Raw genomic sequence first — 72089 nt, 5'->3', positions numbered from 1 at the left:
TTCGCAGAATAAATTTAACATAAAACTTAGGCTTTCCGTCCCCGGCCTCTCTCTCTCTCTCTTGCCTCGCCGATCACTGAACGAACCCGTCCCCGGACGACGGGTGACACCACGTCATCCCGCTGGCCTGGAATGCCCTCCCTCCCGACATCGGCCAAGCTAGCTCTCTTCCTCCCTTCAAGGCCCTACTGAGAGCTTGCCTCCTCCAGGAGGCCTTCCCAGGATGAGCCCCCTCCTTCCTCCCCCCCTCCTCCACCTCTCCATCCGCCTCGCCTTACCTCCTTCCCTTCCCCACAGCACCTGTATATATGTATATATGTTTGTATGTATTTATTACTCTATTTATTTATTCATTTTACGTGTACATATTTATTCTATTTATTTTATTCTGTTAATATGTTTTGTTTTGTTCTCTGTCTCCCCCTTCTATACTGTGAGCCCACTGTTGGGTAGGGACCGTCTCTATATGTTGCCAACTTGTACTTCCCAAGCGCTTAGTGCAGTGCTCTGCACACAGTAAGCGCTCAATAAATCCGATTGAATGAATGAATGAATGAATACGCCTACCATTTTAATTCCTAGCAGGGCAGCAACTAAATTCAATCGTATTTATTGAGTGCTTACCGTGTGCAGAGCACCCTCTTCTGGAAGGAGTGCTATGTGTGACTGAGCCTTTAATAAATGTGTTTTCTAGGTAAAAAAAATGAGTGTATTGCAGCAATTATTGATTAAATGTTCTCCAGATAGTTAATATACCTTCCTAAGTCCATAAAATTGAATCATTAGTCCACAAAAAACCTCTTTGTCCCACCAAATCTTTGTCCCACCAGATTTGCTCTATCTTCTAGGATATCCTCTACTCCCTCTCTGCTCTAACCATCCCTCCTCTCTTTCTATTGTTCACTACATTACCAGGTTAAGCATAGGCAAGTCTCTGCTGCAAGTTCTTTCAAAAGTTTTTTACTAAAATCTATCCCTAAAACAAAGGAAAAGAATAGATAAGGAGAGATGAGGATGCTTTCTTTTAGGTTCCCTGGCTTATTTTCTGCATAACAGGTATCTAAATGCCATTTCTTTTCTTTTTTTGACCCTGATCATATATTTTTGTTTTTTCCTATCATTCATTCAATCATATTTATTGAGCGCTTACCGTGTGCAGAGCACTGAATAAATACTTGGAAGATACAATTTGGCAACAGATAGAGATAATCCCTACCCAACAACGGGCTCCAAGTCTAACACTCAAATCATTTCCCAAGGCTCATTTGCAGATGCAGCAGACTGAAACACTGTCTTTGACAACTTACCAGCATTCCCCTGTAAAAATAGTCACTTGGGGAATATTTTAAAGTCAAAGCTTGCAAATCAATAAATGTATTAATTGCACAATGCACAACTAATTATGAAAAGCAGTTCCCAGGAGAATTATTAAATGTGGGGCAGGACTGTAGTCCCTTTAGAAAATTATTTTTAAAGACATTTGAAGTCAGTTATTCCATACAGTTTCCAATGGAAAATTAGTATATTGCCAAACACTTTCATTAGTTATGGACTTGAAGATGATGACTGGGTTCACAGTAATGGTCAGGTAATTAATTTATCAATCAGATATTCCTATTTCAACCATCTGTTATATGGTCTGTAAGGAAAATATGGTCCCAAAAGAAAGACAAAGTGATGATTAGACATTTAAACCATCATTTAAAGTTAAAGAGAAGTAGCATTACTTAACTGAAAGAGCATGGTTCTGGGAGTCAGAGGACTTGGGTTCTAATCCCGGCTCCATCACTTGTCTGCTGCATGACCTTGGGAAAGTCACTTCACTTCTCTGTGCCTCAGTTACCTCAACTGTATAATAAGTATTTAATATCTGTTCTCCTTCCAAAGGGACTCTCTTTGACCTTATTAGCCTATATCTACCACAGGGCTTAAAACAGTGCTGAACACATAATAAGCCCTTTAAAAATGCCATAAAAAGAATCTATAAATTGAGAAAAGTAAAATAAAGTTTGACTTGAATGGAGAGGCAGATCAATTGTCAATCAGTAGCATTTATTGTGTCTCTCAGGGTCGCATCTGGAGAGTTTCAAGTACTCTACCAGTTTAGATTACAGGAGGGAGAGTCAAGCAGAGGCATACCCATTCCATTCCTAGGTTGGGTAGTGGCTAGAGAGTTAAAGGCAATCCCCTACAAGTCAGAACCCACCTGTGCTGGGCAGCAGCAGCATGGGAGAGAGTCAAGGGCAGAGACTTAAGCTTACTGCTTGGAAGGAGGCAATAGTAAACCAGTTCCATATTTTTACCAAGAAAACTCTATGGATACTCTACCAGAACTATTGCAGATGGAATTGGGATGTTCTGGAAGAAATGTGTCCATGGTGTCGTTATGGGTCAGAGACAACTCGAAGGCATTAGACAAGAGTATTGTCTTGTCTTATTGCCAGTTGTTCACTAATTGTCCGCTGTGTGACTTTGGGCAAGTCACTTCACTTCTCTGTGCCTCAGTTTCCTCATCTGTAAAATGGGGATTAAGACTGTGAGCCCCCCGTGGGACAACCTGATCACCTTGTATCCCCCCAGCGCTTAGAACAGTGCTTTGCACATAGTAAGCACTTAACAAATACCATTACTGTTATTATTATTATTAAGAGAAGCATTTATTGAGCTACTACTGCATAAGGAATACTGTACTAAGCGTTTGGTAGAGTACAGTGAAAGAGTTGATACACGCATTCTCTGGCCACAGTGAGCTTCCATACTAGAGATTCATTCATTCATTCAATCGTATTTATTGAGTGCTTACTGTGTGCAGATCACTGTACTATGCACTTGGGAAGTACAAGTTGGCAAAATATAGAGACGGTCCCTACCCAACAGTGGGCTCACAGGCTAGAAGGGGGAGACAGAGAACAAAACAAAACATACTAACAAAATAAAATGAATAGAATGAACATGTACAAATAAAATAGAGTAATAAATACATGCAAACATATGTACATATATATAGGTGTTTTGGGGAGGGGAAGGAGGCAAGGTGGGGGGATGGAGAGGGGAAGGAGGGGGAGAGGAAGGAGGGGGCTCATCCTGGGAAGGCCTCCTGGAGGAGGTAAGCTCTCAGTAGGGCCTTGAAGGGAGGAAGAGAGCTAGCTTGTCCGATGTCGGGAGGGAGGGCATTCCAGGACAGGGGGATGACATGGGCCGAGGGTCATACAACGGGACAGGCGAGGACGAGGCACGATTAGGAGATTAGCGCCAGAGGAGCAGAGGGTGCAGGCTGGGCTGTAGAAGGAGAGAAGGGAGGTGAGGTAAGAGGGGGCGAGGTGATGGAGAGCCTTGAAGCTGAGGGTGAGGAGTTTTTGCCTGATGCGTAGGTTGATTGGTAGTCACTGGAGATTTTTGAGGAGGGGAGTAATATGCCCAGAGCGCTTCTGGACAAAGACAATCAGGGCAGCGGCGCAAAGTATGGATTGAAGTAAGGAGAGACAGGAGGATGGGAGATCGGAGAGGAGGCAGATACAGTAATCCAGACGGGATAGGATGAGAGCTTGAACGAGCAGGGTAGCGGTTTGGATGGAGAGGAAAGGGCGGATCTTAGCAATGTTGCGGAGCTGAGACCGGCAGGTTTTGGTGACAGCTTGGATGTGAGGGGTGAACGAGAGAGCAGAGTCGAGGATGACACCAAGTTTGCAGGCTTGTGAGACGGGAAAGAAGGTAGTGCCGTCAACAGTGATGGGAAAGTCAGGGGGAGGGCAGGGTTTTGGAGGGAAGACAAGGAGTTCAGTCTTGGACATGTTGAGTTTTAGGTGGCAGGCAGACATCCAGATGAGGATGCCTTGAAGGCAGGGGGAGATGCGAGCCTGGAGGGAGGGAGAGAGAGCAGGGGCAGAGATGTAGATTTGGGTGTCATTAGAGTAGAGATGGTAGTTGAAGCCGTGGGAGCGAATTAAGTCACCAAGGGAGTGTGTGTAGATCGAGAACAGAAGGGGAACAAGTACTGAACCTTGAGGAACCCCTACAGTAAGGGGATGGGAGGGGGAGAAGGAGCCCACAAAAGAGACTGAGAATGAATGGCCGGAGAGATAAGAGGAGAACCAGGAGAGGACGGAGTCTGTGAAGCTAAGGTTGGATAGCGTGTTGAGGAGAAGGGTGTGGTCCACAGTGTCGAAGGTAGTTGAGTGGTCGAGGAGGATTAGGATAGAGAACGAGCCGTTGGATTTGGCAAGCAGGAGGTAATTGGTGGCCTTTGAGAGGGCAGTTTCCATGGAATGTAGGGGACGAAAGCCAGATTTATTTTTAATGTATTTTAAAGATGTATTTTCTCTCCAGTTCTGGTGACTATTTTATAATATTAACAACAGTAGTGATATTTCCTAAGAGCTTAAAATGTGCAAATCACTATATTAAGCCCCGTGGTAAATAGAAAATATTCAGGTCTGACACACTCCTTGTCGCACATAGAGTTTACAGTCTAAGGGGAAGAGAGAACATGCACTGAAGCTTCATTTTACAAATGAAGAAACCAAAGCATAGAGAAATTAAGTGGCTTGCACAAGGTCACACAGCTGGAAAACGAACGAGCTGGGATTAGAACCCGGGTCCTCTGACTCCCATGCTGTCTTTCCATGTAACATTTGTTAAGCACTTACTGTGTGCCAAATTAATCATATTTAACGAGTTCTTTCTGTGTGCAGACCACTGTACTAAGTCAAGCACTGTCCTAAACACTGGGGTAGAAACAGGTTAATCAGGTCAAACCCAGTCCTTAGCCCACATGGGGCTCAAGGTTAAGGGGTATAGGAAAAGGTACCTGACAGCGACCAGCAATTCAGATGAGAGGAATCCCTATCAAATGAAAGGTCTGCTTTCCAAATCCTATCATGGGACCATTTAGAAAGGAAAGAACCCCTTCAAAACACGGAGGTCTCAGCTCATTTTCCCCCCGAGGAGATGTGTTCCAGCATGCTCCCAAGGGGAGGGAGTGAATGCTTCTCCACCCTCTTCCTGCCTCTTCCCAGAGGGATTAGAAAACACCTAAGATTTACAGCCCTCTTACATGCTTGGGAATACAGACACATAACTCCAAGCATACACAACTTATTCTGAGAAACATTTGCCCAAGAATGAAATTCCCATGGAGAGTGGCAGGATAGAGTGCTTCCCATCTTCCATTATTCATTTATTCATTCATTCAATTTTATTTATGAGGATCGTACTGTGTGCAGAGCACTGTACTAAGCACTTGGGAGAGAACAATATAACAACGGACAGACACATTCCCTGACCACAACAAGCTCACAGTATAGATGGGAGACAGAGACCAATATAAATAAATAACTTACAGATATGTACATAGGTGCTATGGGGCTGGGTGGGGAAATGAAAAAGGAAGCAAGTCAGGGTGACACGGAAAGGAGTGGGAGAAGAGGAAAGGAGAGCTTAGTCAGGGAAGGCCTCCTGGAGATGTGCCTTCAATAAGGCTTTGAATGGGGGGAGGGTAATTGTCTGTCAGATTTTTGGAGGGAGAGATTTCAGTCCAGAGGAGAGACATGGACCAGGGGTCAGCGACGAGATAGAGATAAAGGTACAGTGGGAAGGTTGGCATTGGAGGATTGAAGTGTGAGGGTTGGGTTGTATTAGGAGAGTAGTGAGACACTTGAAGTCAATGTAGGGCCGAAGGTCCTGGCATGTTAGAATTGGGACTGGACGTAATTCCATAGCTGCATGCAGCCAAGGGTAGTACGTGAAGAGAGTTCTTCAGGCAGAAAATCTGACTCAGGAAAACCTAACATTAAGCACGAACAAGATTCCGGGTCATTGGAATAAGATCAACTATTTCAAAGTCAAGTATTTCTATTCCCACTTACAAACCTGCCACCAAATGACTCTGTATAACATCCTTTCCTTCAGTCTCAGGAGGCAAGTCAGCAGCAAGAAGAGGAAAGAAGGAACAGCAGGGTGGTAACTGTGAACTAGGTGGACTTCAGGTCAATCAATTGTATTTATTGTGTGTTCATTCATTCAATCGTATTTATTGAGCACTTACTGTGTGCAAAGCACTGGACTAAACTCTTGAAAGAGTACAAAACGACAGGGTTGGTAGACATATTTCCTTGCCCACAAGGAGCTTATTGTCTAGCAAAGGAAGTGACAGCATAGAGGAAGACATTACTGCCCAGCCAAAATCATCAATTCAACATGCTTTAAGATTACCCACATAATGTTCTGCATTCTATGCAAAACAATCTTGAGGAAGCTTTCCTTTTTAAGGGAAGCTTCAGTTCAAAATAATCACCAGTCTTCATCGGATAATGGGAAGGAGCAGCAATGAGAACATATTATTCTTTAAAAAGAATGGGAATGAAAATGTAACACTGAAAGAAAACTCCTGAAAAGAAAATTCTTCAGTTTAATCTGAAATAAGACAGCACCTTGGCAGTTACAATTGAAAAGAAAAACAGTTCCTTAAATAAAAAAGTTAGGAAAGAAATGACACATGGAATGTGCAGATAGAAAGTGATTCTTTGAACAGGTTAACCCCCAAAACTTCCGCACAAGATAGAGACAGGATTCAGTGGAAACACCATAAAAAGAAAAGTCCAGAGTCAGATCATTTGGTAATTGGAATTGAAAAAAATACCAGACACTGTGCTCAGTTGTTACTGAGCAGAGAAGAAATCTTTCACTGAAATTTCTCTCAATAAAGATCTCTCTTTTGTAGTGTTCTAGTTAATATTATCCTCTAGACTGTAGGTGTGTTTTGGTCAGGGAATGTGTCTGTTTGTCGTTGTATTGTACTTTCCCAATGTACAGTGGTCTGCACAAAGCACTGAATTTATAAACTCAGTGGGCTGGGCTGTAGAAGGAAAGAAGGGAGGTGTGGTAGGAGGAGGCGAGGTGATGGAGAGCCTTGAAGCCGAGAGTGAGGAGTTTTTGCCTGATGCATACGTTGGTTGGTAGCCACTGGAGATTTTTGAGGAGGGGAGTAACATGCCCAGAGCGTTTCTGCACAAAGATGATCCGGGCAGCAGCGTGAAGTATAGATTGAAATGGGGAGAGGCAGGAGGATGGGAGATCAGAGAGGAGGCTGATGCAGTAATCCAGTCAGGATAGGATGAGAGATTGAACGAGCAGGGTAGCGGTTTGGATGGAGAGGAAAGGGCGGATCTTGGCGATGTTGTGGAGGTGAGACCGGCAGGTTTTGTTGATGGATTGGATGTGAGGGGTGAACGAGAGAGCAGAGTCGAGGATGCCACCAAGGTCGTGGTCTTGTGAGACGGGAAGGATGTTAGTGCCATCTACAGTGATGGGAAAGCCAGGGGGAGGGCAGGGTTTGTGAGGGAAGATAAGGAGTTCAGTCTTGGACAGATTGAGTTTTAGATGGCGAGCAGACATACAGATGGAGATGTCCTGAAGGCAGGAGGAGATACGAGCCTGGAGGGAGGGAGAGAGATCAAGGGCAGAGATGTAGAGTTGGGTGTCAAAAGTATAGAGATGATAGTTGAAGCCGTGGGAGCTAATGAGTTCACCAAGGGAGTGAGTGTAGATAGAGAACAGAAGGGGACCAAGAAATGACCCTTGAGGAACCCCTACAGTAAGGGGATGGGAGGAGGAGGAGGAGCCCACAAAAGAGACTGAGAATGAACTGCCAGAGAGATAAGAGGAGAATCAGAAGAGGACACAGTCTGTGAAGCCAAGGTTGGATAGCATGTTGAGGAGAAGGGGGTGGTCCACAGTGTCGAAGGCAGCTGAGAGGTCGAGGAGGATTAGGATAGAGTAGGAGCCGTTGGATTTGGCAAGCAGGAGGCCATTGGTGACCCCCCTCTCTCTCTCTCTCTCTCTCTCTCTCTCTCTCTCTCTCTCTCTCTCTCTCTCTCTCTCTCTCTCTCTCTCTCTTTATATATATATATATATATATACATATATACATATATATATATATATATATACATATATATATATATGGGGCAACCACTCATCAGAGACATACAGCCCTCATCATTCTGCTGTGGTAAAACAAGGGTCTACAGATGGCCACATACCATTCATAGGCCGTAACAACCAGCATGTAGTATACTGTAATCACCATAATGATGAAGAAATAACACTGCACTGAACAGGAAGCCAAAGAAATGGTTTTCTTTTCTGAGAATAAATCCATCAGCATTTTGCGAGTGACATTTATGGAATAACAAAGATGCAGAAAGGACAAACCTGAGAGAAAAAAGTACATGAGGGTGTGAAGCCGAGAATCTATCCAGATCAGCATAAGCAACCCAAGGTTTCCTACCACTGTGATGAGGTAGATAAATAGAAAGAGCACAAAGAGTACAGACTGTAGCTCCAGACCATCCGTTAGCTCCAACAGAATAAATTCCATGACCAGGGTATCATTTCTCTGGGGCATTTCCTTAGGTGTTGGCATAACCTGCTAAGATAAATTAAAACAGAGAAAAAATATGAGGATTCTATCAATGTAAGCACTCTCTGACTCTATCTGTCTCCCACTCACATGAGAGCACTTCAAGGAATCTCACTTCATCTTCAAAGACGGATGATGACTTGCATAATTACAGGCTGAAAAAGCCAACTTTATTAATCCATTTGGGCTGAGACAGCTATTATAAAAATACCTGTGGTATCTGTTAAGTGCTTACCACGTGCCAAGGACTGTGTTGACCTCTGGAAAAGTGGCAAGATAGAGTCCCTGTTACAGATGGGACTCACTGTCTAAATAGGAGAGAGAACAGTTATTGAATACCCATTTTACAGATGAAGAAATTGAAGCACAGTGTAGTTAAGTGACTTGTCTAAGATCACACAGCTGGCGAGGGGTAGAGGTGGGTTTTGAACTTGGATTCTCTGACTCCCTGACCTATGCCTTTGAGGCCTGGGGACCGTGCCTTTGACACTAGGGCTGGCTACTTCCTTCTCCACCATTATATTGAAATTTTCTCCATGCTATGTCTGATTTCTGACATAACTGGTAGAATCCTAGAATTACCAATGCTATAATTGTTAAGGGATTCTCTTAAGGCTTAAACTCTTCCTAGAGAAGAAGTCAGTATCCCTGTGGGCTGTGTTCGTTCTTGAGACTAACAGGGCACTAGTTAGCTCACTGTTAATGATAATCATATCTCCTAAGTCTTTACTTCATGTCAATCACTGCCGAAGTGTTGGAGTGGATAAATGATAATCAGGTCAGGTGCAGTTCCTGTCCCAAAAGAAGCTCACAGTCTACGTATAAGGGAGAACAGGCATTGCAACCCCATTTTGCAGTTGAGGAAAATGAGATACAGCAAAGTTAAGTGAGTTGCCCAAGGTCACACCGCAGGCAAGTAGCAGAGCTGGGATTGGAACCAGATTTCTGACTCCCAGACCCATGTTCTTTCCACTAAGCTATGCTGCTTATCAGTGACTCTTTTCCCAGTCCTCTTCTCCTTATTTTCATTCTCCTTCTTTAATTTTCTCTCCTTCTCCAAGCCCTGTATCCAACCTGTTCGGGAACAAACTCAGATGTCATCCCTCTCCCTCTTCTTTCCATCAGTGTTAGCATGCTCCGTAGCCAGGAAGAGGCTTGGTCTTAAGTAAATCTAAGATAATCACCGCTCAGTATTTAGTATGACTTCTCTTCAGCTCCGACCTTCCTCACCAACATAGAGTTCAAGAAGAGAAGTAACTCGCAAAGACTGATCTGTCGGATTCAGTGCTGAGCAGTCACGTGGTTATAGCTGTTGCTTCCATAGCTACCTCTTCATTTTCTGGGAAGTAAATTCCTTCCTAAATGGGTGGAGGAGAAAAGGAATGGGTGAAGCATGCCATATCTGAATGTTCCAGCTTCTGTGAGGCAGTGGAATTTCTCAATGGAATTTGCTTATTCCATTAATGATGTCTTCACCTGGAAACTGAGAAGAGTTCTAGCAAGATGCTAAAGGATGATCATTTAAACTGCTCTGCAAAAATATTGACTGAGAGTTATCTAAGGACTACAACAATTCCCTTGATTTACTCTTCTTCCACTGACCTTTTGAGGAAAGGACAGTGAAGACTGGTGGACAAGAACCGACAGGCCAAGACTGGAAACTGTGAAGTGTGCTATATTTTCTCACACACAGGAGAACATTATCTGTTTCCACATTCTAGTCCCTCTTTCTAACCTTTGCTGTCTTCTTTCCTGCTGTGGCCTCCATTTATTTGGTTTCTGTTCTCCCTCTGCCTTCTGTCCTTCCTCATATCTTTTTTGAGCTCCCTTCTCCCTTCCTTCTCACAAATGTTTCCACTCAGACCCTTCTCCTCTTGTCCTCACATTCATGAGACTTCTCTCTTAACTACTTCTCTTCTCTGTTGATTCATTCATTCAATTGTATTTATTGAGTGCTTACTGTGTGCAGAGCACTGTACTAAGCGCTTAACTCGCAAGACTATTAGATTACTAATAAAATGTTAAGAAAACAGCAAAATCTATTAAAGGCTATGGAGGTGATGATAATGGCAATGGAATTTATGAAACACTTACTACGTCACACACTGTACTACGTGCCAGAGTAAATACAAAATTATCAGGATAGACCTGCCCTTGTTGGACTCACAATTTAAGGGACTGGGTGGATATGTGTGTTTATTTTAATTCCATAATTACCTTGATTTAAAAAATCCTATATTTTCTTGCCTGGATTATTTTTAAACAGTAACTCCTAGAGACAGGGAACTGCTTTTTGTGGTTAATTAGGTTTTAAAAAATTAATATAATGAGGTAGAGCAATTCCATGAGCAGATAGGTATATATTTACAATTCCGATTCAATTTTTGTGGACCAAATATATTCATGAAGAGAAGACATTTTCATATTGAGGACATGTCGTAAATATTAGGTTCCTGGAATTCTTAATGTGGGTCAAGAATTGTACTAGTCACTGGAGTAGCTGCAAGATAATAAGGTCAGACACAGACCTTGTCCCATATGGGGCTCAGGTCTCATGTACCATATCCACTTCAGACAGATACAAAGCAGCTGAAAACCCTACTGTGTGGTTATAAAATTGGACATCTGATCACCTTATTAAGAACAGGAACCGGATCGTTTCTCTCCTAATCACCTACAGTAAATACTACGTTGGGCAAGAATTGCATTGTTCCCAAGTATCTCAAGACAATAAAAATGGAAGTACCGTTGGAGTTCTGAAGTCTTTCAAAAATATATAGCTTTAGAACTACGTTTGGGTAAGTTTTTGAGCAAATCCTTTCTAACTCTCTGGACAGGCACTTGTTGAGTGGATATTATTGGAAAGAATCTTCACATTCTTATTCATAAATATTCAGTATTATATGAAGATGAACATAATAATGGTCTCTGTGAATATGACTTGATAACAACTACACCACAATTTTTCTTCAGCCACATGTTTTCAACAGAGGTTGATAGAATAATGCCTAGATGAAAACTTCACATACTCATCCCTTTGTTATATCATCTTCCATTCTTCTCATTGTTTCTTTATCGATCACTGAAACTCAACCTAAAGGAACAATGGAGAAGAGAAATGGAAACATTAATCTGGATTTGCTATTGGCAAACCTACCGAGGCAAGGAAAAAGTTTTCTCAAGGACACTGAAGGTCGGAGGTAGATTTCCTAATGCAGTAATTTATACGTTGTTTATATTTCACTCACCAAGTCCCTGAAGGGTTTCTTCAATTTACCAAGGGGAAAAAATAACAACTTAAATGTTACTCCTTGAAACACCTGTCTTGAGAAATATTAATTGGTAGAATCAAACTACCTTGAAATGAGGGATTGGAGTACCAATTAGTGTGATATCATGTGTTCTTCTCCCCACTTTACACAATCTTTTTTTAAAATTTCATGATAGATTTGGGTGCTTTCATGTTGAATCACATCCTTATGGCAGTGGTAGTGTCTCAATAAGTAAGTGCTCACAGTAAGTGCTCAATCAATACAATTAATTGATGATTGATTGATAGGACTTTAATTTTATTAAATATGCAGATAATTTGCACTATTGGTCTTTAATTTAATCCAAACACATAATTATGAACCAACACCTCCTAGTGTTTTATAGTCCTGTGCTTTCTGGACTGCCCCATTGAAACAGAACATATACCAATGGCCTCTTTCCAGTTGTGAGAGTAATGCATTTAAGCAAAATGTCCTTGACTAGGCAGAAAAATTGCATGAAAATACTTATGGTCATTATGACCACATTTAACTCTGGATCAGTAATGCAGTAGTATTATTGGGAAAGTCAGTCTATTCAGGGGAGGTATTCACAATTTGGACATAATCTGCCCACAGTATTTGCTTTTGATCAGATCCCTAATATTTTAAAAGTGGAGAAACTACAGAGAGCCCAGTGAATGATAACAAATAGGACTAAAGAAATATAAAATAGAATGAGTGAGGAAAGGTTTTGAAATTGTTTGCCCTAGGAACTTCACTATTAAGGATTTTGTTCTAAAGCTTAGATTTGTTTTCCTAAATTCATTACGTGGGAGAGTTCATACTGAAACTTCTAAGTCAACCCAGTCAGCTATTTGGAGTCTTTCTGCTGTTAGCAAACTCATAGGGAAGAGAACCATGATATTCAAAGAAGGATATTCAAAGAACATTCCTAACCACGTAGGTGGATGTCAAGCAGCAGTGTTGCATAGTGTATAGAACATGGGCCTGGGAGTCAGAAGGACCTGGAATATAATCCCAGCTCTGCCACTTGCCTGCTATGTGACCTTAGGCAAGGAACAACTTCTCTGTGCCTCGGTTACCTTATTTGTAAAATGGGGATAAAGACTGAAAGTCCATGTGGGACATGGACTGTGTCCGACCTGGTTACCTTGTATCTAGCTACCCCAGCACTTAGAACAGGGCCTGCACATAGTAAGTGCTTAACAAAAACCATTAAAATAAAAAAGAAGGGCAGCCACCCTGTCTACCAAACCCCTTTGGGTGGTGGGTCGTGGGCAGAGATAGAATGGAAGGCCAGAGAATAATTTGTGTGGCCTAGTATGGCATTGCTTAGGACCCAAATTCAAAATATAATGGGCCACCTTCCTCCTTGCCCTTCCTTTGGAGATAAAGTAACTCTTGCTTTAAGTTAAACTTGTGGCTAGACTGACAGTGGTGGTCCATCTATCTCGTGCTTAGTACAGTACATGGAACATAATAGATGCTTTAAGAATGCCATTATTGTTATCATTATTATTAGTAAAAGCTACATATCCATGACGCTTGAACAAACCAGTCCTTTTATTTTTTATTTTTTGATGGTGTTTGCTAAGCACTTTGTATGTGGCAGGCATTGAACTGAGGTAGATATACTGCACACAGTGAGCACTTAATAAATATGACTGAACATAAACTGATCAGGTTGAACACAGTCCATGTCCTATATGGGACTAACGGTCTTAATTCCCGTGTTGCAGATAAGACAACTGAGACACAGAGAAATTAAGTGACTAGCCTAAGGTCGCACAACAGACAAGTGGCAGAATCTGGATTAAAGCCCAGGTCCTCTGATTTCCAAGTCTATGCTCTTTACACTAGGCCACACTGCTTCCCAGATTTCTCTGGGAAACTTGTATTTCAAGTCTCACCTGCATTTAAAGTTCAAATGAAGAGCTATGTGAAGCATAGGTGCTGGGAAAATTGTCTCCCTTACCAATTTCTGGGGGAAAAATGAGGGAATTGTTTAGTGGCTCTTGGGTGTGATGGAGATATTCCTCTCCTAATGTCCAATAGGAAGGTCATGCAGGAAACTTAATTTATTTTCCACATGTGAAATTCCTATGCAAGATCCAGTATGTGCTCCTGGGGACCAAAGACAGGAATCAGGGTTTAAAGGTTATGATTTATTGTAAAATGGATGTACTGCTATTTTATTTACCAGTTTCCTCAAAGTTAATTTTACATCTTTGTTCCTCAGACTCTAGATTAAAGGATTCAACATTGGACTGTCTTGGACTGCTCCATAGATTGATTCGTCAGAGGTCTCACATACATGTAGAAGAGTGACCCATAAAATAAAGTGACACCCATCATGTGGGATCTGCAGGTGGAAAACGCTTTACTCCTTTCCCCAGAATACTGGATCTTGAGGATTACTATGAGAATGACGATATAAGACAGGATGATGATTATGAGGGAGTTGGAAAGGTTAAATCCAGCACAGAGGAGCATGACATTTTCTTTGAAGTGGGTATCACAGCAAGACAGCTGTATGAGAGGCGGGTCAGGACAGTAAAATGGTTGATGATGGTGGATACACAAAAGGACAATATGAATTTCTTGATGTCTTGGAACAGGGCCGCAGAGAAGCCATGTACATAGGGGAAAGTGATGAGACAGGTGCAAACCCTCCTGGACATTTTGATGCTGAAATGTAGAGGATGACAGAGTGCCATATAGCAGTAATACGCTATTGCTGCCAACCTATAAAACTCTGTGAGGAACAGAGATATGAAAATGTAGCATTGGATGAAACAGCCGGCAAGGGAGATAGTCTTCTTCTCTGATAAGAAGTCAGCCAGCACCTTGGGGGTTGCGTTTGAATAATACCACAGGCCTACAAATGCTGCGTTAGTGAAGAACAAATACATGGGTGTGTGAAGGCTAGAATTTAGTCAAATTAGCACAATCAGCCCAGGTTGCCTAACAAGGTGAAAAAATAGAAGATTAAAAATAACACAAAGAAGAAGCCTTGAAGCTCTGAACAATCTGTGAGACAAAAGAGAATAAAGTCTGTCACAGAAGTGCAATTGTCACTAGTCATTTTTCCTGGGGACTGGGTTCAAACAAGAAGTGGAATTTATTGAGCACTTGTAGTGTGCAGAGCACTGTACTAAGTACTTGGGAGAGTACAACACAACAGAGTAGGTTGACCGCCCTGCCCAAAAGAAGCTTACAGACTGGAAGGGAAGACAGATATCAAAATAAATTACAGGGGGTTAAAGTCCATAAGTGCTGTGGGGCTGGGGGAAGAGTCAATATCAAAGGGCTTAAGGAGCACAGACTATGCAGAAGGGAACCCTTAGACAAGGAAGGGAGGGCTTAGTCGGGGAAGGACTCTTGGAGGAGATTTGATTTTAGTAGTGCTTCGAAGGTGAAGAGACATGAAGAGACAGGTGAAGAGAGGCTATCAGATATGAAAGTGGGTGGAAGACCTAGGCCACCAGAAGAATGTGGGTTAGAAACTGGTGGTGAGATAGACAAGATTGAGGTACAGAAAGTGGATTGGCATTGGAGGAGCAAAGTGTGTAGATTGGGTTGTAATAGGCGATCACCAAGATAAGGTAGGAGAGGGTGTGCTAAAACCGATGGAAAGGGGTTTCTGTTTGATGCAGAGGTAGATGACCAACAGTTGAAGATTTTCTAGCAGAGGGGAGATGTGGACTGGACATTATTTTCAGAAAAATGATCCAGGCAGCAGATCGAGGTATGGACTGGAGATGAAAGAGTCAGGAGCAGCGAGGTCAGCCAGGAGGTTGATGCAGTAGTCAAGGCAGGATATAAGTACTTGGATCGACCTTCACTTAAGTAAATAGAAATAAATAAAAAATGAAGATGAAAAAAGTGGTCTTGAAATCTTTTCATGATCCCCCTACCAATACTTTGAAATACCTTGGGTTGCTTTAATGGGGCTCCTATTTCTCGTGAGAGATAATGTACCTAAATACAAGCTAAGGAGACGCTAGACAGACCCTAAGGCTCTCTGAATGGATGATTGGGTTGAGGGGAGAAAATTCAGGATCATGGTAAAGGACCAACATTCACTCCCTCAAAAAATTACACAACTTGAAGCTCTGTATTTTCTTAAAAGAAAGGACAATTTTTTTGTTCTGTTTTGTTTTATAATGCACTTGCCAATACTTACTTTGTGCTAGACATTGTACTAAGTGCTGGAGTAGATACAAGCTAATCAGGTTGGATACAGTCAAAGTCCCACAAGGGGCTCATAGTCTTAATCCCCATTTTACAGATGATGTAACTGAGATACAGAAAACCTAAGTGACTTGCCCAAGGTCACACAGCAGAAAAGTGCCCAAACTGGGGTTAGAACCTAGGTCCTTCTGACTCACAAGCTACTCACTAAATCACTTTGCTTCTCACTTCTCTAGATTTAAAGATCTTAAAACTCATCCCCCAGCTCCTCTCCTTGAAAAAATTCTATCGTGATTCTCTGTAGTGATAGTAGCACCTGGCTTCAATCCCATACTACCAAGCACAAGCAAAAGAAGTAAAAAAACAGGAAAAGAAAAGCATCATAACATGATGTTGTCCACTGGATACTGTCACTGATTGTATGTTCATTATTAATTACTAGAGAGAAAGGTAAGGGTGATAAAAGACTCAAGAAAGGTTAAGTCCATATATAGATGGAAGGACCAGGGTTCTTAGAGCTACAGAAGATATAACTCTAACACTGATCAAGGACAATCTTATTAAAATTCTTCCAAATGATCTTTGTTACCACTTTCAGAGATAGAATACCAAGCTGGACCAAGGATTGACCTGACACAGTGTGATAGTTCCCATGTTCTTGTGTTACATAATTGTAAACTATAGCAGGGAGTTGCTGTAAGCTCACTGAGGAAAGGGAATGTATTTGTTTATTGTTGTATTATAGTCTCTCAAGTGCTTAGTACACACAGTAATTGTTCAATAGATATGATTGACTGAGTGACTGACTGAATATATTCTTGACAACTCCTAAGCACTTTGAGGAACTCAATTATAAAACTACCTAGTGAAAACCCAGCCTTGTTAAAAAAAATTAGGATCTCCTGCAGGAGCACATGAGCAAGTGATTAGATGATCGTTTTCTAAATGAGTCTGAAGTCTATTAGTTGCCTAACCCACTCTTTCTACATTATGGATCATGCCATGACTTAGAACGCCCACCTTCTAGTTCCAAATGTTCTATATTTACTAGAAGTTTAGATTCTGACCCAAAGCAACTACGTGTGCAAGGGATGGGTGTGATTGTTAAAGCCTGCAATGCAGGTAAGGGGGAGGTCAAGGTAAGAAACCGGGGCCTTCAGAGAGAGAGAGTTTGATGAAGGAGGTATTACTCTAAGTTAGGAGGGATGAGAACGATAGCAGTGCAACTGGCCAGGCTGCTTCCTCCAGCAGGCCAGGTCAAGGGAGGATTCATTCATTCAATCGTATTTATTGAGCACTTACTGTGTGCAGACCACTGTACTAAGCGCTTGGGAAGTACACGTTGGCAACATATAGAGACGGGTCCTACCCAACAGCGGGCTCACAGTCTAGAAGGGGGAGACAGACAACAAAACAAAATATATTAACAAAATAAAATAAATAGAATAGTAAATATGTACAAGTAAAATAAATAGAGTAATAAATCTGTACAAACATATATACAGGTGCTGTAGGGAGGGGAAGCAGGTAGGGCGGGGGGATGGGGAAGGGGAGGAAGGGGAGATGAAAGAGGGGGCTCAGTCTGGGAAGGCCTCCTGGAGAAGGTGAGCTCTCAGTCGGGATTTGAAGGAAAGAAGAGAGCTAGCTTGGCGGATGTGCAGAGGGAGGGCATTCCAGGCCAGGGGGAGGACGTGGGATATGGATTAGGATAGAGTAGGAGCCGCTGGATTTGGCAAGCAGGAGATCATTGGTGACCTTTGAGAGGGCGGTTTTGGTAGAATATAGGGGACAGAAGCCAGATTGGAGGGGGTCGAGGAGAGAGTTGGCGTTGAGGGATTCAAGGCAGCGGGTATAGATGACTCGTTCAAGGAGTTTTGAAAAGAATGGTAGGAGGGAGATAGGGCGATAACTATAAGGCGAGGTGGGGTCAAAAGAGGGTTTTTTAGGATGGGGGAGACATGGGCATGTTTGAAGACAGAGGGGGAGGAACCAGTGGAGAGTGAGCTGTTGAAGATGGAGGTTAAGGAGGGGAGGAGGGACGGAGCAAGAGATTTCATAAGATGAGCGGGAATGGGGTCAGAAGCACAGGTAGCCAGAGTAGCACTTGCGAGGAGGGAGGAGATCTCATCTGAGGATACTGCTGGGAAGGATAGAAGAGTAGCGGAGAGGGTTGAGAGCCGCGGTGTCGGAGAAGGGGGAGGAGTGACTTTGGGGAGCTCAGACCTGATGGAGTTAATTTTACTAATGAAGTAGGAGGCCAGATCGTTGGGGGTGAGGGAAGGAGGAGGGGGAGGAACAGGGGGCCTGAGAAGGGAGTTAAATGTACGGAAGAGCTGACAGGGATGATGGGCATGGGTGTCAATGAGGGATGAGAAATTGTTTTGTCTGGCAGAGGGGAAGGCAGAATTAAGGCAGGAAAGGATAAACTTGAAGTGAACGAGGTTGGCTTGGTGTTCAGACTTTCGCCAGCAGCATTCAGCAGCTTGAGCATAAAAGCAAAGGAGAGAGACAGTGGAAGTGATCCAGGGTTGTGGGTTAGTGGTACGAAAGCCATGAAGGGAAAGGGGAGTGAGGGATTCGAGCTGGGTAGAGAGGGTAGAGTTGAGAGCAGTAATCCGATCATCAAGATTGGGTAGAGAGGAAAGGGAGGAGAGGTGGGGTCTGAGGCTCTCAGAAAGGTGGATGGGGTCGAGAGATTGGAGGTCTCTGTGAGGTAGTCATATAGATTTACAGGGGAGAGGAATATGAGTGAGGTGGCAGGTAAGAAGGTTATGATCAGAGAGAGGGATTTCAGAGTTGATGAGGGTGGAGATAGTGCAGTGTTAGGAGATGATGAGGTCGAGGGTGTGGCCAAGTTAGTGAGTGGGCGAGGTGGGGTGGAGCAGGAGGTTGGCAGCGTCAAGGCGAGATAGAAGGCAGGCAACAGATGAGTTACCAGGGATATCCATGTGGATGTTGAAGTCTCTGAGAATCAGAGTGGGCCTGGAGAAGGAGAGAAGGAAGGTGAAGAAGGGATCAAAATCGTTAAAGTTGGAGGTAGACCAGGGGGGTGGTAGATGATGGTTACAAGAATGTGGAGGGGGTGGTAGAGGCGAATAATGTGGTCTTCAAAGGAAAGGAAGGAAAGGGAAGGGGGAGGAGGTATAGTGTAAAAGCGACATTGCGGGGCAAGAAGGCAACCGTAACCTCCTCCTTTTCCGGTGAGTCGGGGGAGTGGGAGAAGAAGAGGCCTCCACTGGAGAGAGCAGCTAGACGAGACCGTGTCGTCCGGAGATAGCCATGTTTCAGTTAGGGCAAGGAGGAGTAGAGAGCTGGAAAGGAATAAGTCCATGATGAAAGGAAGCTTACCTATAATGGAGCAGGGGTTCCAGAGGCCACACTTGGCAGCAGCTGCGGAGGGAGGGGAGAGAGGGGGAAGGATGTGAGGGGTGGGGAGGGTTTAGATTGGGATGAGTTGGCGGGGACCTGGGCCGGAAGAGTGGGAAGAGGGGTGGTGATGAGAAAGGAGAACTGGGATGGGGTGGGGGCGGGGAGGAAGGGAGGGAGTTGGCTGGGAGGGAGAAGTTGAGGGTAGGGGCTGGTACAGAGGGATCCTGGGTAGGGGGTAAAGGGAAGGGGTGGTGTTGGGGGGAAGGGAGGGAATGAGCTGGGTGGGAGAGGGGAAGAGGAAGGTGAGGAATGGAAATGGCAATTGGGAGCAGGGGAATTGATAGTTTATCGTGAGGTCAGAAAGGTAAATGACAGCACAGCGGGAGGTTAACAATTGAATTGCAGAAGCAATAACACAGTATCAGTGATATAAGTAGGTGATGGCATCACAGAGAGTAGTTAGCAATTATGCTATGACAATAATAAAATAGGCAATTGATGATATCACAGAGGATGGTGAAGTGGGATGTTTTGAAGAATCCCATTAGCCTGGTTGCAGTATGTTAGCCATGCCCCATGTTCCTAATATTGCTTCAGAAGCTCAAACCAAAATACAACAGTTTCCAGTCTCCATTTCGCTTCTGCCTTCAAAAGACCCATCCAAGGTGAAGTTGGAGGGATTTTGATTATGAGAATGGGGTGTGTGTGTGTGTGTGTGTGTGTGTGTGTGTGTGTGTGTGTGTGTGTGTGTGTGTGTGTGTGTGTGTCTGTATGTGGAGCTGGGCATGGGAGTATGAGGAGAAGATGTTGCTGTCTTCTGAATGCCTGAGGAGATGTCAGGGTTAACAAGAAAAGTGAAGGAAGCTGTGAAAAATGGAGGAAAGATATGGAAGAAGATGGAGGATGATGAAAGAAATAGGACAGGAAAGTAATCAAGATATGAGAATTAAAAAGGTAGAACCAAAAGAGATAGAAGAAATACAATATAATTATGGGGGAAAGAAAAGGGAAAATCAGGAGAAGCAGTATTCCCTAGTGAATAGAGCATGGGCCTCGGAGTCAGAAGGAACTGGGTTCTAATCCTGACTAGCCACTTGTCTGCTATATGACCTTGGGCAGGTCACGTACATTCTCTGTGCCTCAGTTAACTCATTTGTAATATGGGGAGTTAGACTTTGAGCCCCATGTGAGACAGGGACTGTATCCAACCTGATTACCTTGTATCTACTCCAGTGCTTGGTACAGTGCCTGGTGCATAGTAAGTGGTTAACAAATATCATTAAAAAATCAGAGAGAAAGTAAAAGACATGGAAGGGGAAACACTCAAGAATCCTTTGAATTATTCAGAGGATGCAACTAGACTGTCAATATAGCTAAGATTTCCTTCTCGTAACTATCGTCAAATGTCATACCAAATGTCTCCACTAATATTTAAAGATAATCTGAGATGAAATCATCATGTGCTTTTGCAGCATTCATGTATACTTCTTGTCTCTAATTGAACACTTAACCTAGTAGGTAGGGTGGATATTTTGTGAATTGAAATGTTAATAAGAGATTTTAGGAGTTATTCTGGAATTGCTGATATTCTAAATCTTGATTCACCTTCCAGGCTGACAAATAATTGACAAAAATGGAAAGAAATGAGCAATAACTTTAACTACAGCCAGGCAATCGTTTTTCTTTTATTCCAGATTCCAATTATATAAAAATACTGCCACATTTTAGACCTTTTCCACCCACCCTCTCTTCAAACTTCATGCACTCAAATGCTACTTAAATTTCTAAAGTAGGTAATCTGAAAATGAAGGATTTACTACCACCTCCTCAGAATTTCAGAACTTTCTTGTAAAAGAAGGCATTATCACAATGGCTTCCCAGTTAGAACAATACAGAAGCATTTATATGTGTTTCTGAACTGATCCCTGGAGTTTGCCCTTAATGAAGAAATAACAGAAATTACAAATACTCATCATGAAAAGTCCCTAGGGTGAAATCTGAATAAGCAAAATTGGACTCATAAGTGAAAAGAGGTGCTAACTGCTATTTCATTCAATCGTATTTATTGAGTGCTTACTGTGTGCAGAGCACTGTACTAAGTGCTTGGAAAGTACAAGTTTGCCACAGTACAATTTCCATTCCAGAAATGGAGAGAAAGCCTAGTGTCCACTTTGATGCATTTTAAATGATATTTGTTACACACTTACTATGTACCAAGCACTGTACTAAGAGCTGGGCTATAAACAAGTTGATCAGTTTGCTCACAGTCCATATCCCACATGGGGCTCAGTCTTAATTCCCATTTTACAGTTAAAGTAATGGAGGAAAAGAGAAGGGAAGTGACTTGTCCAAGGTCACACAGCAGAGAAGTGGCTGAACCAGGATTAAAACCCAGGTATTCTGACTCCCAGGCCTGTGCTCTATTTACTAGGGCATGTTACTTCTCCAATGATATCAGAGCACTGTACTAAGAACGTGGGAGAGTACAATTTAACAATATAATGGTCACATTCCCTGCCCACAACTAGTTTACAGTTTAGAGGGGAAGACAGACATTAGTATATATAAATAAATTAGGGACACGTCTGTAAGTGTTGTGGGGCTGAGGACGGGAATGAATAAATGGAGCCAAAAGGGCTTGAGGAGACTGCAATTGTACTAGGATCTCTGGAAAGGAATAGGCAGAACTCTTTGAGTTTAAGATGGTCTGAAGGGGGAGAATCCAGAATGAACTAAATTCCCAGACCATGGAATTGAAAGCCAGGCTCTCATATGGAGACAGGTTTACAGGAACAAGGATGTTCGAAATTCTGAGGAATCAGCAGTAAGTCCTTCATTTTCATTTTAGGAATTTAAGAAGATTTGAATGCACAGAGTTTGAAAAGAGGGTTGGTTGTGTGGGTTTACAATGTGGCAGTGCTATTATAAAATCGGAGCCCGGTGATTAAATAGTGGGGGAAGGTACCCTTCACCCTGCTCAGTCTCTTTGCAATAAATCTTGAAGAGACAATGTAGAATTACAGCAACCTATTCTGAAATGTGTAATTAACTATCCTTGTAAGCACTTAATAAATAATGCTGAATGATTGATTGATTGATGTCCCTGTAGGTTGGAAGTGAAGGGAAACAATTTGTTTGGATTTTTACTTTTTGAAATATGTCCCACAACTTTTTCGGGGGCTATTTTTCTATTACTGTGAGATCCAGAGGTCCTGCACAAGAAAGAAAAGAATGATATCCTTTTCCTATAACACTCTTGATATTTGAATTAGACGAGACTCCTTTTTTCTCTCAGAGATGAAGGAATCCTGTAAATTAAGAGCTGTTGTCTCAGAACAAAGCAGATCCTATAAAGTCTTTCCTCCAGATAGGAAAAGTCCTTGAGCTTGTGTGGTGTGATAGATCAACCATCCCAGTTATTTATTAATCCCACTAGACTCTGAGCCTCGTGTGGGACAGGAACAGTGTCTGACCTGATCATTTTATATCTATCCTGCTGCTTGGCACATTATTATTATTGTTATTATTATTATTGTTATTATTATTATAATGGATCAAGCAGTGTGCTAGGCACTAGGTAAAGTATGATGAAGATAGTATTTATTAAGCACTTATGTGAGCAGAACACTGTATCAATGGCTTGGGAAAGTACAACACACTTACCCTACTCTAATTGACTCAGAGTTTAGGTATGGGGAGGGGAAGTGGTCACAATATTCATAGAAAAGGCTACCTCTCAAAAACTACTGAAGTCTTTGACTTCATTTAGCTTTTTCATGGTATTTGCTAAGCGTTCACTGCATGCCAGACACTGTATTAAACAGTGGGGTAGATACAAGATAATCAGGTTGCACATAGTCTATGTCCCACGTGGAGCTCACAGTCTCAATCCACATGTTTTAGATGATGGAACTGAGGCACAGAGAAGTTATGTGATTTACCCAAGGTCACATAGCAGACAAATGGTGGCGTCAGGATTAGAACACAGGTCTTTCTGCTCCCAAGCCTGTGCTATATCCACTATATCCACCAAATCACTCTACGTCTCAGTTTGCACCCTTTATTCACGCCTCCATCAGCACCACAGCACTTATGTACATAGACGTATTGATTTATTCGTATTAATGCCTGTCTCCCCCTCTAGACTGTAAGCTAACTGTGGGCAGGGAACTTGTCTACAAGCTCTGTTGCATTGTACTTTCCCATGTGCTCAGGACTCTACACCCACTAAGAGTTCAATTAATACAATTGAGTGATTGATTGAAGGCTACAATAACCCAGGAACTGTTCAAACAGTTAATAACCTTTCTAGGACCAACTGCCTGACCAGGCTTTCAGCTATTTCCCTGAATAGCCTTGTTCTAAACAGATTTAGAGGCTGCGAGGATGACTCCACTTTGTTCCCACCCAGGATGGAGAAAAGCCCATTTTCTTCCTCTAACAGGTGGGTGAGAGAGCCGGGAATAGAGCAGGGGATGGACCTGGATAGCAGAGAGATCCCGAATGATGAGAAAATTTATGAACGAAAATACGATTGATATTAATGACCTATCCCTGAAGCAACTTTCTAGAGTGACTATTATAAAATAGAGGGAAAGTGAAGTGATCAGCCATTGCTTCCTGGGGTGGAATTCATTCGTTCAATCATATTTATTGAGGGCTTACTGTGTTCAGAGTACTGTACTAAGCATTTGGGAAAGTACAGTGCAGCAATAAAGAAGGATGATCCCTGCCGACAATGAGTTCACAGTCTAGAGGCGGGGAAACAGACTTCAGTTACAAATAAACAGACTTGATCTTGAGCCTTGCAGGGACCCAAACCCAGAAACCAGAAATTACAATGCCCCCTCAGAAAGCATGTCTGAGGTGGAATCTGAGGTGGAATGGCAATCAATCAATCAATGGTATTTATGTGCTATGTGCACAGCACTGCACTAAGCACTTGGGAGAGTTACAGAATATAGAAGTGAATTTTCTTTTAACATGATAGTGTTTCCTTTGTCTTTTATTTACCTGGTCTTCCATCACCAGTTTAGAATGTTGTTATTTTCCAATGCTTAATAAGACTTGACCAGAATCATATTTGTCATTAGCGTTAATGATTCAGTTAGGTCTCCTCATGCGGATCAATTTTAGACTGAATAACTTGGGTTGTTAGACATGAGAGGCATTAAAATGCTACACTCATTGTAAAAAATGGCAAAATTACATATAGACAGAAGAGAATAATTTACAAAGATATGTGATAAATAATACGTTCGACTTTGCTCATCTTGCCCAGGTTTACATTGGTATATTTTAGAAAAATCAATCACTCATAAGGAATTCAGAAGACAACAGTGGACAGCCAATATCCTTTTTCAGGCAAAGGAGGAAGGGTTGGAGATATTCATCCAGATTTGCTGTCTTGCGTTTTTGTTGGCCAAAGCAAGGCATCATCCCTTTACCCTTCCTAGGTTCTCTCAGCATTTCCATCTGCATATTTTTCTGTCAAAGTCACCCATTAGAATTGCAATAGGCACAAAGGAAATTAAAATGAAATTCAGCATGCTTGTTTGCTTAAATTAACCGGACCCTTCTACACTTTGACCTGCATGCCCATGTTAGAGGGTCAGTGTCATCAATAGCAGTTTTTAAGTGGTTGCTTCTTTAATTGTCTCAAAACATTTATTTAAAGAATACTCACCTAGGGGCAAGGGAATGAACAAATGAAGTGTGTGTTTTCTCCAGTGCAGAGGACCCAAGAGTCTTTGATTTTGATTTTGAAGCCTCAAGATCTTTAGTCGGCTGGATATTACCCAGAGAGTAACCCACTGTGGGAGCTGGAAAGTGCATGATACCTTTTATTTTCAACCATAAAATTTATGATAGTATTAAAAAAATAATTTCAGGGTCAGGGTCTCTGAGGAATATTGAAGCTGTTGAAAGAAGCAACTTGGTCAGGTTATAGTCATATTTATCGAAAACTTGCTGTGCTATTGGGAGAGTACAACAGAACAATAAACAGACACATTCCATGCCCACAATGAGCTTACATTCTAGATGGATATATCCGGGTTTATCCACTTAGAAAGGGGAGGTTTAAAGATCTAAGAAATTGATTTTGAGACATTTAAAAACAATATAAAACGGAGTAAAGGAGGCAAATAGAGGAATCAGAGAGATGAAATGAAGGCCTTAGTTTGATTGTTGACTGCAGAGTGATGGGCAGAGGAAGATCTGTGTTACTTCAGTTGATTCAGCTGCACTTGGGAGCACATTTTTACTGGAGCTTGCCCAGGTGAACCATGGCATTGAATCTGCTCTGGGGAGAAAGTATTGGTAATGAAAGCCGATATATGCACCAGGAAGGATGGCAGAGAGGGTACCTGTGGAGCAAGAGAGTGCGTAGACTCCAAACTCAGGATTGAGGAGTATCAGTAGACTGGCCGACTGGATTATGAGTTAAGAAGAGCATGGCACTACCCAAATGAGCTAAAGATGTCAAGAGACGCCCAGGTCCAGCGTCCCTAGTGGCTCCCGAGTACCATTAAGTCCTCTAGAGGTAATGAGGAAAGTCATACAGCACAGGACAAGGAATCAGGGGACTTAAGTTCTAATTTCAGTCCTGTCATTTGTCAGCAGTGTGACCTTGGGCTTCTCTGTGCATCCGTTTTCTCACCTGTAAAATGATGATTAAATGCCTTTTTTTTCCTCTCTCTCTCTACAACTGTGATCCCCATGTGGCAGGGGGACTAAGTCTGATCTGACTTAACTGTATCTACCATAGTGCTTGGCACATAGTGGGCACTAAATGAATACCACGAACATCATCATCATTGATTTGGAATACCAAAAAATGTTATCAGTGTGAAACAGAATTCAACTCAAATGCCTCTGCCAGATAGCAGATTCAAAAAAGTGGGAGGGAAAGGGAAGAACAATTTTATTTGGTCAACAACTGAAATTTGAGAACTCTGTTCATATCATTCTTCACCTCATTATTCCTCATGATGTATATGAACGTGTTCAACATGGGGCACACAAAGGTATAAAAGAGAGCGAAGATTTTTCCCTGTTCAACTGACCGCTCGGTGGGAGGTTTTAGATGCATGCAGAGAAGAGTCCCATAAAATATGGTGACAGAGGTCAGGTGGGAGCCACAGGTGGAGAGGGCTTTGAGTCTCCCCTCAGCTGACCGGATCCTCAGAATGACAGCAAATATGAAACCATAGGAGATGAGAAGGATCAAGAGAGAGCAGATGAGGTGAAACCAGCACCCACAAACATGGCAGTTTCTTTGACGAAGGTGTCGGAGCAAGACCGGACTAAGAGAGGAGGATCGGTACAGTAGAAGTGATTGACTTCATTAGAACCACAAAATGACAAACGGAGCAACAGCACCATGTGGATCAAGCCATTAAGGAAGCTGTAGACATAAGGAGCCAACACCAGACTGATGCAAACTCCCCTAAACATTTTGCTGCCATAAAGCAGCGGGCAGCAAATTGCCACATAGCGGTTGTAAGCCGTAGCCATTAGCAGGTACTGTTTGGTGATGGCCAGAGAGATGAAAATATTAAATTGAATGAAACAACCAATTAAGGAACTAGTCTTCTTCTCTAATAAGAAATGCACTAACATGTGAGGGGCGATATTGGTGGCATAGCATAGATCCACGAAGGACAGGTGGCTGAGAACTGTACATGGGATTGTGCAGTTTGGGAGTGATTCGAATGAGAACAATCATGCCGACATTCCCCACCACAGTGATGAGGTATATGGCAAGAAACATTGCAGAGAGGATAGGATACAGCTCTGAAGCAGTACTCTTGGCAACTATGAGTCGAACATTTTTCTAGACTGTCAGGGAACATGCTGGCTAATTCTGTGTTATTGTCTGCTCTAAGATCTTGAGCAATTCACTTCACTTCTCTGTGCCTCAGTTACCTCACTTGTAAAATGGGAATTGAGACTTGAGCCCCATGTGGGATAGAGATTGGGTCCAATCTCATTAGTGGTAGAGGCACCCAAGTGCTTAGTACAGTGCTCTGCACATTATAAGTGCTTAATAAATACCATTGATTGATTGATTGATTTTCTCTACAGAATGCATTTACTCCTCCACATATGCATGATAATAATGATAATAATGATAATAATAGTAATGATAACTGTGGTATTTGTTAAGGACTTACTATGTGCCAAAAACTGTTCTAAGTGCTGGAGTAGATACAAGGTAATCAGATGAGCCAAATTCCTGTCCTTCATGGGGTTCACAGTCTTATTCCCATTTTCCAGTTATGGCAACTGAGGCACAGAGATGTGAAGGGACTTGTCCAAGGTCACAAAGCAGACATGTGGTGGAGCCAGGATTAGAATCCATGACCCCTAATTTCCAGGCTCGTGCCCTTTCCAATAGGCCATGCTGCTTCTACCTCAAATTGGGTTAGACACAGTCTCTGTCTCACATGGGGCTTACAGTCTCAATCCCCATTTTATCGATGAGGAAATTGAGGCACAGAGAAGTGAAGTGACTTGCCCAAGGTCATACAGCATGCAAGTGGCAGAGTGGGGATTAGAACCCATGACCTTATGATTCCCAGGCCCGTGGTCTATCACTACGCCATGCTATTTTTCAACAGTGCTAACTACTCATTCATGAAGTTTCCCTAGGTGGGAAAAATGGAGGTGATTATGCAAATTTGGATGGAATTTAAGTCAATAAAAATGAATTTTTCTACATTTGCAAGCTGGTACAACTGAGCCTTGGCTTATAGTCCTCTCAAACCAAAGGAAGACACAGTAGCACTCGAATTTTGCCTGAAAATTATTAGACAAGCGAGTGGGCGCAGAGTATTCACTGTGCTGGACAACCAGTATTCCCTGGATAAATCAATCAATCAATCAATCAATCAATCAATCATATTTATTGAGTGCTTACTGTGTGCAGAGCACTGTACTAAGCGCTTGGGAAGTACAAGTTGGCAACATATAGAGACGGTCCCTACCCAACAGTGGGCTCACAGTCTAGAAGGGGGAGACAGAGAACAAAACCAAACATATTAACAAAATAAAGTGAATAGAATAGATATGTACAAGTAAAATAAATAAATAAATAGAGTAATAAATATGTACAAACATATATACATATAAACAGGTGCTGTGGGGAAGGGAAGGAGGTAAGGTAGGGGGGATAGAGAGGGGGAGGAGGGGGAGAGGAAGGAGGGGGCTCAGTCTGGGAAGGCCTCCTGGAGGAGGTGAGCTCTCAGTAGGGCCTTGAAGGGAGGAAGAGAGCTAGCTTGGCGGATGTGCGGAGGGATGGCATTCCAGGCCAGGGGGATGATGTGGGCTGGGGGTCGACGGCGGGACAGTCAAGAACGAGACACGGTGAGGAGATTAGCGGCAGAGGAGCAGAGGGTGCGGGATGGGCTGTAGAAGGAGAGAAGAGAGGTGAGGTAGGAGGGAGCGAGGTGATGGAAAGCCTTGAAGCCGAGGATGAGGGTGAAGAGTTTCTGGATTCCAGAGCCACCCGTTTTCCTCAAGGCTCTGTACCTGCCCTAGTCCATCAGGAACCAATAGAGGTCAAATCCAGGACCCAGATTGGTTTTTTTCATAGTGTTAGTCACAGAGATGGGCAGTCTGGGAGCTAGGTTGGGCGACCGAACCTGCTATCTATCCCAATTATTTTTCTTATTCCCTTTGGAGCTGGGGAGGCTGGGGGCCATCCCAGGAGCCTTGGTTCCAAGGGATGCTTCCTGTAAATGGGGCAGACTCAGAGCAAGTACACAAGGGTGCTGTGAAGTCAAGGCAACGTTTTGGACTGCGACCCTCCTATTTGACAAATTTCTCAAAAAATTGACCACCTTCAAATCAGCTTATCTAGGTGACTATGCACTTTCCCAAATGGAATAAAATTCGACTTCAGCAAAGCTAGAAAAGAAAGAGAGGGAATTGTGCTTTCCAAGCACTTAGTATAGTGCTCTGCACACAGTAAGTGCTCAATAAAGTGAATGAATGAGGGAATTGAGTAGGGTGAGACCTTCCTATCACCTCCACCCATCTCTCACCATAGCTGCACCTAGCCATCCCACCCGGTATCGGTCAAGGAAACCAAACAAAAAAGGTTGCCCGAAGCCTAGCATATTTTGTGCAGGTCATAGCTCAGCAAGTCACTGACATATTATGTACCCCTTAAAAGCACCCAGATGTTCGCCGTGTCTCTAATTGGTTGCCCAGTAAAAGTGTCCCTGTGTGGATGGGTTGGCAATGCCCCACTACCTTTTATTTTACCAAGTATCAGTTTCAAATAACTACTTAGTATTGATTAGACCTGTGTCCAGAATTAATTATTCCTGATGTTGTTTTTAACCATAGAAAAGGGTATGAAGATGCTTAATACATTTAATTCCTAAGATTTTATGACAGTGCCACATCGTCTTAAAAGTAAAAGACTGATAAAAATCTAAAATAGGAACTTATTAAAGATCAAGTTTTAATTTACCTTTTGACTTGGCTTAAAACTGCAAAATGTGAATTTCCCAGGAACTCTTTCTTTGTTCGCTGGTTTTTTTTATTCCAGAAATTTATTCCTAAAACAGAAAATACTCTCTAACAATCAATCACCAATCCTCATCATCAATGGTATTTACTGAGTGCGTATTATGTGCAGACCACTGTGCTAAGCACTTGGGAAATTACAACAGAGTTGGCAGACACGTTCCCTGACCACAATGAGCTTACAGTCTAGAGGGAGAGACAACCATAAATATAAGTATATAGTTTTCAGTGGTATTTATTGAGTGCTAACCATGTTCAGATCACTGTACTAAGAGCTTGGGAGTGTATAATACAACTGAGGTGGTGCACATTTCCATGCATAGTTACTCTGACTGAGTTTCAGGAAGTTATTTCCCCTAAAGACAGGCTGCCATTTTTAAGAGGTGGAATAGAGCTCCAAAACCAGTCCTTTCCCCTCACTGTTGCCTAGCTAATGTCTTGCAATCTTCCTGATGCTTTGAAATGGCCTAGGCAGACCCCAAGTGAGGGAGTGGGGGCTACTGCTAAGATTTTAAGTGCAGGACCTTCTAGAAATAACTAGCATCCTTGGGATGAGTTTCCTTTGGAATAACTAAATGGAAATCCAGGAAGCTGAAGGGACTTGCCATGGGTTGACCAGAAAGTTTGTGACTGAACATAGCTAACCATTAACATCCCCTTCATTTTTTTCCACTGCAAAGTGAAGAAGCGTTTTTGGGTGGGCATATCATGGTCTTGACTTCTCTATCTACACTCACTCCCTTGGTGAACTCATTCGCTCCCACGGCTTCAACTATCATCTCTACACTGATGACACCCAAATCTACATCTCTGCCCCTGCTCTCTCTCCCTCCCTCCAGGCTCGTATTTCCTCCTGACTTTAGGACATCTCCATCTGGATGTCAGCCCGCCATCTAAAACTCAATATTTCAAAGACTGAACTCCTTATATTCCCTCCCAAACCCTGCCCTCTCCCTAACTTTCCCATCACTGTTGATGGCACTACCATCCTTCCCTTCTCACAAGCCCTCAACCTTGGTGTCATCCTCGACTCCGCTCTCTCGTTCACCCCTCACATCCAATCCATCACCAAAACCTGCTGGTCTCATCTCTAAAACATCGCCAAGATCCATCCAAACTGCTACTCTGCTCGTTCAATCCCTCATCCTATCCCGACTGGATGACTGCATCAGCCTCCTCTCCGATCTCCCATCCTCCTGTCTCTCCCCACTTCAATCCATACTTCATGCCGCTGCCCGGATTGTCTTTGTGCAGAAACGCTCTGGGCATGTTACTCCACTCCTCAAAAATCTCCAATGGCTACTAATCAACCTACGCATCGGGCAAAAACTCCTCACCCTCGACTTCAAGGTTCTCCATCACCTCGCCCCCTCCTACCTCACCTCCCTTCTCTCCTTCTACAGCCCACCCCGCACCCTCAGCTCCTCTGCCACTAATATCCTCACTGTGCCTCGTTCTCACCTGTCCTGCCATCGACCCCCGGCCCGCGTCAACCCCCTGGCCTGGAATGCCCTCCCTCCTCACATCCGCCAAGCTATCTCACTTCCTCCCTTCAAAGCCCTACTGAGAGCTCACCTCCTCAAGGAGGCCTTCCCAGACTGAACCCCTCCTTCCTCTCCTCCTCCTCCCCATCCCCATCCCCCCACCTTACCTCCTTCTCCTCCCCACAGCACCTGTGTATATGTATATATGTTTGTACATATTCATTACTCTATTTATTTATTTTACTTTTACATATTTGTTCTATTTATTTTATTTTGTTAATGTGTTTTGTTTTGTTGTCTGTCTCCCCCTTCTAGACCGTGAACCTGCTGTTGGGTAGGGACCGTCTCTATATGTTGCCAACTTGTACTTCCCAAACGCTTAGCACAGCGCTCTGCACACAGTAAGCGCTCAATAAATACGATTGAATGAATTGACTGTTCCTGCTGCATTGTCTTTTCAGCCACTGAAAAACTCATATGTGAATTTCACTGTCAGTGGCCTCTCCTTTGAATGAGTAGAGCAGCTATATGTTTAATTCACTGAGATTCACTGCATCACCTCTGCATGCTATGAAAATCACCACAGAAAGAACTTTACCCACTTGATTGTCAACTCCTTGAAGACAGGGGTCATTTTTACCAACTCTATCTTGTGGTTCTCTCCCAGGTTTTGAGTTCAGTGCTTTTCACACAGTAAACACTCACTAAATACCACTCGTTGAATTACAATCCTAATGTTCTGGTTTCTTCTGTCTGGTGATGATTTACCTTAAAACACCTTTCAATTTCTGGTTTCTCAGGCTGTAGATCAAGGGATTGAGTATGGGTGTGATTACTATGTAGACTAACGCAATGACCTTTCCACCAGCCTGAGAGGCATGAGACTGAGGCCCCATGTACACAAATATGGCCATTCCATAGAAGAGAGCCACCACGGTCAGGTGAGAAACACACATCAAAAATGCCCTGCACCTCCCCACAGTGCAATGTCTCCCAAGTATCAACAGGAGGATGCGGGCCTAGGAGACCACGATGAGGAGAGAAGGAATGAAGACTATAATGAGGCTGAAGACAAACACCACCATCTCCAGGAGGGAATTGTTTGTACACACCAGCCTCAAGGCTGTCTGCACTTCACAGAAGAAATGGTTTAATACATTGGGCCTGCAGTAGCACAAGCTCGATGTGAGGGTATTGATCACCAGGGAGCTCAGAAAGCTGCTGATACAGGAAGTCATTCCCAGCTGGACAAATATCGCTCTGTTTATGATATCAGTGTAATGTAACAGGTGACATATGGCCACATATGGATCATAACCCATGACCCCAAGAAGAACACATTCGATCATCCCAAAGGAGAGGGAGAAATACATTTGGGTGGCACATCCGATGAATGAGATGGTCTTTCTCTCCCCTACCAGGTTGGAAAGCATTTGAGGGACATTGGTGGAAGGGTAACATATGTCCAGGAAGGAGAGATTGGCAAGGAAGAAGGACATTGGGGATTAAAGTCGGAGTTCCAGGCAGATCACAGTAATTATGACAACGTTTCCAGCCAATGTTAGCAGGTAGAAGATGAAGAAAATGATGGAAAGCATAAGCTGGACCCTTGGCTGGACAGAGCATCCCAGAAAAATAAATTCAGTAATGTATTGTTTAATTTTTCCTTCTCCATTTTGCCATCTAGTTTCCTTGGGGAGAAAAATGTTGAATTCCAATTAACTGTAGGGGAAATGCAACAACTAACACATTAGTGTGTAGCAAACAAAGAGAATGAGAAAGGATACGGTCTAACTCCTAAACAACAAATATGATTGTTTTGTCAAAAAAAGACTCTTTTTGGTTTCTCCATTTTAGGGGAAATGGTTTCCTGTCAAGAACAGAACATCAAATATGATTGAATACTTAGAACATGCAGCATCAAGCATATTGCAAAGAAGAATACTAAGAACAGCAGATATATCTATGCAAATACATGGGTTCCTATTAACACAGTTGGTTCTCCTCTTCCCAAACTCATGGTGAAGAGAAAAAAGCCAATTCATCTTAGTGTTTCCCCCATTAGAGGATAAGGTCATTAAGGACAGGGAGCATGCTTAATTCAGTACAGGGCTTGCAGTGGAAATGCAACAAATAACAATATTATAGCTATTTTTCCTGTAATTGGAGAAGCGCTGTTGCCTGATTCAACATTCTGTCAACCCAGCTCAAAGCATAACAGCAGCTACTTTGTGTACATCCTGTACCACAGGAAGCAGGTTTGGGAATTGTAGAGAAGAAATGAAGGCATTCATTCTTCCATGACTTCATCACAACTCCCTTTGTGGAAGGAGTTGGACTCTATTTTCTGAATGATTTCTGTATTTTGGATGGAATTGATGGGAATGAAATCCACTGAGAATTCTTGACAGCTCTAAATTCTTGTCTTTCCAGGATTCTCAACAGATTCACGTAAGCAGTGGTCCAGAATCTTCAGTCCAATACTTTCATTATTATTACGTCTATCTTGACATCATCATCGTCAACTGCTTTTATTGAATATATTCTGTGCTCAGGGCCCTATAATAAGATTTTGGGAATAAGCCATACAGGCAAAAGACATAGTCAAATAACTTGAAATGTAATGGGGAAAACAAGTGGATACAAATTGCCAAATATACAACAGATAAAATAGCACAAGAAGAAACATAATAAAAAATAAAGCAATTACAATATGTCACTGAATAATCAATCAACAGATTAATATCGACATGAGAGTTTAAATGGGTAACAGAATGGTATGAAAGGACAAAACATATCCTTCTGGTTCTCTGTAACTTTCAACTTCTGAGCCCTCATGGCAGAGAGAAATCTCATCCATGCCCACATAACCCATGAAGATGTGGATTATGTGTCTCTGGAATGCACAGCACTCCTACTGTGAATGTAACAACAACTGAAACTTGAAGCAGTGAGTGAAGAAATTATACAGTGAATTTAGTTAAGTAATCCAATGCAAAAAAAGGCATTTCATTCTGAAATAGGTAGATAACCATCTCACCTTTCAGCTCATTTTGCGTGGAGAGCTACAACCTGAGAAGGCTTTTTCACAGGTAGTCAAGATCACTCAATGGCATTTATTGGGTGCTTACTGTGTGCAGAGCACTGTATTAAGCACTTGGTAGAGTACAATACTACAAGACTGGTAGACATGATCCCTTCCCAAAAGGTGTTTAAAGTCTAACCTGAAAGAGAGACATTAAAACAATTTATGGATACATCTGTAAGTGCCATGGAGCTGAGAATAGAGTGAGTATCAAGTCAATCAATCAATCAATCATATTTATTGAGCGCTTACTATGTGCAGAGCACTGTACTAAGCGCTTGGGAAGTACAAATTGGCAACATATAGAGACAGTCCCTACCCAACAGTGGGCTCACAGTCTGAAAGGGGGAGACAGAGTACAAAACCAAACATACTAACAAAATGAAATAAATAGAATAGATATGTACAAGTAAAATAAATAAATAAATAGAGTAATAAATATGTACAAACATATATACATATATACAGGTGCTGTGGGGAAGGGAAGGAGCTAAGATGGGGGGGATGGAGAGGGGGACGAGGGGGAGAGGAAGGAAGGGGCTCAGTCTGGAAAGGCCTCTTGGAGGAGGTGAGCTCTCAGCAGGGCCCTGAAGGGAGGAAGAGAGCTAGCTTGGCAGATGGGCAGAGGGAGGGCATTCCAGGCCTGGGGGATGACGTGGGCTGGGGGTCGATGGTGGGACAGGCGAGAACAAGGTACGGTGAGGAGATTAGCGGCGGAGGAGCGGAGGTTGCGGGCTGGGCTGTAGAAGGAGAGAAGGGAGGTGAGGTAGGAGGGGGCGAGGTGATGGAGAGCCTTGAAGCTCAGGGTGAGGAGTTTCTGCCTGATGCGCAGATTGATTGGTAGCCACTGGAGATTTTTGAGGAGGGGAATAATATGCCCAGAGCGTTTCTGGACAAAGACAATCCGGGCAGCAGCACGAAGTATGGATTGAAGTGGGGAGAGACACGAGGATGGGAGATCAGAGAGAAGGCTGATGCAGTAGTCCAGACGGGATAGGATGAGAGCTTGAATGAGCAGGGTAGCGGTATGGATGGAGAGGAAAGGGTGGATCTTGTCAATGTTGCGAAGCTGAGACCGGCAGGTTTTGGTGACGGCTTGGATGTGAGGGGTGAATGAGAGAGCGGAGTCGAGGATGACACCAAGGTTGCGGGCTTGTGAGACGGGAAGGATGGTAGTGCCGTCAACAGTGATGGGAAAGTCAGGGAGAGGGCAAGGTTTGGGAGGGAAGACAAGGAGTTCAGTCTTCGACATGTTGAGCTTTAAGTCCTTAAAGAGTATGATTCAAGTACATGAGTGACACAGAAAGGAGAGGACGTAGGGAAATGGAGGGCTTAGTCAGGAAAGGCCTCTGAAGAAGATGTTATTTGAATAAGGCTTTGAAGGTGGAGAAAGTGGTTGTCAGTCATATAGGAAGGGGAGGGAATTCCAGGCCAGAGGGAGGTTTTGGGCAAGGGGTCAACAGCAAGATAGAGTTCAAGGTATAGTGAGTGGGTTGGTGTTGGAGGGTTATAGTACCTCACTGTACCTCGTTCTCGCCTGTCCCGCCATCGACCCCCGGCCCACGTCATCCCCCGGGCCTGGAATGCTCTCCCTCTGCCCATCCGCCAAGCTAGCTCTCTTCCTCCCTTCAAGTCCCTACTGAGAGCTCACCTACTCCAGGAGGCCTTCCCAGACTGAGCCCCTTCCTTCCCCTCCCCCTCATCCCCCTCTCCACCCCCCATCTTCCCTTACCCACAGCACCTGTATATATGTGTATGTTTGTACATATTTGTTACTCTATTTATTTATTTATTTATTTTACTTGTACATATCTATTCTATTTATTTTATTTTGTTAGTATGTTTGGTTTTGTTCTCTGTCTCCCCCTTTTAGACTGTGAGCCCACTGTTGGGTAGGGACTGTCTCTATATGTTGCCAACTTGTACTTCCCAAGCGCTTAGTACAGTGCTCTGCACACAGTAAGCGCTCAATAAATACGATTGATGATGATGATGATGGTTGTAGTAGAATATCAGTAGGTAATGGGCCTATGCACTTCTATCTGTACTCTTTAACCCCTTGACATTCACTCCACCTTCAACCCCAAGCACTTCTGTACATATTCATAACATTTATATTAATGTCCATCTCCCCGTCTAGACATTAGCTCCTTGTGTGCAGGGAACATGTCTACTAACTCTGTCATAGTGTACTCTCCCAGGCTCTTAGTCTTGCCCACAGTAATCAGTAAATATCAATGATTTGATTAAGGTAAGATAGGAGGGGGCAAGCTGATCCAGTGCTTTAAACCCAACAATTCTGGCAGAGTTGGATTGGAGGTCTTTGGGCAGTGGGGAGTCATTTTTAGAGAAATGATCCAAGCAGCATAGTGAAGTGAGGACTGAAGTAGAAATGGTATTGCAATAGTCAAGTTGGGATAGTATAAGTGCTTGGATCAACATAGTGGCTGTTTGGATGGAGAGTGAAGGGTGGATTTTTAACAGTATTGTGAAGGTTGCACCGACAGGATTTGGTGATGGATAAAATATGTATTCATTCATTCATTCAATCATATTTATTGAACGCTTACTGTGTGCAGAGCACTGTACTAAGCGCTTAGGAAGTACAAGTTGGCAACATATAGAGATGGTCCCTACCCAACAGGGGGCTCACAGTCTAGAAGGGGATGTATGCAGGTGAATTGAGAACAGTATTTAAAATTATGACTTATGAGACAGAAACAGGCCCATGTTCTATCTACTAGACCATGCTGATTCAGCAATCCATTTCAATATCCACAAATATTGAAAGGGCCATACTTCGCCATAGTGAGTTAGATGTGATTTTTACCCGTCTGCAGAGGTCTTTCAGTTGACAGGACTTTATTTGTCTCGGGAGGTCACATCAGCAAATGTCTTTCCTAATTGTTCACAAAGTGAAATTCTGAGAAATTATGAGAAGTAGTGTGGCCTAGTGGAAAGGGCATGGGCCTGAGAGTCAAAGGACATGGGTTCTAATCTCAACTCCACCACTTGTCTTCTGTGTGACCTGGGGCAAGTCACTTCACTTCTCTGTGCCATCAATTATTTCATCTTTAAAATGGGAATTAAGACTGTGAGCCCTATGTGGGACCGTGACTGTGTCCAACCCAATTATCTTCTATTTATCCCAGCGCTTAGTACAGTACCTGAAACATAGTACGTGCTGAACAATTACCCCAATTTTTTCACAAAAAATTGTGACTACTGTCATCTTAAACATTTCCACATTTCAGAAATGATCAAGTTAATTAACTTTTCCAGCATAATGAGCTCTGAGGTTTTACAGAAAAAAAATCCTTGTGTATTTAATTAGTTTTAACTTTTTTAACCTATTTTTTATAAATCATGCCACCAGTCATTAACTATCTCATTTGTAAAAAATGATCTTGCATCCACATATTGATTGATGAATGTCTCAGTTTATTCCTTAAGCTGTAGATACATCATTTGAATAACTTGTATCATTGAGAAGCAGCATGGTTCAGTGGAAAGAGCATGGGCTTTGGAGTCAGAGGTTATGGGTTCAAATCCCGGCTCTGCCTATTGTCAGCTGTGTGACTTTGGGCAAGTCACTTAAGTTCACTGTGCCTCGGTTACCTCATCTGTAAAGTGGGGATTAAGACTGTGAGCCCCACGTGGGACAACCTGATCACCTTGTAACCTCCCCAGCGCTTAGAACAGTGCTTTGCACATAGTAAGTGCTTAATAAATGCCATTATTACTATTTGTTTATTAATGACATTTATTCCCCACTTACAAGGTACTCAGAACCAGGAAAGTGCAAAGATATAGAATCCTGCCAGTTCTGGATTCATAGTGGTAAATGAAGTGAAAAGCTGTGTGCTCTAGTGGACAGAATATGGGCCTGGAAGTCAGAAGGAGCTGGGTTCTAACCCTGAATCCACCACTTGTCTGCTTTGTGACCTTGGGCAAATCACTACCTTGGGCAAATCACTTAACTGCTCTCTACCTCAGTTACCTTATCTATAAATGGGGATTAAAACTATGAGCTCCATGTGGGACATGGAATGTGCCCCAACCTGATTATCTTGAAACAACCTGATTGTATCTTGTCCAATGTTTAGTTCAGTGCCTGGCACATTGTAAGCACTTAGCAAATACCACAAAAAACTATAAAAATAAGTTATTATAGTACTCCATCTTGTACTTGCAGTCGTTCATAATACTGAGCCATGTAAATAAATGTATTTATTTTAGAGATATTAGAAATTGAGAAGACAACCAAGAAAATCAGGACGACAGAGAAGCATCTGACTCAGTGGAAAGAGCCTGGGCTTGGGAGTCAGAGGTCATGGGTTTGAATCCCGACTCTGCCGCATGTCAGCTGTGTGACCTTGGGCAAGTCACTTAACTTCTCTGAGCCTCAGTTACCTCATCTGTAAAATGGGGATTGAGACTGTGAGCCCCACGTGGGACAACCTGATCACCTTGTATCCCCCCAGTGCTTAGAACAGTGCTTTGCACATAGTAAGTGCTTAACAAATGATATTATTATTATTGTTGTTGTTATTATTATTATTATTATTATTATCTTGGGATTAAGATCCAGAACACAGATTCAGATAACATGAGAGACAGAGATGTCACTCAGAGGCTGAGACTAGAGAAAATCATGGCTTGAGTCACGGGGTATGTGTCAAGATTTCTATTTAGAGGGAAATGATCTTGGGTGGAGAAGTAGTATGGCCCATTGGATAGAACACAGACCTGGGTGTCAGAAGGACAATCTTGTTTCAATCTCAGCTACACCACCTGTCTGCTGTGTGACCTTGGGCAAGTCACTTAACTTCTCTGTGCTTCAGTTCACTCATCTGTTATATGGGAATTAAGAATGTGAGCCCTATGTGGACAGGGACTCAGTCCAACGCGATTGTCTTGTATCTGTCTAAGCACTTAGGAAGGTGCCTGGTACAAAATAAATGCTTAATGAATCCCACAATTATTATTATTACTTTATGGTGAGTTGAGGTAAAGCAAGTTATAGCCTACTAGAATAGCCCTGCTTCTATTGCATCTGACCAGGAGCCTGATTATTATAGTATCAAACTTACTAAAGTGTGCAGTTTGGACCATGTATAAAAAATTTGTTAAACTTAATGCCCTTCAGCATATTGCTTCATGGGGTCACAGGTGAGCCAGATGGATAGGCTCCAAGTGAAGACCTAAATGGTGACACCCCCTCAGGGTGTCCGGGAGAGATATCTTTTAAGAGCAGAAAACAATGGAACTGTTACTGGTAAATTAGAGGCATTATGCAGAAAAAGATCAATGTAATGGTCAACAAGCTCTGCTGTTCACTGTTACCTGAAAGCCCTGGCTATCTCTTTTAAACAGGGAATCCCATACTGGTCTCAGTCTGTACTTGGCTGCTAACTGTTATCTGACAGGACAATCCAGACAGCCCGAGCAGAAGGAGACCTTTTAAATAGGGACGCTCATGTTGGTTTTAAGCCCATCCTTGGACTGAGTACTGATTTGGGACTGATCATCCACAGTAGGAAATTCTCAACTTCCCTGGGTTGAGGGCTTAATGGTGTCAGAGATCTCATTGTCCGTGGGCTGAGGCCTTAATACAAGCAGGATCTCTTACTATTAATGTTTTCTATTCACTAATAAATGTTTCCTTACTGGAATACTGAATATTGTTGCTAATTCCATTGGTAAAGGTGAGTCATGAACCCCCTTGTCGCTAATTGACTCTTCTGGGACATAATACTGACCCAAAAGGAAATATATATCCTGAGGAATGTCTGGGACTTTGGTGGACCAGGGCACTTCAACACATGGAAAACACTGGAAATGAACAGGTTAATACCAAAGCGATTCCACTGTAACTAAAATGAGCAACAAAGGCATAGGAACATCCATTTCACTGAAAAGAAGTAGCCGGACAGTTTGGGACTTAATTTAGATGCATGCAAATAAGTTGATGATTTACCTGCCCTTTCCAGGTCTGCATATAGGCTACAAGCCCACCGAAGCTGCAAACCAACTAAAATGAAGATCTTCAAATACAAATACAAAAGAAAAGATGCCAATAAAAATATGATCACAACAATAGAAAAATAGCATAGATATTTCCTCTTCTTTGAGTCATGCGTCTGCCTGGTATATTACAGTTAAAAAAAGTCTCCAGGCTCCAATGCATCAGGACTTTGGTACCTGGTAGATGTGAAACCCACTGAAACTCCCAAGCCATCGTGGAGCATTTACAGTGGTTAATTTTTTTAGATCCCGAGGGACACTGTTCCAGGCCTATAATTCATGCTAATTATTACTTCTAAGAGATGCCCATTCAAAATCTGATAATTAAAATTGTAGCACAGCTCAGTTTTCACTTAGCATGTCCTCACACATGTTCTCAGGATTTCCTTCAATCAGTCACATAATTGAATGGTGTAATTGTGCACCCATCACCTTGTGAGTGCTATGAAACTGTAATCACCTTGCCCATTTGGGAAATGGTTTTTCTAGAATGTATTATTTGGTGATTGCCTTTTTTGCCCATTTCATTTTCTGGTTCCTTAGGACACCATACAAGCATGACATTTTAGCCACTCAGTACCAGAGAAGGATGAAGAATCTGGAACCAACAGTACGGGGTCTGCTTTGGGTAAGACTGAAAAGTAGAAAAATTGTAGATATCCTGTTCCTTCAAGGGTGACTGTTCTTCCCTCAATGTTATCAATTACAAAATTTTGTCCATGATGGGAACCTGTTTTTTTTCCCTTTACATTCTTTCAAACTTGAAATGAATCAAGGGAAAAAATGACCAGATTAAATCACCATCTGATCTAACTCTGTCAAGACTGTATGTATTTGGGAAATTTAACTATTAGAGATTTGGGAAATTGTCACAGTAACAGTTTAAGGAAGGAGAAAACATTTCTTGGACTCAACTTATTCAACTGAAATCTAGGAACTGAGATAGAGAAGCACCATGACCTAGTAGATAGAGCATAGGCCTGGGAGTGAGAAGTACATGGGTTCTAATCCCAGTTCCACCACTTTTCTGCTGAGTGATCTCAGAAACATCACTTAACTTCTCTGTTCCTCAGTTACCTCATCTGTAAAATGAGTATTAAGAATGTGAGCCCCATTTGGGAAATGGACTGTGTCTGACCTGATTGCCTTATATCGACCCTAGTGCTTAGAACAGTTCATGGTACATAGTAAGCACTTAACAAAAATGTCATTTGAATAAAACGAAAACTGGTGACAGAATTATAACCTGATGGAGAGAGTGTGAAATGGGACCAGATATTTCACCCTGTTGCTACGTCAGGCACATAATAAGAGTTCAGGATCCCATATTGTCATTATCTAGTAAATTTATGAAATTATTTATGGTACATCATTTGTCTTTATGTGCCTATTGCAAAATTCTTCTTTGCCAGAATGGAATACAGTTGAGTATACATTTCTTCCCCGTGACCATAGTGGTTATGGTATTTTCACATCCTGATTAATTTTTTTCCAAGCGATTATCATGCCTCTGAATCCCAAGACTTTTCTTTTTCTTTCTGTATCATTATCGAAGCTTGGAAGACTGGGTTTATGGGCTACAGGTTCATCCTGAAGGAAAGAAAGACCATTAAACATGAACAAATTTTTATGAATGCGACATCAATGCATCTTTACCTGAGCAATCAATCATTAAGACTTACTGATTGACTACTGTAGGCATAGCAATCAATCAATCAGTCCATGGTATTTATAAGCGCTTACAATGTGCAGAGCACTTTACCATGTTCTTGACAGAGTGCAATATAATAGAGTTTGTAGACCTGATCCCTGCCCACAAGGAACTTACAATCTATTGGGGAGAGTCATTAAAAAATCATAGGGAAAGTAACAAGAGTTATAAGGATATGCGTGTATGTAAGAGCATGGGTGATGGAGAAAGAGAAGGGAAGGGAAATAAGGGTTGGAAACTGAGAGGTTAGTCATGGAAGGCTTCCTGGAGAAGATATGATTTTAGTAGGGCTTTGAAGATGGGGAGAATGGTTATCTCAGATATGAAGAGGGAGGGAGTTTGAGGCAAGAGGGAGAACATGAGCAAGAGGTTTATGGAAAGAGAGACAAAATTGAAGTACAACAAGAAATTTGGTGTTAGAAGAGAGAGGTGCAAGGGCTAGGTTTGTAATGGGAGCTGACTAAGATCCTAAAAAGGTAATGGTGAAGAATGTCTGTTTGATGTGGAGATGCATGGACAACGATTGGAGAGGAGCAGGGAGGAGTGCACAGAATTTTTTTTTAGAAAAATTAGCCAGGTAGAAAAATTAAATTTGGACCGGGAGTGGGAGAGGCTGCAGGCAGAGAGGTCAGTGAGAAGGCTGTTACAGTAGTCAAGGCAGGATCAGACAAGAGAACTTTATTAAGCACTTGAAAGAGCACAGTGGATTTGTAATCACGGTACCTGTCCTCAAGGATCTTACATCTATCAGGGAGGACAAACAGTAAAGTGATTTATAGATAGGAAGAAAGGGAGAAGAGAGATTTGTCATGAGTTACTACTTAACAAATAAGGAATGTAAAATATATGAAGGGAGAGTGAGTTCCAGGCATATTGGAGAGGTTGTGAGCAATACTACTACTACTATAACTACTACTACTACTACTAATAATAATAATGGTATTTGTTAAGCACTTACTATGTGCCAGCACTGTTCTAAGGACTGGGGTAGATACAAGGTAACCAGGTTGCCCCACATGGGGCTCATAGTCAATCCCCATTTTATGGATGAGGTAACTGAGGCACAGAGAAGTTAAGTGACTTGCCCAAGGTCATACAGAAGACAAGTGGCAGAGCCAGGATTGGAACCCATGACCTCTGACTCCTAAGCCCTAGCTCTTTCCACTATGCCATACTACTTTCAAGAGGTCAAGAATGAGGCACAGTGTGTAGATTGGGTTGGGTGGAACGAAGAGTGTGAGGGAGGGTTATAGTAGGAGAAGTGAGTTAATAAATTGGAAAGAGGGAGTTGACAATGCATTGAGTACTTAACCCCAGGTCAGATGGATGTGGGGTCTAATTTTGGCTCTATCTGCTGTATGGGCAAGTCACTTAACTTCTCTGTCCCTCAGTTACCTCATCTATTAAATGGGGATGAAAACTGTGAGCCCCTTATGGTACAGGGACTGTGTCTTGCCTGAGTGGCTTGTAGCTTATATCCCTCTAGGTGCTTAATACAGTGCCTGACACATAGTAAATTCTTGTCAAATATCATGAAAAAAATGAAGTATTTTATCTCCTTTTTACAGATGAAGAAACTGAGGTGAAGTGGAATTAAGTGAATTGATCAAGGTGACATAGCAGGGTGTTAGTGGGAAAGAGAATCAGAAGGGAGTGAGGGAAATTGGTGGAGGGAAATTGAAGATCATATCAAGAGATGCTGTATTGGAAAAAGACCCCATACTGGCTATCTAACTTTGATCAGGGACCAATCGCTAAATTCAATAAACAAACCTGTTAATAAGAGTAATTGATAATTATGTTTTTCATTAATCACGTACTATGTGCCAGGCACTGTACTAAGTGCTGGAGTGGATACAAGAAAATTAGGTTGGACACAGTCCCTGTCCCATATGAGGCTCACAGTCTCAAGTCACCATTTTACAGATGAGGTAACTGAGGCACAAAAAAGCAAAGTGACCTGCCCAAAGTCACATAGCAGACAGGTGGCAGAGTCGGAATTAGAACCCATGAACTTTCAATTCCCAGGCCCGTGCTCTATCCACTAGGCCACACTGCTTTTGTTGTGGCAGATGCACCTGTCAAACTCAAATACAAGTTAAATTGAATCCAATATCACATTCTCAGAAGCAATACACAGTTCATCTTGACTGAGACCCTGACATCTATCATGGAAAATCAATAAGGTACCTGCAGTTCACATTTCAGTAACAAAAAAGCACATTTTTAAGAATTTGGAAATCCATTTTTAACATCTCCAGCCAAAGGAAACTAAATGGGTGTAACTTTGTTAAAGGGAGCATCAGGTTGTTATCCCTGTGACCAACTGCTCAGTTACTCCTCTCACTGGTCGTTAGTGTCACCCTCCCACTTCCCAAATGAAAAAAAAAACTGAAAACACATACGCACACACACAAACGCACAAACACACACACACACACGCACATGCAAGCCATGTCAATCAGAGACTGGATGGCCATCTCACTTCAGGAAAAAAATACCTCCCTGAAGGCCAGTTTTACTCGTCATAAATTTCCGAGGTCACTGCAAACATGAGCAAGGGGCAGCTGGTAGGTTCTCACTGAGGGAAGGTCTTTGAGATCTTTCCAGGCACACTGTCAACAGTGTTGCCCTTGTTTTCTAAGTATGGTGACAGCTGTTAGTTCATGGGTTGCAAAGACAAATAATGAGATAATTTCACTAGGCTTTAACAAGTTTTTCTGCTTTCTAATCAGTAAAATTGCCATGAAGGAGAACACTAAGATTTGAATTAAGATAAATGGCATGGCCTGTGGAAATTCCACTAGCTTTTGTCAGGTGGTGTAAAGCCTGCCATATACACAGTATTTGTTAAGTCCTCTCTATATGCCAGACACTATACTAAGCACTGGGGTAGATACAAGATAATCATGTTGGACACAGTCCCTGTCCCACATACGTCTCACAATCTTAATCCCCAGAGCAGTGCGATCTAGAGGATAGAGCAGAGGTCTGGGAGTCAGAAGGACCTGGGTTCTCATCCAAGGCCTGCCACTTGTCTGCTGGTAACCTTAAGTCACTTTACTTCTCTGTTCCTCAGTTACTTCATCTGTAAACTGGGGATTAAGACTGTGTGTCCCATGTGGGACATGGACTGTGTCTAACCTGATCAGCTTGTATCTACCCCAGCACTTAATACAGTGTCTGGCACATAGTGAAAAAAGTTATAGATGAGGTGACAGAATCACAGAGAAGTTAAGTGACTTGCCGAAGGTCACACAGAAGGACAAGTGGAGGAGCTTGATCTTTCAGCTTAGTACCTAATGTTCTGCCATGGATGTTTATTCATTCATTCAATCATATTTATTGAGTGGTTACTATGTGCAGAGCATTGTACTAAGCTCTTGGAAAGCACAATTCGGCAACAGATAGAGACAATCCCTACCCAGCAATGGGCTAACAGTCTAGAAGGGGGAGACATACAGCAAAACAAAACAAGTAGATAGACATGAATAGCATCAAAATAGATGAATAGAAGTGCAGAATTATAGATATTGCTCTTCCTCTGTTCTAGGGTTTCATTTTTCTTCTTATTCCACGCCACCTTTCTTGCTTGACCACTGAACAATAATGATAACTGTGGTATCCGCTCACTCTCCACTGGTTCCGTCCCCTCTGCCTTCAAACATGCCCATGTCTCTCCCATCCTAGAAAAACCCTCTCTTGACCCCATCTCACCTTCTAGTTATCGCCCCATATCCCTCCTACCATTCCTTTCCAAACTCCTTGAACGAGTTGTCTACACGCGCTGCCTCGAATTCCTCAGCACTAACTCTCTCCTCGATCCCCTCCAGTCTGGCTTCCGTCCCCTACATTCCATGGAAACTGCCCTCTCAAAGGTCACCAATGACCTCCTGCTTGCCAAATCCAACGGCTCCTACTCTATCCTAATGCTCCTCGATCTCTCAGCTGCTCTCGACACTGTGGACCACCCACTTCTCCTCAACACGCTACCCGACCTTGGCTTCACAGACTCCGTCCTCTCCTGGTTCTCCTCTTATCTTTCCGGTCGTTCATTCTAAATCTCTTTTGCAGGCTTCTCCTCCCCCTCCCATCCTCTTACTGTGGGGGTTTCCCAAGGTTCAGTGCTTGGTCCCCTTCTGTTCTCGATCTACACGCACTGCCTTGGTGACCTCAATCGCTCCCACGGCTTCAACTATCATCTCTACGCTGATGACACCCAGATCTACATCTCTGCCCCTGCTCTCTCCCCCTCTCTCCAGGCTCGCATCTCCTCCTGCCTTCAGGACAACTCCATCTGGATGTCTGCCCACCACCTAAAGCTCAACATGTCGAAGACTGAACTCCTTGTCTTCCCTCCCAAACCTTTCCCTCTCCCTGACTTTCCCATCTCTGTTGACGGCACTACCACCCTTCCCGTCTCACAAGCCCGCAATCTTGGTGTCATCCTTGACTCCGCTCTCTCATTCACCCATCACGTCCAAGCCGTCACCAAAACCTGCCGGTATCAGCTCCGCAACATTGCCAAGATCCGCCCTTTCCTCTCCATCCATACCGCTACCCTGCTCATTCAAGCTCTCATCCTATCCCGTCTGGACTACTGCATCAGCCTTCTCTCTGATCTCCCATCTTCGTGTCTCTCTCTACTTCAATCCATACTTCATGCTGCTGCCCGGATTATCTTTGTCCAGAAACGCTCTGGGCATATTACTCCCCTCCTCAAAAATCTCCAGTGGCTACCAATCAATCTGAGCATCAGGCAGAAACTCCTCACCCTGGGCTTCAAGGCTCTCCATCACCTCGCCCCCTTCTACCTCACCTCCCTTCTCTCCTTCGACAGCCCACCCCGCACCCTCCGCTCTACTGCCACTAATCTCCTCACCGTGCCTCATTCTCACCTGTCCTGCCATCGACCCCCGGCCCACGTCATCCCCCGGGCCTGGAATGCCCTCCCTCTGCCCATCCACCAAGCTAGCTCTCTTCCTCCCTTCAAGGCCCTACTGAGAGCTCACCTCCTCCAGGAGGCCTTCCCAGACTGAGCCCCTTCCTTCCTCTCCCCCTCGTCCCCCTCTCCATCCCCCCATCGTACCTCGTTCCCTTCCCCACAGCACCTGTATATATGTATATATGTTTGTACATATTTATTACTTCATTTATTTATTTATTTATTTATCTTACTTGTACATATCTATTCTATTTATTTTATTTTGTTAGTATGTTTGGTTTTCTTCTCTGTCTCCCCCTTCTAGACTGTGACCCCGCTGTTGGGTAGGGACTGTCTCTATGTGTTGCCGACTTGTACTTCCCAAGCGCTCAGTACAGTGCTCTGCACACAGTAAGCACTCAATAAATACGATTGATAGATTGATTGGTATTGTTGATGTCTTATGCTGTCTAGTCGTGTCTGAACCATAGCAGTGCCATGAATACGTCTCTCCCAGAACCCCCCGCTTATATATGCAATCATTCTGCTGGTGTATCCATAGAGATTTCTTGGTAAAAATACCAAAGTGGTTTACCATTGCCTCCTTCTGCACAGTAAACGAGTTTCTGCCCCTGACTGTCTCCCATGCTGCTGCTGCCCAGCACAGGTGATTTTTGACTTGTAGAAGATTGCTTTCCACTCACCATCCACTGCCTTAGCTAGGAATGAAATGGGTATGCCTCTGCTTGACTCTCCTTCCCATAGTCAATACTAGTAGAGTACTCAAAACTCTCCAGGTGTGACTCTGAGAGGGTAACGTGGCATTGGTTGAGTGCATACTATATGCCAAGCACTATTGTAAGCAATCATTAGAATCAGGTTGAATATCTCCAGTGGCTACCAATCAACCTACGCATCAGGGAGAAACTCCTCACCCCCGGCTTCAAAGCTCTCCATCACCTCGCCCCCCTCCTACCTCACCTCCCGTCTCTCCTTCTACACCCCAGCCCGCACCCTCTGCTCCTCTAAGGCTAATCTCCTCACCGTGCCTCGTGCTTGCCTGTCCCGCCATCGACCCCCGGCCCATGTCATCCCCCTGGCTTGAAATGCCCTCCCTCCCCACATTCGCCAAACTAGCTCTCTTCCTCCCTTCAAGGCCCTACTGAGAGCTCACCTACTCCAGGAGGCCTTCCCAGACTGAGCCCCTCCTTCCTCTCTCCCTCCTCCCCCTCTCCATCCCCCCGCCTTACCTCCTTCCCTTCCCCACAGCACCTGTATATATGTACGTATGTTTGTACATATTTATTACTCTATTCATTGATTTATTTTACTTGTACATATTTATTCTATTCATTTTATTCTGTTAATATGTTTTATTTTGTTCTCTGTCTCCCCCTTCTATACTGTGAGCCCAGTGTTGGGTAGGGACCCTCTCTATATGTTGCCAACTTGTACTTCCCACGCGCTTAGTACAGTGCTCTGCACACAGTACGCACTCAATAAATACGATTGAATGAATACCGTCCATGTCCCACATGGGACTCACAGTCAAAAATAGAAGAACAAGTATTTAAGCCCCATTTAACAGGTGAGTCTCCCATGTAGAGACTGTGAACTCGGGGTGGGACAGAAACGGTGTCGACTCGATTATCTCATATCAACCACAGGGTTTAGTACATTACCTGGACCGTAGTAAGCACTTAACGATTTCCATAATTATTATGAGAAACCTGAAACCCAGGGAAATTAAGTGACTTGTACAACGTCACTGCGCAGGTGACTCAAAAACCCATATTCTTTCCAATGAGTAATGCTCCCTCTTTTTCAGCACAGTTCAGACACCAGGAATACCAACTTGGGGTAGAAGAGCAGTGGCACTAGCCCTAAAGATAGTGAACCAAGAGGAAGCAGACCATTTTGGGTGATGGTGGAAGATCAAGACTCAGGATCAATCAGTCAATCAATCATTCATATTTATTAAGCGCTTACTGTGTGCAGAAGACTGTACTAAGCGCTTGGGAAGTACAAGTTGGCAACATATAGATACAGTGTGCTCACAGTCTAACAGGGGGAGACAGAGAACAAAACCAAACATACTAACAAAATAAAATAAATAGAATAGATATGTACAAGTAAGATAAATAGAGTAATACATATGTACAAACATATATACATATATACAGGTGCTGTGGGGAAGGTAAGGAGGTAAGATGGGGGGATGGAGAGGGGGACGAGGGGGAGAGGAAGGAAGGGGCTCAGTCTGGGAAGGCCTCCTGGAGGAGGTGAGCTCTCAGTAGGGCCTTGAAGGGAGGAAGAGAGCCAGCTTGGCTGATGGGCAGAGGGAGGGCATTCCAGGCCCGGGGGATGACGTGGGCCGGGGGTCGATGGCGGGACAGGTGAGAATGAGGTACGGTGAGGAGATTAGCGGCAGTGAAGTGGAGGGTGCGGGGTGGGCTGTAGAAGGAGAGAAGGGAGGTGAGGTAGAAGGGGGCGAGGTGATGGAGAGCCTTGAAGCCCAGGGTGAGGAGTTTCTCCCTGATACGCAGATTGATTGGTAGCCATTGGAGATTTTTGAGGAGGGGAGTAACATGCCCAGAGCTTTTCTGGACAAAGACAATCCGGGCAGCAGCACGAAGTATGGATTGAAGTGGGGAGAGACACGAGGATGGGAGATCAGAGAGAAGGCTGATGCAGTAGTCCAGACAGGATAGGATGAGAGCTTGAATGAGCAGGGTAGCGGTATGGATAGAGAGGAAAGGGCGGATCTTGGCAATGTTGCGGAGCTGAGACCGGCAGGTTTTGGTGACGGCTTGGATGTGAGGGGTGAATGAGAGAGCGGAGTCGAGGATGACACCAAGGTTGCGGGCTTGTGAGATGGGAAGGATGGTAGTGCCGTCAACAGAGATGGAAAAGTCAGAGAGAGGGCAGGGTTTGGGAGGGAAGACAAGGAGTTCAGTCTTGGACATGTTGAGTTTTAGGTGGCGGGCAGACGTCCAGATGGAGATGTCCTGAAGGCAGGAGGAGATGCGAGCCTGCAGAGAGGGGGAGAGAGCAGGTACAGAGATGTAGATCTGGGTGTCATCAGCGTAGAGATAATAGTTGAAGCCGTGGGAGCGAATGAGGTCACCAAGGGAGTGCGTGTAGATCGAGAACAGAAGGGGACCAAGCACTGAACCTTGGGGAACCCCCACAGTAGGGGGATGGGAGGGGGAGGAGGAGCCTGCAAAAGAGACTGAGAATGAACGACCGGAGATATGAGGAGAACCAGGAGAGGACAGAGTCTGTGAAGCCAAGATCAGATAGCGTGTTGAGGAGAAGTGGGTGGTCCACAGTGTCGAAGGCAACTGAGAGGTCGAGGAGGATTAGGATAGAGTATGAGCCGTTGGATTTGGCAAGCAGGAGGTCATTGGTGACCTTTGAGAGGGCAGTTTCCGTGGAACGTAGGGGACGGAAGCCAGACTGGGGGGGGGGGGTCGAGGAGAGAGCTGGTGCCGAGAAATTCGAGGCAGCGCGTGTAGACAACTCGTTCAAGGAGTTTGGAAAGGAATGGTAGGAGGGATATGGAGCGGTAACTAGAAGGTGAGGTGGGGTCAAGAGAGGGTTTTTTTTAGCATGGGAGAGAGACATGGGCATGTTTGAAGGCAGAGGGGAAGGAACCAGTGGAGAGTGAGCGGTTGAAGATGGAAGTTAAGGAGGGGAGAAGGTATGGAGCGAGAGATTTCATGAGAGGAGAGGGAATGGGGTCAGAAGCACAGGTGGCCGGAGTAGCACTTGAGAGCAGGGAGCAGAGTTCCTCTGAGGATACTGCTGGGAAGGATGGGAGAGTAGCAGAGAGTGTTGAGAGCCGGGGGGTTGGAGAAGTGGGGGAAGTGACTTTGGGGAGGTCGGACCTGATGGATTTAATTTTGTTAATGAAGTAGGAGGCCAGATCGTTGGGGGTGAGGGAAGGAGGAGGGGGAGGAACCGAGGGCCTGAGAAGAGAGTTGAATGTACGGAAGAGCTGGTGGGGGTGATGGGCAAGGATGTCAGTGAGGGAGGAGAAATAGTTTTGTCTGGCAGAGGAGAGGACTGAGTTAAGGCAGGAAAGGATAAACTTGAAGTGAACGAGTTGGCATAGTGTTTAGATTTTCGCCAGCAGTGTTCGGCAGCTCGAGCATAAGAGCGTAGGAGGCGGACAGTGGCAGTGATCCAGGGCTGTGGGTTAGTGGTACTAGAGCGGCGAAGGGAAAGGGGAGCGAGTGAGTCTAGCTGAGTAGAAAGGGCAGAGTTGAGAGCAGTAATCTGATCATCAAGACTGGGTAGAGTGGAGAGGGAGGCGAGGTGGGGTGTGAGGCGCTCAGAAAGTTGGATTGGGTCAAGAGAGCGGAGATCTCTGTGAGGGAGTAATATGGATTTACAGGGGAAAATGAGGCATCACCCAGAAATAGCAATGTCTCTCTTCATTTGCTTCACCCTAACTCACACCCGGCACTCCTCCCAAGTTCACCATCTAATTGCACCTCCCTCTTAACTCTTTTACCTCCAACTCTCTCACCTCTTTCAACTGCAACACCTTGTTCATCACTGTTCCCCTTGCCTGGAACTTCCTACCATTTCAAATCTACCAGTTCACACCTCTCGCCATCTTCAAAATACTCCTTTTCCAGTAACCCTTCCTCAGTTTATTCCCAACATGCAGTAATAATTAATAATAATTATAAACATTATCATTATTATCATACCCGATAATTATCATATCATATAATCAATATGGTACTTGTTAAGTGCTTTCTATGTGCCAAGCATTGTTCTAAGCACTTGTGGATGCAGCAGAGGCCTGGGAGTCAGAAGGACCTGGTTTCTCATCGCAGGTCTGTCACTTGTCAGCTGGTGACCTTGAGCAAGTCACTTCACTTCTCTGTTCCTCAGTTACCTCACCTGTAAACTGGGAATTAAGACTGTGAGTCCCATATGGTACAGAGACTGTGTCTAACCAGATCAGTTTATAACTACCCCAGGACTTAATACAGTATCTGGTACATAGTAAGAGCTTCACAGATACTTTGGAAAATGCATTATAGATGAGGTGACAGAGTCAAAGAGAAGTTAAACAGGTTGGGCACAGTCCCTGTTCCACATGGGGCTTACAGTCCTAATCCCCATATTACAGATGAGGTAACTGAGGCCTAGAGAAGTTAAGTGACGGGCCCAAGGTCACAAAGCAGGCATGTGCAGAGCTAAGATTAGAACCCAAGTTAACCCAGTCCGACAACCACCAATATCACTTTTGCTCATCCTCACCAAGTAAATCCATATAGCTGTAGATTGAGTTGCATATTCAATTTCTTCAGCCACTTGATCCTGACATATTTCAACTACTACCAACAGGAATAATTGCGGTGTTCATTAAACACTTACTATATGCCAAGTACTGTTCTAAGAGCTGGGGTAAATGCAAGATAATCAGGTGAGACACAGTCCCTGCCCCAAAATGTGCTCACAGGCTATGTAGGAGGGGGAACAGGAATTGAATCCCCATTTTACAGATGAATAAATTGAGGCACAGCATAATTATGTGACTTTCCCAGGGTCACAGAGCAGACAAGTGGCAGATCCAGGACTAGAACCTAGATCCTCTTACTTTCAGGCCTGTACTCTTTCCTCTAGGTCACACTGCTTCTCTAATTGTATACCCTTATTCTTCCTCCTACTCATCATTTGCACATGGTGAAGGCAGAGAATGTTGTAGAAGCAGCGTTGCCTAGTGGATAGAGCATGGGCCTGGGAGTCAGAAAGACTTGGGTTCTAATCTCAGCCACCTGGGTTCTAATCCTGGTCCCACCACTTGTCTGCTCCGTGACCTTGGGCAAGTTACTTAACTTCCCTGTGCCTTAGTTAGTTCATGATGATAGTACTTGTTAAGCACTTACTATGTGCCAAGCACTGTTCTAAGCGTTGGGGTAGATGCAAGGTAATCAGGTTGTCCTATGTGGGGCTCACAGTCTTAATCCCCATTTTATAGATGAGGTAACTGAGGCCCAGAGAAGTGAAGTGACTTGCCCAGAGTCACAGAGCAGACAAGTGGCAGAGCCAGGATTAGAACCCATGACCTCTGACTCCCAAGCCCGTGCTCTTTCCACTAAGCCACGCTTCAGGTCATCTGGTCATCTGTCTGAAGGTCACTGGGGGGAAGTCCCCATGGATGGAGTTTCCTGTTAGGGCAATGTGCAGAGGGAGGAAGGGCTGGCCGTGCGGGCTGTTTCGGGGCTCGGCGCCACCTCTTCCATTGTGCCGGCCCGGGCCGCGCCACGCCCGGTCGGCCACGAGGCCTGACGCCGCTGCCTCTTACTGCTCTCTGCCGGGCCACGGCCGCAACTGCAGCCCGGCTCTGCCCAACGCCGCTGTCGACGCCAACGCCGCAGCGTCTTACTGCCCTCTGATGGGCTACTGTCGCAACTGCAGCCCGGCTATGCTCAACGTCGCCTTGGGCCCTGCGCGGCAACTCGTCACCCTGTGGGCCGCTCTGGGCGGGAATGGCCTGTTCGGTCACGCTACTAGGCGGCCAGGTCCCCCGCTGTATAGCGCTTAAACAATCATAATAATGATATTTGTGAAGCGCTTGCTAAGTGCCAAACACTGTTCTAAGCACTAAGGTGTATATAAGGTAATCAGGTTGTCCTACGTGGGGCTCACAGACTTAATCCCCATTTTACAGATTAGGTCACTGAGGCACAGATAAATGAAGTGACTTTCCCAATGTCACACAGCTGACAAGTGGCGGAGCTGGGATGGCAGCCGGCCAGGATTGTGTAACCTTGAGCCTTGGCAGAAGGGACAGAGAATGTTTCCCCATTCTCTTGTCACTGTTCTAAGGGCTGGGGTAGATAAAGAGAAATCAGGTTGTCCCACGTGGGGCTCACACTTTTAATCTCCATATTAAAGATGAGGTAACTGAGGCACAGAGAAGTCAAGTGACTTGCCCAAGGTCACAGAGCAGACAAGTGGCAGTGGCAGGATTAGAACCCACATCCTCTGCCTCCCAAGCCCGTGCTCTATTCGCTAAGCCACGCTGCTTCTCTTAGTACAGTGCTCTGCACACAGTAAGTGCTCAATAAATACCATTGAACAGTAAGTGCTCAATAAATACCGTTGAATTAATTAATTAATTAATTAATTAACTTATGGAAGAGCACTTTGAGCTCCAAGGAGAGAAGGTTCCCCCCTCCTCCCCCAGGAAATCTAAGGATTTTGTTCAGACAGGAGTCACTGCTACTTGCAGCTTGCTCCTTGCTCCTTGAACGAGTTGTCTACACGCGCTGCCTAGAATTCCTCAACAACAACTCTCTCCTCGACCCCCTCCAGTCTGGCTTCCGTCCCCTTCATTCCACGGAAACTGCCCTCTCAAAGGTCACCAATGACCTCCTGCTTGCCAAATCCAACGGCTCATATTCTGTCCTAATCCTCCTCGACCTCTCAGCTGCCTTTGACACTGTGGACCACCCCCTTCTCCTCAACACGCTATCTGACCTTGGCTTCACAGACTCCGTCCTCTCCTGGTTCTCCTCTTATCTCTCCGGTCGTTCTTTCTCAGTCTCTTTTGCAGGCTCCTCCTCCCCCTCCCATCCTCTTACTGTGGGGGGTCCCCAAGGTTCAGTGCTTGGTCCCCTTCTGTTCTCAATCTACACTCACTCCCTTGGTGACCTCATTCGCTCCCACGTCTTCAACTATCATCTCTACGCTGATGACACCCAGATATACATCTCTGCCCCTGCTCTCTCCCCCTCCCTCCAGGCTCGCATCTCCTCCTGCCTTCAGGACATCTCCATCTGGATGTCCGCCCGCCACCTAAAGCTCAACATGTCGAAGACTGAGCTCCTTGTCTTCCCTCCCAAACCTTGTCCTCTCCCTGACTTTCCCATCTCTGTTGACGGCACTACCATCCTTCCCGTCTCACAAGCCCGCAACCTTGGTGTCATCCTCGACTCCGCTCTCTCATTCACCCCTCACATCCAAGCCGTCACCAAAACCTGCCGGTCTCAGCTCCGCAACATTGCCAAGATCCGCCCTTTCCTCTCCATCCAAACTGCTACCCTGCTCATTCAAGCTCTCATCCTATCCCGTCTGGACTACTGCACCAGCCTTCTCTCTTATCTCCCATCCTCGTGTCTCTCTCCACTTCAATCCATACTTCATGCTGCTGCCCGGATTATCTTTGTCCAGAAACGCTCTGGGCATATTACTCCCCTCCTCAAAAATCTCCAGTGGCTACCAATCAATCTGCGCATCAGGCAGAAACTCCTCACCCTGGGCTTCAAGGCTGTCCATCACCTCACCCCCTCCTACCTCTCCTCCCTTCTCTCCTTCTACTGCCCAGCCCGCAACCTCCGCTCCTCCACTGCTAATCTCCTCACTGTACCTCGTTCTCGCCTGTCCCGCTGTCGACCCCCGACCCACGTCATCCCCCGGGCCTGGAATGCCCTCCCTCTGCCCCTCCGCCAAGCTAGCTCTCTTCCTCCCTTCAAGGCCCTACTGAGAGCTCACCTCCTCCAGGAGGCCTTCCCAGACTGAGCCCCTTCCTTCCTCTCCCCCTCGTCCCCCTCTCCATCCCCCCATCTTACCTCCTTCCCTTCCCCACAGCACCTGTATATATGTATATATGGTTGTACATATTTATTACTCTATTTATTTATTTATTTATTTATTTTACTTGTACATTTCTATCCTATTTATTTAATTTTGTTGGTATGTTTGGTTCTGTTCTCTGTCTCCCCCTTTTAGACTGTGAGCCCACTGTTGGGTAGGGACTGTCTCTATGTGTTGCCAATTTGTACTTCCCAAGCGCTTAGTACAGTGCTCTGCACATAGTAAGCGCTCAATAAATACGATTGATTGATTGATTGATTGATTGATTGATTGCAGCATCTCAGACTCTGCCACTTTCCCACTGTGTGACACTGGGCAAGTTGCTTAACTTCTCCGTGCCTCAGTTTGCTCATTTGTAAAAATAGGGATCAGATACCAGTTCTCTCTTTCTCTTAATCTGTGAGCTCCCTGTGAGGCAAGGACTGGATCTGATCTGCTTATTTTTAAACCAGTGCACAGCACAGTGCTTGACAGATGGTAAGTACTTAACAAATACCAATAGTATTTCTTGAGCCTTTACCATTTGCAGAGCAGTGTACTAAACGCTTGAAGAGTGCAATGTATTAATTTGCTAGACGTGTTCCCTGCCAACAGATTGACAGTCTAGAGATTATTACTATTTTCTAAACCATCCCAGGGAGGCAAACCTCCTCTATCAGTCGACCTAGGGTACTGTCCACTTCTGTACTCTTTTGCCTCCTCTGAAGAGAAGGTCCCAATGTTAAACAGATGACTGGAAATCTTGTTACCTGGGTTACTATTCCTCTCCGACCTCTTGGGGCAAATGGCTAATGCAGGTAGTGGCTAAGGGCTATTGCCAAAATTGCTTGGAGCCTTTATGTTGTTAAAGTCTAGGCCTGCTGGGAATGTTCTAGTTTGCAGAAGTTGAAGAGGGAGTAGGGCAATTTGTTTGGATGTGGCACTGAAATGATAATAATAACTATGGCATTTGTTAAGTGCTTACTATGTGACAGGTCCTGTAAGAAGGGCTGGAGTAGATGCAAGCTAATCAGGCTGGACACAGTCCTTGTCCCACATGGGGCTTCAGTCTTAATCCCCATTTTACAGATGAGGTAACTAAGACACAGAGAAATTTAGTGGCTTGTCCAAGGTGACACAGCAGACAAGTGACAGATCTGGGATTAGAACTCATGTCCTTCAACTCCCAGGCCCATGTGCTATCCTAGGCCATGCTGCTTTCCCTTGACCTGCCACAATTTAAGACCCACGTTCATCCTCCACCTTCCACTATTTCATCTTCAGATTTCTCATCAATGGGAGCTAGAACATTTTAGCAGACCAATGGTAGCAGCAGAACAGTGTTTCTGTAAGACCTTTGATAGGCAGGTGTTATTGCAGTGAAGCTGTCAATCGTGGTGATTAGAATGAACACAACACTCCAAGGCACCTGAAGGCATCCAACTGCTAGCTTGAGTAGCCTGAGGATTTCCGCAGGATCGAAGTCTTTATCTTCATCCTCTCTTCCTCAATGCAGAAAAATGGGAGTTAAGTCTGTGAACCTCATGTGGGACATGGACTGTGTCCAACCTGATTACTCTGTATCAGCCCCAGAGCTTAATACAGTGCCTAGCACCTAGTAAAGACTTAACAAAATCCATAAAAATTAAAAATGCATGTTCTGAACTCTCGACCTCCTCAGTAGAGTCCTCTGCACTCAGCAGGTGCTCAATAAATACCATCAGTTGATTGATAATGACTACTCCAAATCATCAAACCAGTTCTATTCCATTTCACCACTTCCCGGGCAAGTCCTTAGTCTTCCCTAGCTTCCATTTCCCCCGAGAAAGATTGCAAATAATAAAGCCTCTCTCTTAGTCTCCTCCCAGGGGCATTCTGAGGATGAATGAGATCAGTGGAGGAAACCAGCTCTCAAATATTTATAGCACATTAACTTTTCCCAAGGTGTTTGCCATCACATCAAGTAATGACTCTTATCAAGTCTCCTGGAAAACGTAATCTTATGTGAAATGATAGAAACTCCCAGCTGAACCAGGAAAATCAGGCTCCAGTCTGGACTCAGGCACTGATTTACAACAGAAGAGAAAGAGACAATCCCTTTATCTTGCATAGTTTGTAATATAATTGGGGAGAGAGGAGACTATAAATTGCCAAACGTACAGTAAATAATTTATTGGATAATATCCAGTCACTGATGTAACCTGGGCCTTAGTTTCCTCATTTGTATAATGGAGATCATTTTCCTTGCTCTATCCCTCTTGACCAGAAGGCAAAGAGAACAAAAGAGAATAGGGCTTGGTGACAGACAGGTACTTCTGGAAACTCAGATAATTTTTTCCTTGATCATTCCCATTTTATAGGTGAAAAAAACTGAGATAAAGAAGAGTTCAGTGGTTCAGTATCAAAGAGCCAGCCAGTGGCACAAGTAATAGAATTCCTCCTTTCAGTATGTTTTTGGGTACAAGAACATAATGTCCAGATCCTGAGGGAGTTATACCTGTCTATATTGGCACAGAAATAAGAAAGGAATATCCATAGGTACTAGTCTCCAAAGCTACCATACTTTACTGAGATTTCTGTTGAATCTGGAGTCTGAGCAACTAAGACGTTAAACTGACAGACTTGGTAATATTAACAAGAGAAAGTCCTTAACGTGACCTCTTTTTCCCAGTGCTAAGAACAGGCCCTAAATCCCAGTGGTTGTTATCGAGCTCCACTCTAAAAAGCTGCATCGGGCTTTATTAACATTGATTGGGTGCTCAGAGATAGGCAATTACACAACTTGAAAGCACTTTTTCTTCTACCTCATAAATGAATTGCAAAGAACCTAATTAGACCCAGAAGACTGTAAATAAGGACACTTTAGGGGCAATAATTAATCACGATCCAATCTATCTTTCTAGTCACAGTTCAGGTCTGTTTGCAATAGCTGTCGAGCTCTTACCCTTAGGAAGGGACTATTCAGTAAGTAGAAAACATTTTCTAGGATGGAATGCCGAGGTCTCCTTTATCAGGAGTAAAACAGTGACTTACCAAATACCTGTGAGTTTTTCCCATTCACTGTAAAGGAAATCATTCTTCTCATGAATTGGCAGATTAGATCAATTAGCCAAGGGCCAGGAGATGAGAAAGTATCAGTCAATCACTTCATCAATCATATTAACTAAGTGCTTACTATATGTACAGCACTGTACTAAGTGCTTGGGAGACTACAACAGAGTTGGTAGATATCTTCCTTGCTGACAAGAAGCTCACAGGCTAGAAGGGGAGAAATAACCAGGAGTTTGGAAAGGGAACTGTCAAGTGAATGGAATGCAGTGGCTTAATGGCTGTATTACCAATCCACAGAGAGTGCCATTGTAGTGAATGCCAACCTCTGGGTGCTTTCTATTCCTGCTCTGCTTAACATCAGAGCAGTATAACCATCACTGTATCATCATGGCTGTTCCTGTCTGTTTATCGACATAATGTGTCTGTTTATTGTTATATTTTACTCTCCCAAGCTTTTAGTACAGTACTCTGCACACAGTAAGCACTCAATAAATATTACTGACTGACTGACAGATTGACTGTCCAGATCCTTTTACCCTTAGAGCTGCCATACCAAGCCAACTTTCTGGAAACTAAGACTCTAAATTCTTACACAAATGCCATTTTTAATCATAAATCAATCAGGCAATCATATTTATTTTGTGCTTAGTGTGCAGAGCACTGTACTAAGCACTTTGAAGAGTAAACATAACGGAGCTTGTAGAGACATCTCTTATCCACAAGGACCTTGCAGTCTAGAAGGGGAGATAGGCATTAAAATAAATTATGGATGTACATATGTGCGGTGGGGCTGAGGGTGAGCTGAATAAAGATTACAGAAAGGAGAGGGAGTAGAGGTTAAGAAGGCTTGTTTTCCTCACACCATGGTCTATTTTTATGCTATGTTACTACATTGGGCAGGGTCTGGATTCCCTCACTAACATACAACATAGACAAATGTATCTATAACAGTGAATCAGTTAATCGTATTTATTGAGCACTTTCCGTGTGCAGAGCACTGTATTAAGCATTTAGCAGAGTACAATATAACAATAAACGGACACATTTCCTACCCACAATAAACTTACAGTCTAAAGGAGATGGAATGTAGAAGTAACTAAGTGCAATATACTCACTATACCAAATGGTTTGGAAGAACAGAGAAGAAAAGGAAGGAAAAGGGGGAAAATTAGAGAGAGAGAAAAACAAAGAAAGAAAAACTTAATCCAAGGGATGCACAGAAAGAGCCCTAGCACAGTTGTTTATTGGTAATTACCTAACAATTTGAATTTGAAATAGGCTCAGCTTCATTGCCCCTAATTCTCTTCCTTCTTGTGATTTTTCATCAGCAAAGCTTGAAGAAAATAGCTAAAGCCTTTCCTTGACTTCAAGGCGCCATCACGTGGCCAACATGGACTATGCTCTATTTGCTCCTTATATTTCACTATTGGACAGTACTTTCATCCCCAAATGGATAGAGTGTTCATCACCAATTCTCATCGACCTTCCTATTGCCCTGGGTTTCACAAATACCAGTGAACATTACAGGGCTTCTGAATTACGAAATATTTATAGAAATTTAATTGTAAAGCTAAAATTGTATTATACTAGAATTTCTCCCTTACGTGCTATCAATCAATCAATCAATCGTATTTACTGAGCACTTACTGTGTGCAGAGCACTGTACTAAGCGCTTGGGAAGTAGAAGTTGGCAACATATAGAGAACGTCCCTACCCAACAGTGGGCTCACATTCTAGAAGGGGGAGACAGAGAACAAAACCAAACATATTAACAAAATTAAATAAATAGAATAGATATGTACAAGTCAAATAAATAAATAAATAGAGTAATAAATATGTACAAACATATATACATATATACAGGTGCTGTGGAGAAGGGAAGGAGGTAAGGTGAGGGATGGGGAAGAGGGAGGAGAGGGCAAGGTCTGGGAGGGAAGACAAGGAGTTCAGTCTTGGACTTGATGAGTTTTAGGTGGAGGGCAGACATCCAGATGGAGATGTCCTGAAGGCAGGAGGAGATGCAAGCCTGGAGAGAGGGGGAGAGAGCAGGGGCAGAGATGTAGATTTGGGTGTCATCAGCATAGAGATGATAGTTGAAGCCGTGGGAGCGAATGAGGTCACCAAGGGAGTGAGTGTAGATCGAGAACAGAAGGAGACCAAGCACTGAACCTTGGGGAACCCCCACAGTAAGGGGATGGGAGGGGAAGGAGGAGCCTGCAAAAGAGATTGAGAATGAACGACCGGAGAGATAAGAGGAGAACCAGGAGAGGATGGAGTCTGTGAAGACAAGGTCAGATCGCGTGTTGAGGAGAAGTGGGTGGTCCACAGAGTCGAAGGCAGCTGAGAGATAGAGGAGCATTAGGATAGAGTATGAGCCGTTGGATTTGGCAAGCAGGGGGTCATTGGTGACCTTTGAGAGGGCGGTTTCCGTGGAATGTAGGGGACGGAAGCCAGACTGGAGGGGGTCGAGAAGAGAGTTGGTGTTCAGGAATTTGAGGCAGCGCGTGTAGACAACTCCTTCAAGGAGTTTGGAAAGGAATGGTAGGAGGGATATGGGGCGATAGCTAGAAGGTGAGGTGGGGTCAAGAGAGGGTTTTTTTAGGATGGGAGAGACATGGGCATGTTTGAAGGCAGAGGGGAAGGAACTAGTGGAGAGTGAGCGGTTGAAGATGGAAGTTAAGGAGGGGAGAAGGGATGGAGCGAGAGATATCATGAGAGGAGAGGGAATGGGGTCATAAGCACAGGTGGCCGGAGTAGCACTTGAGAGCAGGGAGGAGAGCTCCTCTTAGGATACTGCTGGGAAGGATGGGAGAGTAGCAGAGGGTTTTGAGAGCCGGGGGTTTGGAGAAGGCGGGGGAGTGACTTTGTGGAGGTCGGAACTGATGGATTTAATTTTGTTAATGAAGTAGGAGGCCAGATCGTTAGGGGTGAGGGAAGGAGAAGGGGGAGGAAGCGGGGGCCTGAGAAGGGAGTTGAATGTACGGAGGAGCTGATGGGGTTGATGGGCATGGGTGTCAATAAGGGAGGAGAAATAGCTTTGTCTGGCAGAGGAGAGGGCTGAGTTAAGGAAGGAAAGGATAAACTTGAAGTGAACGAGGTTGGCATGGTATTTAGACTTTCGCCAGCAGCGTTTGGCAGCTCGAGCATAAGAGTGAATGAGGCAGACAGTGGCAGTGATCCAGGGCTGTGGGTTAGTGGTACGAGAGCGGCAAAGGAAAAGGGGAGCGAGTGAGTCTAGCTGAGTAGAAAGGGTATAGTTGAGAGTAGTAATCTGATCATCAAGACTGGGTAGAGAGGAGAGGGAGGCGAGGTGAGGTGTGAGGCACTCAAAAAGATTTATGCGGTCAGGAGAGCGGAGATCTCTATGAGGGAGTAATATGGATTTACAGGGGAAAGGCATGTGAATGAGGAGGCAGGTGAGAAGATTATGCTCAGACTAAGGGATTTCAGAGTTGGTGAGGGTGGCCACAGTGCAGCGGTAGGAGATGATGAGGTCTCGGGTATGACCAAGTTGGTGAGTGGGTGAGGTGGGGTGGAGCAAGAGGTTGGCAGCGTCAAGGAGAGATACTAGGCGGGCTGCAGAGGAGTCATCAGGGATATCCATGTGGATGTTGATGTCTCCGAGGATCAGAGTGGGCATGGAAAAGGAGAGAAGGGAGGTGAGGAAGGAGTCAAAATCGTTAAGGAAGTTGGATCTGGGGCCGGGGGGCGGGGGCGGTAGATGACGGCTACAAGAATCTGGAGGGGGTGGTAGAGGCGAATAATGTGGGCTTCAGAAGTTGCGAAGGAAAGGGAAGGGGGAAGATGGATAGTGCGAAAGCGACATTGGGGGGCGAGAAGGAAACCGACACCTCCTCCTTTCCCGGTGAGTCTGGGGGAGTGGGAAAAGAAGAGGCCTCCAATGGAGAGAGCAGCAGAAGAGACCGTGTCGTCCGGAGACAACCATGTTTCAGTTAGGGCGAGGAGGAGTAGAGAGCTAGAAAGCAATACATCCAGGATGAAAGGGATCTTACTTAAAATGGAGCGGGGGTTCCAGAGGCCACACTGGGCAGTAGCTGCCGAGGGAGGGGAGGGAGGGGGAAGGGTGCGAGGGGAGGGGAGGGTTTGGATTGGGATAAATTGGCGGGGGCCTGGGCGGGGAGAGTGGGAAGAGGGGTGGTGATGGGAAAGGAGAACTGGGATGGGTTTGGGGCGGGGAGAAGGGGAGGGAAGGGGTTGGGAGGGAGGAGTGAAGGACTGGCACTGGTACAGAGGGATCCTTGGTAGGGGGTGAGGGGGAGTGGTCTTGGTGGGGGAGAGGGAGGGAAAAAGCTGGGTGGGAGAGGGGAAGGGGAAGGTGAGGAATGGGAATGGCAGTTGGGAGCAAGGGAATTGAAAGTCCATGGTGAGGTCAGCAGGGCGAGTGACAGTACAACGGGAGGTTAACTATTGAGATGCAGAAGTGATAAAACAGTACCAATGATATAAATTGGTGATGGCATCACAGGGGGTAGTTAAACGATTAACATGCTATGGCAATAATAAAATTGGCAGATAATGAAGTCACAGAGAGCAGATACAAACTATTATGTACTGGAGTAGGGTGGAACTTTTAAGGGGGTCAGGGAGCAGAGATACCTGGGGAGAGGAGTGAACAGCCAACTAGCATGGGAGGGCTGAGTAGGTGCGAATGAGGTTGTCGTTAATGTAACTTGGTGATAACAAGGGCCTTTTTCCCGGGGGGGCGGGGGGAGTCAGTCAGCACCGGACTGGGAATGGGGGAATGGGGGGCACTTTAAGGAAGATCGCTTAAGTGCGGGGGGGGGAGGGTGGAAGCAGGGGCCGTCTATGGCGGCGCTCTGAGGAGAAGAGCCTTCCGGGAGCAGCGGGGGCCACTTGGTGTGATGGCGGGCGGGCCTCTCGGGAACGGAGTCCCGGGATTCTATGGCGGCACTCTGAGGAGAGGATCATTCCGGGAGCAGCAAGGCCGCGCGGTGTGCTATGGGTGACTGTCTTAATCAGATATAACTCCTAGTAAATAACAAATCTATTTGAACCATTACATTCAGCAAAGCCTTACCATCCACATCGAGCCTATCATATTTCCTCATTTGTTTTCCCACCTATTGACTTTGTTTCCTGTTTCTGCTGGTCCAATTCACTGGGTATTTATAAACATATCCACACTGGAAAATGACACTGTTTCTAAATGAGCTTTGCAATCCTAAACTCCACTGCGGCCATGGTTCTTATTAGTGCAAGCTTGATAATCTCAAGGTGTGGGCTCAGCAGATAAAGCAATCTACTCACCCCAAATCCAAGCCTACCCTGGAAATCAGTCGATGGATGGGTGGTATTTTTGGAGCACTTACAATGTGCAGAACACTATACTAAGCACTTGAGAGAGTATAATTCAACAGAATTGATAGACATATTTCCTGCACACAATGGAAACCTTCCAACACATGTCACCCTGACAGAGAACAATCCAGCCTCCAATCCCAGGCTTTCAGGAGATATGTTCTACTCTATCCTAATCCTTCTTGACCACTTAATCAATCAATCAATCCATCAATGGTATTTATTGTTTGCTGTGTGCAGAGCACTGCCCTAAGTTCTTTGGAGAAAACAATATAATAGAATTGGTAGATACTTCCCTGCTTTCATGGAGTTTACAATTTAGTGTAAACATGGTCTAACCTTGATTTTACTGATGCAGTTCTCCCATGGCTTTCTTCTTATCTCCATTGCTGGTCTTTCTCAGTGTTCTCCTTCTGCCTCTCAAGAGCTTAGTACTATGCTGTACACACAGTAAGCTCTCAGTAAATACTCTTGATTTATTGGAACACAAATAATTGCACTGTGCCCCCCCCCCCCCCGCTTCTCCACTCCTCAAGTCCAATAAATGGTCTCCAAGTTATCCAAAACACCTTTTGTGGGATTTAAAATGAAACTGAGAACACTTTTTGTTTGTTGTTTATAGTATCTGTTAAGCCCTTATTATGCGCCAGGCATTGTACTATGCTCTGGGGTAGATACAAGAAAATCTGGTTGGACACAGTCCATGTCCCACATGGGGCTCATAGAATTAATCCCCATTTTACAGATTAGGTAAATGAGGCACAGAGAAGTTAAGGGACTGGTCCAAGATCACATAACAGATGATTGGTGGAGTGGGGATTAGAAGCCAGTTCCTTCTCATTGACCTCATTGAACAGCCAGCCATGTTCTCTATTCACTAGATCATACAGCTTCTCGTTGTTGAACAGGGGTATTCACAAAGATCAACCTGTTGGAAACCCAGGAAGAGTAGAAGTTTACAGTTAACCCACTTAGAAACAACTAATATTTTGGATCAAATAATTTAGTCCAGTCAAACTCCAGTGTTATCCTTCAAAGATGCCTGTGAAATATTTGAAGTTGCATATCACTCACCAAAGTCACTCCCTGGTATCCCCCCTGTCTGACCCTCACCGCAATGGTCATAGAAACGAAAGGAAGACTGATCTTTGATTTACTGTTTCTCATTGTTGACTTTCACTCTCTTATACATCTGCCACTGACCAACCACAGCCAAATCCCAACACAAGGTCTGTACAGCCTAGATCTCTCAGGCACCGGATGGATTTCTTGAGAGATGGAACAGAAAACTTTGCTATTTATGTTACCGATCTGAATTCCTTGCTCTTGGACATTCCCACATCCCTCTTCAGGAATTTCTGAAGCTGACTCCCTCTCCTTCAGCTTAATATCCTGGGACACATTCTCTAAAGAACCTCAAGCCTCAATGATTTGAGGTTCTATGAAAAATATAAAAATATTAATGTGATTTCTAACAATTCCTCCTTGCAAAGTTTTTGTTTATGTGACTTTTTATGTAATTTCTTTATGTAACTTTGTGTTTATCTGACAATAACAGGTATTTATTATTTTGCTACTTTCCCAAGTGCTTAGTACATTACTCTGCACACAATGAGAGCTTAGTAGATACCATTGAAGAATGTGGGAAGCAGTATCACCTAGTGGATAGAGCATGTACCTGAGAGTCAGAGGACCTAGACTCTAGTCGGGACTCTGCTACTGATCTGCTCTGTGACCTTGGGCAAGTCACTCTGTCCCATAGTTTCCTCATCTGCAAAATGGAGATTAAACCCCACTCCTTCCTACTTAAACTTCCAACCTGATTATTTTGTATCCACCCTAGTGCTTAGAACAGTGCTTGACACATAGTAAGTGCTTAACAAGTACATTATTATTGTTATTATTATTATTGTATTAAGAGGCCTGTTTCTATTAAGACTTCTCTGGTATTTGCTAAGTGCTTACTAGGTGTTCCAGGCATTGTACTAAGGACAGGGGTAGATACAAGGTTGGACATCAGGTTGGACATGGGGCTCACAGCCTAAGGATACTGGTCTGTATTGTTATTTTACTGCACTGGTAGTGGTAGATTCCTGCAATCAATCAATTAATAGCATTTATTAAGCACTTAATGTGTGCCGAGCACTGTATTACTAAGCACTTGAGAGAGTGCAATACAACAGAGTTGGTAGACATGTTCCGTGCTCACAAGGAGCTTACAGTCAATCAATTAATTGTATTTACTGAATGTTAACTGTGTACCGGATACCGTACTAAGCTCTTGGGAGAGTACAACACAACCATATAACAGACACATTCCCTGCCCAAAACGAGCTGGCAGTCTAGAGAAGCAACGTGGCTTAGTGGAAAGAGCATGGGCTTGGGAGTCGGAGGACATGGGTTCTAATCCCGATTCTGCCACTTGTCTGCTGTGTGACCTTGGGCAAGTCACTTAACTTCACAAGATGGTGACAGTGGTCAGGTGGGAAGAACAGGTCGAGTAGGCTTTCTGTCTCCTAGTGGCAGAACGAATCCTCGAGATGGCAATGAGGATGTAAACGTAGGAGAACAGGATGGTCAGGCCACTAGACACTCCTACGGTGCCAACCAAGATGAAAAGGAGACACCTACTGGCATGGAGATCAGCACAGGCTAGGGTTAAGAATGGAGCAACATCACAGAAATAGTGTTTGATGACATTTGGGCTGCAGAGGGGTTAAGAAAAAGGTCGACATTGTATGGGTCATGGTGCTCAGAAAACCCAGCACGTATGGTGCCATCAAAAGCCACACATAAACCTCTGGGGACATGAACACTGTATAGAGCAGTGGACTTTAGATTGCCACATATTGATCAAAGGCCATGGCAAAGAACAGGAAGCATTCAGCAGCCACATAGAGGCCAAAAACCACAACTGGACTTCACATTCCAGGAAGGAGATGACTTTTTTCTCCTTGATGAAATCAGTCAGCACCTTTGGGACACCAATGGAGAATGAACAGGTGTCCACAAAGGCCAGTTGGCTGAGGAAAAAGTACATGTTGCTATGAAGACGGGAATCTACTCTGATCAGTGTGATCATCCCCATGTTTCCTACCAAGGTGACAAGATAATAAAATAAAAACATTATAAAGTGGATGATTTGCCACTGGGGCTGATTGGTTAGTCTCAGAAAAATAAACTCAGTTATCCTGGTTCGATTCCCCTTAGCCATGTAGATGCTGCAGTCTGTCTAGAGAAACAAAAAGGCAGCTGCTGTTAATTCAGGAGTTAATGGAAAAAAGTATGTTTGTTTTTCTAGAATAAAATTTCTTTCCTTTTCATTTTTAAAAATAACTCGGGCCCTTTTCAGGAAATGAAAATACTGTTTGCCACAGATCTCAAAGGATCTCAGATCACCCTAAAATCCAGGTACTCAATATTTTACTCAATTCTTTGGGTGGGAAAGTGGGCATTATCCTAATTTTTCTTGCGGGTTTTTCATTTCTTTTGTATAGGTCCACCCCTGGATCACCATAGTTAATTTCTTGTTTCTTCAGGGGTTCTCATGGGGCAGGGTGGTGGGCTGAACGTAAGCCAATTTCCCCAATCAATTCTAAGGTGGTGTCATTCTCCCAGGCCTTGAGAGGAACTGGGTTAAAGCTTGTTGGGGTGGTCAGTGGTTTATACAAAGCTGCTCTTGAAACTTTACATTTTCTAACTATACAGTTTCTTGTGGAAGCCAATTTGCATGTTACTGATTTATTGATTGCGATGTATTGATTGATATTCTTTGATTTATTGAAGCTATATGGCCTGGTATCATCAGAAGACCTAGGTTCTAATCCGGAACTGCCACTTGCCTGCTGTATGACAATGAGCAAATCACTTGACTTCTCTGTGCTTCAGTTTTCTCAACTGTATAGTGAGGATTCAATACCTGTGACCTGTATACTACTACATTAAATAATCATTAGGTATGATTTCTGTTCACTTATTTAAAGAAAGAAAAACTTCTGGTTCTTTTTAATTATCACTTTAGATGTTAGGAAGTATTTTCAAAAGCAACAGTAGAAATTCAGCCTTTTCTCTTTTCCTAGTGTGTAATGGAGATAATAACACCTTGAGTATATCATTTGCAACCAAACTCCTCTGACAAGTATTACTTAAATTGCTTTCTTCACCTTAATTTTCCATTTGTATTTAAACAATTATTTTCCTGTTCTTCAGCTAGAGAGTAAGAAAAGATGTTCCTCTAGTTGCAGCGGGAAACACTGAATCACATTTAGGTGAATGCTGCTTGAATTTTAAGAAGTATCTCAAATTCTACAGTTGCATCTTATCTAGCCAGATATGAGTCTAAAAAAGATATGAAAATGTGTGAAATGCTAGTATTAACTTTGCCTAGAGGCAGTTGTGTTCTTTAATTTCTATTAATTTTTGCCCAATCAACAAAAACACCACAAGGAGGACATTGTTGTAGCTTCTGTATGTAAGCAAAACACATCTACAATTAGCAGTCATTTTCAGCTGTGATAGCTTGATGCAATTTCCTTGACAGGTTCAGAGAGGAAGGGAAAGGAGGGAGAATATAAGAGAAGGGTAGATACAGAATTTACAAAGTTGCCAAACCACAGGGAGAAAAGGAAGGGGCAGGGAGGGAAGCATGGAAGAGAGCATCAGGCCCTTGTGTTTTTCAATTTCAATTCTTGTGTTGTTCCCTCCATGAATTTGTCTGTCAGCCCACTCTGTGTCTCTAATTTCTCACTCTCTTCTGTGATTCTGGAAAGTCCTTGTGGGAAGAAGAGATTAGGATTTTTCAATCTGGAAATAGGAAGTGTGACAGAGGCCCTGACAGAAATGGATAAAATCATGAAAGGGGTGGGGAAAGGGAAACAATTTAACTGTTGTGTGACCTTGGGCACCTCTCAATTTCTCTATGCCTCGGTTATTTTATCTGTAAAATGGGGATTAAGACTTTGAGTCCCATGTGGCACTTGGACCGTGACCAACAAGATTAGATTGTATATACCTCAGTGTTTAGTCCAGTTCTTGGCACATGGTGAGTGCTTAACAAATACCGCAAACAAAACCAAACAAAAACAAATCCCACAACACCAGCACTAAGGTGCCTACTCATCCAGTTTTATGCCAGGCAATCTGTTTTATAATCTGGTCTGTTTCTGTCCATTGTCTGGTATGGACGTGACACCAAATAAATCAACCAATTAAAGGTATTTATTAAATGCTTCTTTTGTGCAGAGCACTGCACTAAGTGCTCGGGAGAGTACAATGGAAACAAGGTTGGCAGACATGCCCCCCCTGCCCTCAAGGAGCATGTCCTTATGTCCAGGGGATTTTATTATTATTATTATTATTGTTAATAATAACAATAACAATAATAATAACAATTGTGGTACTTGTTAAGCGCTTACTACATGCCAGAAACTATCCTAAGGCTGGGGTGAATACAACTAAATTGGTTTGGATACAGACCCTTTCCCATGTGGAGCTCACAGTCTTAATCCCCATTTGACAGATGAGATAACTGAGGCACAGAGAAGCGAAGTGATTTATCCAAGACCACACAGAAGACAAGTGGTGGAGCAGGATTAGAACTCATGACCGTCTTACTCCCAGGCCTGTGTTCTATCCACTGCTTTTCAGTTTTGATTATATTTCTGGTTAAGAAGCCAGTGCCTGTGATCACAGGAATCTGGGAAGGAAAAGCAAAGGCCCAGGGAAGATGGAGCAGGGGAAAGAATCAGGCATCTTCCCGGAAAAACACTAAAGGATTGGGTAGACTCAGCCAGATTGTTGTAAAACGATACATGGGATGTCCCTGTAGACTGTAAACTCAGTGTGGACAGGGAAGGTGTCCACCAACTCTGTTATACTGTACTCTCCCAAGATCACAGATGAATAAAACAGAAACAGCATGCAGAAAGGCAGACTGATGGTTACCATAAACATAAACTGCATTTTACTGATCCCTCAATCAAATAGATCAAGCTTAATCTTTTGACGGATTTATTCTTTTGTATCTCAGCTGAAAAGTCACATTTTAATGGCTCTCAAAAAAGTGGTCAATAAGTAGATCAAATGTTCTGAGAACTCACCTGTATGAAGGTTCTTTATTTTGTCCACTTAGATTATTTTGAGGGAAGTAACTGAACTCCTGAAGCTCCTGGACCAACTTAGAAGGCAGAAAGGAGAAGGGTCCTTTCCTTGCTTTAACTGTCTTCAAGTGGAAGAAGCAAATTTATTCTAGGTCTTCTGAAGCCTGGGATTGTCCAGTTAATTAAAAATAGAGCCCCTTTGTCCTCTCCTGGCTCCTAAGCCGCACACATTGAGAGACATTTTTCTCAGCGATTTCAGTACTTTGGATCCAGGTCCCTGAAGAATCACAGATCCAGAGAGTTTCCATGTGGCGAAAAAAAAAAGTTACCATGACCTTTCTGGTACTGGAATTTTGCGTGCTTCTCAAAAGACCTATTTTATTATTATTATCATTATTAGTATTATTACTGATAATAATAATGTGCTATTTGTTAAGCACTTACTATGTGTCAAGCATTGTACAAAGCTCTAGGGTAGATACAAGATAATCATGTCAGCAACGTGGCACAGTAGATAGAGTACAGGCCTGGAAGTCAGACCATCATTCATTCATTCATTCAATCGTATTTATTGAGCGCTTACTGTGTGCAGAGCACTGTACTAAGCGCTTGGGAAGTACAAGTTGGTAACATATAGAGACAGTCCCTACCCAACAGTGGGCTCACAGTCTAGAAGGGGGAGACAGCGAACAAACCAAAACATATTAACAAAATAAAATAATTAGAATCAATATGTACAAAATAAATAAATAAATAAATAGAGTAATAAATACGTACAAACATGTATACATATATGCAAGTGTTGTGGGGAGGGGAAGGAGGTAAGGTGGGGAGGATGGGGAGGGGGAGGAGGGGAAGAGGAAGGAGGGGGCTCAGTCTAGGAAGGCCTCCTGGAGGAGGTGAGATCTCAGTAGGGCCTTGAAGGGAGTAACAGAGCTAGCTTGGCAGATGTGCGGAGGGAGGGCATTCCAGGCCAGGGGCATGACGTGGGCCAGGGGTCGATTGCGGGACAGGCGAGAACGAGGCATGGTGAGGAGATTAGCAGCAGAGGAGTGGAGGGTGTGGGCTGGGCTGTAGAAGGAGAAAAGGGAGGTGAGGTAGGAGGAGGCGAGGTGATGGAGAGCCTTAAAGCTGAGAGTAAGGAGTTTTTGCTTGATGTGTAGGTTGACAGGCAGTCACTGGAGATTTTTGAGGAGGGTAGTAACATGCCCAGAGCCTATCTGCACAAAGATGATCCGGGTAGCAGCGTGAAGTATAGACTGTAGTGGGGAGAGACAGCAGGATGGGAGATCAGAGAGGAGGCTGATGCAGTAATCCAGACAGGGTAGGTTGAGAGCTTGAATGAGCAGGGTAGCGGTTTGGATGGAGAGGAAAGGGAGGATCTTGGCAATGTTGCAGAGGTAAGACTGGCAGGTGTTGGTAATGGCTTGGATGTGAGGGGTGAACAAGAGAGCGGAGTCGAGGATGACACCAAGGTTGTGGACTTGTGAGACGGGAAGGATGGTAGTGCCATCAGCAGTGATGGGAAAGTCAGGGAGAGGGCAGGGTTTGTGAGGGAAGATAAGGAGTTCAGTCTTGGACATGTTCAGTTTTAGGTGAGTTGAGTTCTAATACTGACTCCACCTCTTGTCTGCTATGTGATCCTCACAAGTCACTTACTTCTCTGTGCCTCAGTTACCTCATCGCGCCCCGCCGCCCACTTGTCTGCTGTGTGACCTTGGGCATGTCACCTCACTTCTCTGGGCCTCACTTAACTCATGTGTAAAATGGGAAATGGGAATTGAGACTGTGAGCCCCACATGGGACAGGGATTGTGTCCAACCCAGTATGCATGTACCACAGATCTTAATATAGTGCCTGGCACACAAATACCACAATTATTGTTTTTCATTCATTCATTCATTCAATCATATTTACTGAGCACTTACTGTCAGAAGTACTTACTTTCTGAACTTACTGTAGGAGAGTACCT

At 44.0% G+C, this 72089-nt stretch overlaps 1 pseudogene; it reads right to left on the bottom strand.

Moving 5' to 3' along the window:
* Window positions 1-32011: 32011 nt before the first annotated feature.
* On the bottom strand, window positions 32012-51588 carry LOC119921926 (annotated as a pseudogene).
* Between the last annotated feature and the right edge of the window lie 20501 nt (window positions 51589-72089).

The sequence above is a fragment of the Tachyglossus aculeatus genome, unplaced genomic scaffold (genome assembly GCF_015852505.1).
Source record: "Tachyglossus aculeatus isolate mTacAcu1 unplaced genomic scaffold, mTacAcu1.pri SUPER_32, whole genome shotgun sequence".
NCBI lineage: Eukaryota > Metazoa > Chordata > Mammalia > Monotremata > Tachyglossidae > Tachyglossus > Tachyglossus aculeatus.
The sequence above is the reverse complement of the archived record's forward strand: the minus strand, read 5'-3'. Positions and strand labels throughout refer to the sequence as shown.